Here is a 72,089-nt window from a genome sequence, read left to right on the forward strand (position 1 = left end):
TCTGTATTTCTCCTGCGTTTACAAACTTGTCGCCCCCCCTTGACACTGACGCAGGAGCTCAGAAAGAATCCCAAGAAGAGCCCAAGAAATGTTTCAGTTGTTGATTATACTGCTAAGAAATAACCTGGACGTACAGCAGAAGGTATAAAAATCCATGCTTTGATCACCAAAGGCTTACCATGTGTAGATGCACAGACAGTGTTGTTGTAATAATCAAGGAGTTACGCACTACAGCTTTAAACAAATGACTTGTGCCCCAATTGAAATATCACACCATATGTTGATTGTACGGTAACACAATACAATAAGGGTACATTAATTAACTGTTAGTAAATGCTTTATTAATGCTATGCATGGTAAGTTCATTTGTATTAAGCATTAACTAACTGTTTAGGTTTAGTTATTACTGGTTAGTTAATGATTGGTTAGGCATGCACTTTGCCAAGTTAACTTATGCTTAGTTGAGCATTAACTGAGCATAACAGTTGGTTCATGTTTAGTTAATGCTTCTTAAGCATTTCCTAATTATGTATCAATGGTTACCTAATGATGAGTTAATGTTTAGTATGTATTTACTAAACATTAACTAACAGTAAATGAATGTACCCTTATTGTAAAGTGTTGCCCTGTTTTCAACAATATCTTATTGAGTGACCTGGTGTGTGTGTGTTTTTGTCTGTAAAGGAAGGTGAGGGCAAGACAGGCAAGACCTGTGCCCTGGACTGTGGAGCGGGCATTGGGAGGATCAGTAAGCGTCTGCTGCTGCCTCTGTTCAGCACAGTGGACCTGGTGGACGTGACCCAGGAGTTCCTGGACAAAGCCAAGTCTTACCTGGGAGAGGACAGCAAGAGAGTGGGACACTACTTCTGTAAAGGCCTGCAGGACCTGGAGCCAGAGAGCAACCGCTACGATGTCATCTGGATACAGTGGGTCATCGGTGAGCACAATGCTGCTTCTTCAAATAGTCAAAGTCTTTTACTGACAGTTCTGATAGATGAAAGACATACATCAGAATCAAAATGGCGTTTATCTCTGGCCCACAGTGCAGTTAGAACGATAAAATAAAAATATAGAGTTAAATAAGATAAACATAAACAATATTTACATAAGATACATTCTAAATACTAAGTAGTGCAATATAAAACAGTATATATAAAATAGAATAGAAAGTAAAAAGTAGATCAGTTCAATTGAAATGTGCAATGTGATGAAAAATATTTACAATGTGCAATATGCAATTAACTAGATGTACATTAAGGCATTTGGTATACATCATTGTTTTATGTTACGGCTTCTTCTGTGCTCGTACACTTGTATCATTTAAGCTCATCATCCTTAAAGGGACAGTGCGTAAAGGAAATTGAAGTTTTTTTTTAGAACAGACTTGGAATATAATATTCAAGTATGTTTTAATTAGTGTATTATCACGTGATAATAAGTGTTGTTGTTTTTCTTATGACCTTAGAATGAGCCTATTCATTTCAGTCACATGTAGTCAGAGCCTCTGCATCACTACAGTTAGGTCAGCTTTGCTTGTTGTCAGATTCACTTTGTCAAAATCAGTGAATATCTTCTCATGATCCGCTACCTGTCTGTACTGTCTGTTTATACACAGCCTAGGCTCTGTAAACTGGTATATAAACAAAGGGAATTTTAACAAAGGGGGCCCATCGTAGCTAGCAACATCCCATAGACTGTGTATTAACACTGGCTTTTTTTTTCAGTGCACACACAGTACTTACAGGTAGTAGTAGTAGGGCTGTCACTTTTTATTAGAAATTCGGATATTCGTTTGAAGGTGAGGTGAAAAGGTCATCATCAAACTGTAATTTTCCATTGGATATGTTTGCTGCAGTCTCATAAGCATCAGACCATTCAAAGTAGTTTCCCTTTGATCCAGCAGAGGGCGCTTTCTAACTTCTCTATCAGTTTGACCTATTGTAAACCCTCTTGACCTATCAGTTAAACCAATAATAACATATTCAAACTAATTACAGGTCATTTTAAATTTGTTCAAACTTTATTTTTTGGAAAAGGTCACAGCCCTAACGGGTAGCAGATCATTTTGTCACATTCACAGATTGTGACAAAAAGCGATTTTGACATCAATCGTTGTCTCCAGAATCACTCAGTGTGTTTACATGCAGACTCATAATCGGGTAAAATAACGAATAAGACTTCAACAGGACTTTTAAAATGCATGTAAACACCTTTATCCGATCTACTTCGCACACACATCGGCACCTTAACGGACAAGCGAGGTTGGATAAGAACACCTAGATAACTCATTCATAGTCGGCATTCTACCTGCATGTATACAGGATCGCATATCGGAGTTTGCTTTCTGCGCTTGCTCGAGAGTTCCCTGTCGGGGATTTCACAAGGAAGTGGAAGGAGACGACGTAATAAATAGTAGTGTTGTTGCCGGAAAGGAACCGGACTATATCCACTTGTTGAAAGGGCTACAGCGCCACCTAGCATGGCGGAGTCAGCCATTTATCGAATATTTGAGAGGCCATTTATACTCAGACAAGTGACGCGGTCAGTTCGGGTGGCATGTTCGGTATATGTCTTAATCCAATCTAGTTGCCCCATGGAAACGCACTGACTGACTCCACCTTGTGTTGAAGTGTTTTAAAGCCAGTGGTCTCTCTCTCTCCTCAGGCCACCTGACAGACGAGCACCTGGTGTCCTTCCTGCAGCGCTGCCAGCGCGCCCTGCGGCCCAGCGGCCTGGTGGTCATCAAGGACAATGTGTCGTATGAGGGCGTGGTGCCTGACGAGGTGGACAGCAGTGTGTGCAGAGACCTGGACATACTGCACAGTCTGGTTCAGAGAGCAGGCCTGAGCATCGTGCACCAGGAGATGCAAGGAGACTTCCCTAAGGAGATCTTCCAAGTCCACACGCTGGCTCTCAGATAGAGCTCCGCTTGTATACTAAGTCTTTTTTTAATGTGGAAACAATAGGGTTTTACCTGCCAGCAAGAAATGTATTGTCTGTTTGGAAATGATCTGCAGTGGGATGTGTTAATGCTGAAGCGTTAAGGTACGACCGCATTACAACTGTATCTTAGCATGTGTTACCTATGTGTGTGAGGTCTAGAGCTGAATGGCAGGTCAAAGGTCACCTCTGTTTACCTCTGGTTGTGTGGGTGAGCAGCCAACAGGAACTGATGCAGAACGCTTTGCTCAACGTTCACTATCACACACGTTGGATCAGTGACGTACATCAAACTCTTGATCAGTGTCACTGTATTCTTATCTTTCACATCAAATGACTATTATGAAACTATTATCAAATGAGCTATGAGTTTTAAGTTTTGATCTTTGTTCAGTCTTGACACAATGAATGTCCTGCAGGAGAAACAGTGTACGTTAACCTCTGTGAAGGCTTGCTCCCCTGTGTGGCCATTAGAACAACAGGCTTGGTCACAAGGCTCCATTTAAACTCCAATGGTTTCCCCTTTCCCGTGCAGTTAAACAGTGAATGAGAGTGACATAGTGTGGTAGTGTCATAATGTAGTGGTTAATCCGATCTATTAACAGAGGGCCCATTCTGACACATTCAGCTCCACTGTACAACCTTACCTCAGGGAAACTACACAAGATGAAGGGAGCACATGAGGAAATCAAGACAGTACACTAGATATCTTATCATTAAAATATCCATACTGTATTACTATGACATCATCCAAGCAGATTCAGCGGGGGGGGGGGTTATGTTATGAAAATGCTCCATTCAAAATCGCCCAAGTTTTTGTAACTTACTGTTTGAGGAAACAGACACGTTTGCTGCATTTCTGAATTTGTGATTAATAAGAAGTTCTGATAAGGAAGACTACGTTTGTTGGTTTGTATTTATTTCATTGAAGAAAATCTGTTTAAGAATTGTCATTCTAGTCCCTGAATGCCTGGACACTTTGCTATTTGTCCACATAACGTCCATGTTAACAAGTCAGGATTTGGCTTTACCATGAATGCATTTCATCACATCCAAGTGTACTTATTTTGACATGTCAAAATAGAAAATGTAAAAATGTCAAATGTTTAAAAAAATGAAATCAAACAGTTAGAAACTGAATTAAAAGTAACATGTATGTCTGACAAATGCATCATTATAAAAAATTTGGAAATCTTAAGCATAAGCACGGGCGTAATAAATATGACATGTTCATTCTTGAATCACTTTGATCAACACATACAACACCGAGGGACTGTAAAATGATGGGCCATGTTTAGTAAATAATAAAAACAAAAAGCCTGACGTGATTTCAGATTCAGTTATGACACATTTAGCCACAATAGCATGTGACACAGTGAACTGCTGCACCATTGGTCCATTATACTGTTCATCATCCAGTCAAGTTATCAGCTTCCTCTGCATTCTCCCACCCTGTATTCCAATCCCCATACTTTAGTTCACTACTATTTAGTATGCCAGAAAAAGATTTAGGATGTCCCAATACATGCACGTCAATTGCAGTATGCCAACAATACCCAGATGCCACACTAACTCCAATAGCATTTTGGAGTATTCGTCTTTATTCTCGACATTTCTCGACGTGAATGAATTACATTTAACATTTGACTTAGTCTGAGTCAGCCAATGACAGGCTACAGCCAAGTACTCAGTGAATGACAGAGCCTCCTTGTCATGTCCGGTTAACCTTAAAATGGTAAAACATGTTATTATGCAATACATGATCCATTGCATTTGTGTTACATGTTTTTATATTGGGTTTTAAGGGTCAGAATTGTTTCCGACCTGCTGTTTTGACAAACGTCATCCAATGAAAATGATGTATTCTTTTTGCTGGAGTCACGGTATGTTTATTTTATCACAGCAAGCCAGTGAGTGAAGAGTAATTCAGTCTTTATTCTCTTAAGAGGCCACAATAATAATAGGCAATCTATTCCTAGCTTACTCAAGTCTGTTGAAAAGGCAGAAAAGTACACACATTTATACTGCAAGCTTCCTCATCCATAGCCTACTAAACTTGAAGGAAATCTATGCCAAGTACTGATCGTCCATAGAGAACTACATGGGGGAGAACGGGGCTTTATGTCACACGGGTTGGTTGTCACAATCGTTATATCTCGGAACCAGAAGGCGCTGTCTGTGAAATTTTGGTATGTAAATATCCAGAATTTGGATCAGAGGTCACCTACATAGTCTTCCTTGGAGTTAGACTGCTGAATTTGAGGTGAGACGACTGTTTGTGTTTTTCAAGTCAAATTGAAAATATTTAGCTCCTCAGTATTTTTTCTTCTAGGCTTTTACACAATGGGTTTGTTGGCCATGATGCAAGCAAGAAATTCAAGTTGGGGTTGGTCGTCACATTTTTTGGGGGGTTGGTTTGGTTATCACATGTTATCCAAAGGCTGCAGCCAGAAAAGGAACCCAATAACGAAATAAATTGTCAAGCTGTATTCTGACTGACACCCCAGAGAAGGAAAGAATAGAGCAGGAAAAGGCAGCTAGCATGCAAAAGAAAAAAGGGCAACAAAAAAAGACATTGCTTAATATATTAATGTATGTTATAATTAATTTTCATGCAAATGTATACCTTTGAAGGCTTGGGGACAGAAATGTCACCCATTTGGCGGAATGAGAGAATTAGCTTCACTATCTTAAGCTAACGGTTTATAGCATTGACATTTAAAGAAGGTTTGTAGTAAGCAGTTGAATACTAATCTAGGGCCCGACCAATTTAATCGGCTGATTATAGCACATCTCCGAAAAATCGGCAAAATGACAGATTTTTTTTTTTCAAGCAATCATGTTGAGTGAAATGCATTGCTGCCCCGGAGGTAGCCTACATGAATAGCATTACAGTTATAGCCTATTAACAGCAGCAGCAGCAGGTGTGTTGTAATACATTGGATTAATTCACACTTGACAGTTCTCCACCATAGCAGAGTCATTGGTCATCTCTTGACTGTTAATAGTAATTAATAGAATTTATATATACATATAGAAAATCATACTTATAGAAAAAGAAAACAAGGCAAATTAAAGGTAAGGTGTGGAGTAGTCTGGCTGAACGGGTTTCACCAGCATCTATTAGCACTGGCGTCGGCTACCAACGCTACGCCTCCCCTTCCGGTTGCTGGCGTTCCCGTATTGAGCTCCCCCTCAAACTAGGAAACAATTCGCTCACAGTCAACCTGTGTGCGTCTGTGCAGCGCTCTCCCTCACACACACACACACACACACACACACACACACACACACACACAAAGGGTGTGAGAAGTCACATTACTGTAGACAGAAATAAAGTGTGGCGATACTTCGGGATAATAATAGCGGCGGCGGCGGTGCGGGACGCAGCCTAGCTTAGCCTAGCCTAGCTGTCCCACTTAATTGTACAACTTCCCACGGGCAGAAATACCCTCATAAACTCTGGAAAATGAAGCGTGGGGGTTTGGATTGAGCAGCGGACCTTATAACCAGCCAGATTAAGATCCGCCGTTCCTTTTCTTTGGTGATTTACAGGACAACGGGCCGCCGTTGATAATGTTACCAGAGATAACACTGCGTGACTAGTAAATTCCCGTTAAGTTATCCCGCGAGCTACTCGGGGGCTAAAGTGTATGGTGTCTTGACATGCTGGTTAGTAAGCAACACACTATGTTTATTCCTTTTGTCTTTAATAGTTTTTTTGTGGTGTTTGCGGGTGGGATTTCGACATTTCTCTGACAGCCTCTGGACGTGAAGACGTTCCATCAAAATATTTCCCCAGGCACTATTTTGCATGGACACCGCTGCTGCTTCCCGGGCTCAGCCCCGCCCTAGATGATTGTGATTGGTTTAAAGAAATAAAATCAGGCCAGCCCAGTTTCCCCCGGATAGATGGCACTAAATGACGTGATTCCAGACCATACTACTTGCTGTAGTTTGGTCTGGCTTTGCGAGACTAGGTTTGGAGTGGAGTCAGGTGTCATTATGCTTTCTTAAAGAGGTGAGTTTTGAGTTGACTTTTGAATGAGTTTATTTAGTCTGAGATGCTGATGTTTGGAGGGAGGGAGTTCCAGAGGGTTGGGTGCAGTTACATAAAATGCTTAATGTCTGAGTTTAAAAATGCGTCATGTCACATGTGACATATTTGTAACACTTTATTTTTTTTAGATAATGCATATTTCAATAAATAAAAAGTTCCTGTACACCTATCGACAGTAACAAGTATTTATATATTTTTAAGGGTTCAAAAAAGTAAGTTTTTTCAATATATATTTTGGGGATTAAAAAAAATAATAATCGGCCGATTTAATCGTTATCGTAATTTTTCTCAGAAAATAATCGGCATCGGCACTCAAAAATCCATATCGGTCGGCCCTATACTAATCAGGTTAAGTGTGGCAAGAACTATTGTCACTAACTCCTTCATAAGCAAGCGGTACATCAAGCCCCTATCTCACTGGGCTGCGACTGTTTGCGACAAGTCGGAGACTGCATTCGCGAGGGAGTCTCTAAACTGGCTTGAAACGTTCGCGGAGGTCTCAATTTCCTCGCATGAGTCGCAGAGCCACGCAGTCCTGTCGCTTGAATTTTGAACATGTTCAAAAAAAGTGTGCGACAGATCTACTGTCAAACCAGTCTCAGAGTGGTCACAGGTGTCTCGAACGCGTCTCAAACCCTTCTCAATTTAGTCTCTGCGAGTCAGAAAGTGCTAGAAGTGTGACACAACTTTGCGAGGGTTTGGCGACATATAAAATTGCGACTGATTTGAGACAAAAATGAGACTGACATTCCGTTCGTGCGACGCTCGCCAAACGTTTGCGAGACATAAATGCGAGCTCCTGGCAAGTTTTGGCCAGGACATTCGCAAACGTGTCGTGAGGAACCAACTCAGTGAGACTGCAAGTGAAAATTGTCGCTAATTCGCATATTTTCTCGTAATTTTGGGTCTCCAACTTGTCGCAAACAGTCGCAGCCCAGTGAGATACTCTCTTGGAACGACGTTACTTTGAATAACATCCAAGCGAAACTTCAGATCGATCCAAATAGAAGAAGAGAAGTTTATTCGGTATCCTATTCAAAGCACGGACGTTGTCGCCCCCCTGTGGCCACATACCGTAACTACAACCACATATAAAGCCAGACGCAATACAAGTAATAGCCTACTCCCGGTCAAACCTTTCAAAATAAAATACTATAAAACTAGGCACATTTACATACAAGCAATACTTCCGATAGATAGGCTAACAAATTAATTAACCTGCAATCGGCAAGATACACCTGTAGTCTCTCTTTAGTGTCTAAAGCAACTGCTGACACTCGTGTGTGTTTGTATGAGAGAGAGAGAGAGAGAGAGAGAGAGAGAGAGAGAGAGAGAGAGAGAGAGAGAGAGAGAGAGAGAGAGAGCTTGTAAATGTGCATTTACTAGAATTTGTGCTATTTGTACATTGTGCACAAAATGCCATGAATATTCTGACTGTAGGGACGATCATCGAAAAATAAGAATAAAAAATATAATAGAATTAAAAGATGTCTAAAATTAAGATTATTATGTTTTTATTTTAAATTTGATCACAAATACTATATCTGAAGTATTAATAGTTCACGCGCGCATGCACGCAAACACACACACACACACACACCCACAATACACTTGATAAAGACAAATGTAATGTAAATAAATCACTTTTTAATTTCTCTTTAATTAATCTCTTTGAAAAGATTATGAAGGAAAAATTAAAGATTATATTCATAAATTATATTATATGTATATTCGCCGGATGTTTAAGAAATGTTTATTGTCTATTTTCAGTGAGAGGAACTTGTTTCAAGACATAATTCTCTTTATAATGACGCCTCTTTACTGCCCTCACGTGGCCACAATGAGGTACTACACCCACTGACATCTATGGAGTCAGTCCAATAGTTCTCAATCAGCTAAATTCTATTCAGAGCGTGAGTGCAATCAATTTGGAGAAAATCCAGCTTTTTCCTAGCATGGCATTTCCAGACCAGCCACTAGGCGCTGGCAAATTAAGGTTGCGTTCCGAATCGCATACTCTTTCTTTTTTCTATTCTACATACTACATCTGACGATAAAAAGAATCTAGTTAGGATGCAGTAGGCATACTATTGGGACATACTTTACTCTCTTATTTCATCATAACATTGCACCTTGATCTTGCCTCTTGCTTTCATATCCGTCGCGCATCCTTGTTTGTTTTCATATGGAGGCTTCGTCGATGTGACGTCACTTCACGTGCGCACTGGATTGTGGGTCAGAATCGCCAAAATAGGATGCAGTTTTCAACACTAACAATCTTGGCCGCATGAAGTAGGACATCCGGGTACTTCTAACCATCCTAAATCTGGCCACAAGAATTGGGACATCCTAAATCTTTTTTCTACATACTATATAGTAGAAAGTATGCGATTCGCAACGCAACCTAAATTTGCAGCGCCTGTTGGTCTGGACACTCTCCATTGAAGCTTTTTCAAAAAGTTGAGAAATCCCGAGAAAGCGCCAGAGCCCTTTGTATGGTGCTCTGGGGCGGATGTAACCGGATGACGACAGTGACGTGCATGCGACGTCGAAGCCGTGATAGTAAACATCAAAGATGGCTGTGGATATGTTGTTTGAGTTTGAGACTGCTTTGGCCTCGACCCTTTACGATTTGGAATACGGCACTCAAATCTTTCATTAGCAAGTAAGTGGAATGTTCTGTTTTGCCGACTGACCACGGCAAAAGTTTAATTTAACAGTTTAACAGCTGTTCGCTAAACGAACGGGGCTTAATACGTCACCTTGTGCATCGCTCTGATTGGTTGTAGTGCTATCCAACTGCATGCAGTGGCATTTGAAATGCACGAGTAGGAGCCGCCCCTTGAGTTGGGAATTACTATTGATCGTGGCCAGACCCTCTATCGTTCAAGATATCAGGGTCTGGATTTCCAGGCTAGCTTTTTCCAGTAATGTGTTCACATTTCAAACACATTTCAAGCATTTTCTAAACTTTCCAGACTGTACGAAACCCTGAAACAAGCTCAGACACAAGACAACAGGTTGTGTATTCAGTGGTTTACTTCTACAGACTCAAAAGTGAAAAATGAACAGTAGTTAATGTTACATTTAAATGTGTATGACATTTGATTGAAATGGTAATATAGAGTACTGAGCATACAGCACATCTACACTGACAATGAGGAGGTCGTCATTATGTCGGGACTACTGTCCAACTGGTACATTAAAAAGAACCTTCTTCAGTTATTACAGTGGAACAGGAACAATGTGTAGGCCTCCGTAGAGACAGTAGTGTCTGTTCAACAATGCAGCTAAGTAGATGGGCTTCAAGAATCAGATACATCATTTTACATTAAAACGTCTTAACTGATAAAAAACAACTGTTCTCTCATTATTCCAGCTGAGAACAGGACATTTGTGCTTATCAGTATCATTAACATGGAATCAGCTGTCCCAAATATTAAGACATCCTACATTTGATTGAAGTCCACATTTCAATTGAGCCCTTCAAACCATGCTCCTCTTTTAAAATCTTTTAAATTAACACATTATCCGAACCTAAAACAGATTCAAAAAATTTCCACAAAAAGTTTGTGTTAACACATTCCAACAAGAACACCATTTTTAACATTCAAAAATTCCGAGCTAGAAAAAGTAGGACATTTCTCTACAAGCTTGGCATGCTCGGTACATAAAAGGCTTAGTCCAGTATTTGACCTTTTTTTCCTTCTACCATCGATGCATAGCCAACACTAAAAAGCATCTTCTGTAGCAGCGACAAACATGGTAACATCACCGTCGCTGCACACATGGGCCAGACTCCAGAGCTAGCCTAGCCTAGCTTAGCTTAGCTTAGCTGGCTTACAGTCTGAACCTGAGCTGGCACTTCCGGTTCCACATAGAGCAGTCACTGAAGGAGCCTGAGATGTTGGCGGGCGTGGGCCGGGCGATGCTGGAGAAGGGCCGGGTGTTGATGAAGACTTGAGGCATGTCCTTCTTCAGAGAGGCCAGCTGGCTGTCTGGGACCAGGCCAAACACGTCCAAATGGCAGAGCATGGGGAACAGCTTACCAAGGTCACTGCAAACACACAAGTTCAATTTATGGACTTCTTCTAAACTCAAGTCGCTCAAAAAAAAGTCAGGCCTCGTTACCACTAGGGATGGGCATAATTAATCGTTGATCATTGATCGTTAAGAATATTATTGATCACGTGAAATTGTTATCGATCATATAGCCGCTGTGTTGCGCAGTGTGAGTCCCGCAGCACAGCAATGAGTTTCACTATGTGGCAGCACCAAAGACTGTATGGGCAGCAATTAAACATCCTACCAGCAGGGGGAGATACTGAACTAGTAGTAGGAGACAACAGAACAGGCTCAGGCAGCGTAGATGTCAAAGCATAAACATGAAGAAGTCAAGGCGAAGTTTGGCATCGGACCGGACAGCTTTAGAACCGAAAATAATTAAGTTCATTAAACATTGTGAAAGCTTGTATAGGCTCAAAACCTCAACAAACCGAATTATGTACCACTTGTACATTGAAGCCTACATCCTACCCTGTTAAACGTGTCACTTTAGCGCCGCTAGCATTAGCGGCTAACTTTAGCGTCTATGCTTTCCTACTTCGCCTTCATCAGGGAACTTATTTGCACATTTTGTTTATTAGATGAAGTAACGTTAGGTCCTTAACCACTCAGAGAAACGTGCTGTGCCCTTATGCAGTCTTAGGAGGAGCATATGTGTTTAAAAGTGTTGTTAGCATTGGCTCATAGCAGTGGTGTAGTCTAGTTTTTTGTAGTGGGTATACTGTGATGATTCCTTCATAGCCTCTTCTTGAATATGCAGCATAGCATTTGTACATTAAACATATGGCTTACACCGTGGTTAGTTTACAATTTTGTTGTTTCTGCATTAGGTGCAGCAAAGGCAAAACAATTTTTACACCTTAGCCTGCCTTTAGAAACCTGCCTTTACCCCCCGAAATGAAATTGGGGGGGTATGGGGGTCTCCCCCAGATTTTTTTTATATTAAAATACATTGTTTCCCACTCTCTGGTGACACTACAATAGAAAAACACAAAAATCAGTAAGTCTGTTCTAGGCCCTTGTAGGGGGATCCGGGGGTATGCCCCCCTGGGAGATTTTTTTTACCTTTTTTAAGTGAAATGCATGAATCTGGTGCACTTTGAGAGGAAAATTAAGAGGCTTAATCTGCAGAATTGTGTGAACAAAGAATTTGGAGACACTGGGTCGGGTGAATTAGAAGCTATTGAAGAAAGACACTTGGATTTTCCATAAAAATATTAATTTAAAATAAAATATTATGCAGGGTCCTCTGGGATGGGCTTGGTGCTCTTTTTCTTTTATGGGACATATTTCTCTGTAATACAGTGAATGTAACTAAGCAGTAGAACTCTGTTGTCCAGCTATATTTTTTCCACAGACGAGGCAGAAATAGGCTATAGACTATACACAGTGCATGAGGGCAGCCCCATTTCCAATTGTTTTTAAATAAACTCAATACACACTGTGCATGGACGTGAACGTGACGTGATCAGTTAACCTCGGATTATCTCCCAGATGAACTGATTCAATTATTAGGCTATTAACTATCCAGACCAACACATTGTATTCCACATTTTTTTGTATGGTACATAACATTTGCATAATATGATGTTGATATCAAACATAGCCTACAAACTAAAAAAAGGGGGGGGGGGGCTGGCGGTCGGGGGCCCTAAGCAACCGCTTGGTTCGCTTATGCCTCGGACCGGCTCTGGTTTTCTGTCATGTTACTCAGTGCATGAGTTGACGGGGTGAATCAATCGCCACCTAAGCCTATGAAAACTGCACTGATGATCCGATCTTGAAGTGCTCGCAAAAGTTAATATGAATTTCAGACCGGTAATGCAAACTGAGAATATTACTTTTTCCTCATTGGGAGAAAATAAGTCCCTGCGCGCTGGTGTGCTCCGACAGCACCGTGTGCGTCTCCCGAGGGGACTACTGGGCTGAATGTTGCGTCACGCTGCCAGTATTTTCGGGTTGGACATCGCCCTTTCTTTTACCCAACCGTTCGCAATGAAACGGGCCGTGAGGTAATGCCTGGTCCCGCCTATCTATTATAAGTCTGTTGCGACTTCCACAGGGACACAGCGCACAGGTTGAATTTATGAATGAAAGTATGACAGTTGAGTTCTGTCACTATCGAATTTGTTACGTGTCATTTCGCATTTCTTAGTGGGCATACGGAAATGCTGGAGCTTTCTTAGTGGGTATACTGCGTATACCTGCGTATCACGTAGACTACACCACTGGCTCATAGCCTCGGGCTTATTATTTTATTTGTAAAAGTTGCCTTGTCTTAATAGATTGTTGTTTGCCTAGAAGATCTTGGAATAAAGATGAAATTGGGTAAAAACCTCTTGTATACAGTCTATGGTAAAAACGCTGTATTTTGGATGTTCTGTTGGCATTTTTTAATATGTAAAAAGATAACGATTAAATCGATAATTGATCGTTAATTTTCCCAATTAATCGAGCAATGAAATTTCTTAAAATGCCCATCCCTAGTTACCACTAAGCAGTCAAGTTTATTTCAGCTCATCATTCACAGCACACTAACCCTATATCTGACTTGCTTTTCCACTGCCTTATACACCCCAACAGTGAAGGCGGGGTCAATGCTGGACAGTGATAGCCCCAGTCAGAGGGGCTGACCTGTAAGGTATGTGGGTCAGGACCTTTTAAAAAAAGGCACTGGCCGCGGCAGCTACGTTACTATGGTGACATGGTAGCAGCAGGACACAGTGTAGCCCACCGATTCATTAAATCAAGATGAAAAAACACCACACAATAAACAGAGAGCTGATTATCTCTGACTCTCGCCGAGGTGACTACACACACAGCGGTTTATCTCTCACACAGAAATGATTCTGTCCACCAATCAATGGACTGCAGTGTGTAGTTCCACCTATTTGAGAGGCCTTTACGACGGCTCGGTACCCCAACGAAAAGGATGACAAAATTAGGTACGGCACCCTTCCCAACTTTTGACAATGGAAACGGAAGATCAATGCGTGCCAAGCTACACTGAACCCAACAGTGGAAATGAGGCTTAACAGGGACGAGGGAGAGCCAGTGGGTGAACTTACGTGAGAGCAGCCAGGTGGATGTGGTAGCAGCGGCTCAGGGAAAGGTGCAGCAGATACCGGAGCTGTTTGAGGACGGGGAAGCTGTCGGCCATTAGCAGAGTGCTGTCACTGGAACACACACAGAGAAAGCACGGTCAATAAACTGATTGACTGTACCATAGACTACCAGTAATCTCCCATCATACAACAGTTTATGAGGAATGAATAAACCATTTTACCTTAAATCTAGAGTGTTAATATGGGGGCATCTCGTCACCAACACCTTCACATCTGGACAAAACACACACACACACACACACACACACACACACACACACACACACACACACACACACACACACACACACACACACACACACACACACACACACACACACACACACACACACACACACACACACACACACACACACACACACACACACACACACACACACACACACACACACACACACACACACACACACACACACACACACACACACACACACACACACACACACACACACACACACACACACACACACACACACACACACACACACACAGTACTGTTATTCCATTATGTTTCAAAGTGAACATAGGAAGTTGATAATGCTTTACTAAGTGGGTCTGCACGATGAATCTAATTGCAATCGCTATGTGAGCTTGTGCAGACTAATTTTTTTTTAAAAGTCAGTGATTCAGGAGAATGCCTTTTGTCAAAATCAGTGAATATCTCCACGATTCCGCTACCTGTCCGTAATGTGCGCGCTGACAAAAAATAAAATACCAGTTTTAACACACAACATTTGCTGGTATGTAAACAAAGGAAAACATGCCATTTTACAGCACACCTATACAGTACAGACAGGTAGCGGATCATGAGATATTTCACCCATCTTGACAAAAAGCATTCTCCGAAATCGCCGACTCCACCTTTACTGCCAAAGCTTATATCTTCTGACTGACAGACATGTATAGGCTGCAATAACATTAAGAAGAACTTTCAATACTCTGTGACTTATTGTTATTGAAGCCGTTTGAAAACAGGCTCTTTATAATAGACTGGCCACCAGCTCTGATACAACACTCATGTCGGGCCCCAAAATGTCAACGATGGGCGTAGTATCCCAGGGAGGTCCCTCTCCTTACCGTCTAGTGTCAGGCTGTCTCTGTAGCCGCCCAGGTTGAGGTGGGTCACACCGGAGCCCAGGTTCTCCACTACACTCTTCACGTGAGTATTAGTGAAGTCACACCATGAGATGTTCAACTGCTTTATTCTGCAAGGGGGAGGACACACACCCATTAGTATATGCAGGCAGAGGTGCATGGTGGGTAACAGCAGCAGATATATATAAAGGGCTGAGGAGCCGACCTGGAGCAGGAGGTAAGCATGGCAGACAGCGCTCCAGCAGAGAAGCCAGAGCAGCCACTCAGGTTGAGCTCCAGCAGCTTGGGGTTCCTGGACAGAGAGCTGAGAGAGAGAGAGAGAGAGAGAGAGACAGGAGATGAAAGCACATGTCAGTTAAATGGATCAGTCAGTGTGTTTACATGCAGACTCATAATCGGGTAAATAAACGAATAAGACTTCAACAGGAGTTGTAAAATGCATGTAAACACCTTTATCCGATCTACTTCGCACACAAATCGGCACATTAACGGACAAGCAAAGTCGGATAAGAACACCTAGATAACTCGTTCATAGTCGGCATTCTACCTGCATGTATAAAGGATCGCATATCTCATATGGGAGTTTGCGTTCTGCGCTTGCTCCAGAATCCCTGCGGAGGATTTCCAAAGGAAGTGGAAGGCAACAACGTAATAAATAGTAGTGTTGTTGCCAGAAAGGAACCGGTTGTGGCTCTATAACCACTTGTTGAAAGGGCCACAGCGCCACCTAGCATAGCGGAGTCAGCCATGCTCCGGCCATTTATCGAATATTTGAAAGGCCATGTATACTCAGACAAGTGACGCGGTCCGTTCGAGTGGCAAGTTCGGTGTATGTCTTAGTCCAATCTAGTTGTCCCTTGGAAACGCACTGAGTTACTGAGAGAAGATGACACTACGCCTACACTATTAATGAGATATACACATTGCGTCTATCTAGGCAGCATATACTGTAAGCGTCCCATATGTTGATTCATTAAGTCATTATTTAAATCTGAGAAAACTCTAAACTTCAGCTCCTTCCAGCTCCTGTGTGAGGATTTGCTGTGTTTCTATTTGTGAGGACATACCGATCAGAATGTCTATGATTCATGTTCTAATGTAAATAGATTGGAGGGGGAAAAGTCTGCTGTTAAATCCTACATCAGTAAGAATCCCCTAGCCTGGTGAGACAGACCTGATCTCATGAGCAAAACATTTGTTTCTCTCCCTTAGATCACTCTGGCCTATCCCATTGAGCCGAGCCCTGTCCGCTAGTGGAAGCCAGCCCCTGATTGGTTCTTGTAGTCATATGCACTAGTCAGACTCCTCCCCCCACAGAGATTGGAGAAAGTCCGGACTGATCGTCATTAAAATACAAAACCAATTTGAAGCTTGCGAGATCAGTCTTAGTCTCACCAGGCTAGGAATTCCATGGAGGACACAAGTAGCACAACCAGGAAATGTTTGATTGTCCCTGCGTTCCAAATCCCATACTCCTTCTTTTTACTACACTACATACTAAAGTACAGAAGAGTTTAAGGGCCACAGGAGAAAAAAAAATGCTATTGGAGTTAGTGTGGCATTTATGTAATTTAAAGCATACTACAATTGACGTGCATGTATTGGGACATCCTAAATCGTTTTCTGGCATACTAAATAGAAGGGAAGTATGGGGATTGGAACGCAGGGTTAATTGTGTCGTCAGTGGGCATGTATTATGGAGCTGAACACTGACCTGATGATGTCATCAGAGAGCGCCAGCCCCTCCAGACTGACACACTCCAGCAGCGTGCAGCGACACAGGAGGCTCTCCAGGGCCGAGGTGGGGACGATGGAGCTGGACAGATCCATCTCTACCATGAGCAGGGCACTGGACAGAGAGAAGGACCATACCATCAACCTTGACTTCTTCTTATTTATATTGACAAAATAGTGCTATTTAAACCAAACTCTAAACAGCATCAGAGAACATATACTGACTACGTGTGTAGTTTAACAGTCAATGAATGATAGTACATTCCTTTGGCATGAGGCTAATACTAATGTTTTCCCCGATACACACAGTGGCATACACATGATTTTTAAATGTGAATGCCTCGTTAAAAAAGGAGATGGTTGGTATTAGGGTTGCCGCGGTAGTAGGTGTTACCGGTGTTACTCGGTGTTGAGGCTCACACCGGTGGGAGCCTCAACACCGAGCAACACCGGATAGTCTAGGCATAGATGCCTATTAAAAAAAAATAGACATAAAAGCCAATTGGTTCAATTTTGACGTGCATGTATTGGGACACCCTATATCTTTTTCCGGCATACTAAATAGTAGAGAAGTATGGGGATTGGAACGCAGGAATAGTTCTCGTTGGTGGAAACATTGAGCGTAGGTTTGTCTCTGCACCGTGCTGACTCACCCGCTGCCTGGAAAGTGCAGTTCCTCCACAAAGGAGCGAGGACAGCGCAGCCTGCGGACCGAGGTCTTCAGCACCTGGGTCAGAGCAGGACCCATGTGGGTCAGACCCACCAGGTCCACACTGTGCCACAGAGACTCATCTAACCTGAAGACAGACACACACACACACACACACACACACACACACAAAAAATGTATTTAGAGAACAAAAAATAGAAACAATGAAAAAAAAAAAAAAAAAACTTAGTCAAGTCAACTTTATTTATATAGCACATTTCTAACAGCCGAGGCGGACCAAAGAGCTGTACAGTAAAATAAGTCAAATACATTACATCCAAAACATCAAACAAAAAGCAAGAAAAAACACAAAACAATAGTAAAAGTTCTAGTAGACACTGCTGGGATAGAACGCTCTCTACTAGAGATATAAGCAGAGGAAAAGAAGTGGGTTTTTAACAAGGATTTAAACTGATCAGTTTGTGGCAGCAGATCTTATTTCAAATGGCAATCTGTTCCACAGTGTTGGAGCTGCAACAGACTTAAGATAAGGAAAGAAAACAATTATTTTTGCATGGCATATGCAGGGTTACCCCCCAGAGGGGTTACCCCCCAGAGAAGCGGTCGGGCCTGGTGGGAACGGTGCTGCATGATTTGAGATTGAATTGCGGTGTTTACGAGCTCACAGAGCAGTGATAGAGCAATGTGTAGGCAGAGTTAAGAATTTAGGAGGACAATTTTCTGTTTTCTCAGATTAACACTTTCTCTGCTAAATAGAAAGTATGTGCTGGCAGTGCAAGAGAACCACAGGGCACTCTCAGAACATCCCCACCACGAGCTCACTAATGGAGGCACAATCACAACTCCAGAGATGTGGGATTATTCATTCTGGAACCAGATTTGCATTCTTTTAGAATCTTAGGACGAATTTGATGCGATGCGATGTCCCAGGGGCCTTAAGGGACAATCCACTGAGCAAAATATGTATTAGTTTATTAAATGGTAAATGGACTTGACTTATATAGCGTCTTTTTAGCCCATTTTCTCAGCCCCAAAGCGCTTTACATTTCTTACCACATTCACCAATTCATACACACACTCATACACCGATGACAGTAGCTACCATGCAAGGCGCTCTCTGAACCATCGGGAGCAATTAGGGGTTCAGTGTCTTGCCCAGGGACACTTGGACATGTGGCGGGGAGACGGGGAGTCGAACCTCCAACCCTGCACTCCAGAGAACGACCTCCCTACCCGCTTTGCCACTGCCACCCATTGTTAGTAACTGTTAGTAAGTCACTGTTAGTAAGTCACAGTTAGTAAGTCACAGTTAGTAAGTCACAGTTAGTAAGTCACTGTTAGTAAGTCACTGTTAGTAAGTCACTGTTAGTAAGTCACTGTTAGTAAGTCACTGTTAGTAAGTCACTGTTAGTAAGTCACTGTTAGTAAGTCACTGTTAGTAAGTCACTGTTAGTAAGTCACTGGTGCAATCAGAGAAGTGCAGACTCACGCTAGGCGGTGCCAGCGCTTGCAGACGGCGGAGGTCCGGAGCAGGTCCTGCAGGGGGAGGGAGAAGAGGATCCTGAGGAGCAGCTCGTCAGGGAGCTGGTCCCATGACAGGCCTGGGGGCGGGGGGAGAACCACAGGGACAGAGGATGAGACTTTATCATGGCTACAGTCACACTAACATTACATCTGTTCATTCCAATAAAAGAGGACGTCAACAGTGATTTAAGAGGAAGTTGTACCTTCAATAAACAGTCCAGTGTGGACCAATTCTAAAATATCACTGGAGTTCAGTTAAATCTATGGAACAGCAGTTGTGAGGAATTGAAGAGATGTAGTACAAGTCAGTGCGTTAACGAAACCTTTTAAAGATCATTTTCTGAAGCAATATGAAAATTGGTTGAGCTGAAAGGAAGTAATGGCAAAATAGAAAATAAAAAGGTGGTAAATGATAAATAAGCTGAGTGATTTTAACAACAAACCTTCTTCAGAATCACTGACTCCAGACAGGTAGCATTTCGTTAGCCCCATAGCATAATTGCCTAAATCATATTTACTCTACATCTACTCTACTTTTCGTTAGCCTAATAGCATAATTGCCAAAGTCATATTTTAAGGGTGAAGTAAATGTAGAGTAGATGTAGAATAGAGTAGGGTTGCGTTCCGAATCGCATACTCTTTCTTTTTTCTATTCTACATACTACATCCGACGATAAAAATAATCTAGTTACGATGCAGTAGGCAAACTATTGGGACATACTTTTAATCTTTTATTTCATCATAACATTGCGCCTTGATCTTGCCTCTTGCTTTTATATCCATCGCATCCCTGTTTGTTTTCATATGGAGGCTTCGTCGATGTGACGTCACTTCACGTGCGCACTGGATTGTGGGTCAGAATCGCCCTAATAGGATGCAGTTTTCAACACTAACAATCTTGGCCGGATGAAGTAGGACATCCGGGTACTTCTAACCATCCTAAATCTGGCCACAAGAATCGGGACATCCTAAATCTTTTTTCTACATACTATATAGTAGAAAATATGCGATTCGGAACGCAACCTAGATGTAGAGTAAAAGTAGAGCAGAGTAAATATGATTTAGGCAATTATGCTATGAATGAGGCTAACGATTTGTTCATATGATTGGTTCATAACTTGTCATTAGTTAATTGTTGAAGTCGGTCCGTCTGAAAACATCAGACTTTAGCTGCTCCTAGAGACATACCCGGGTCAGACTCCCTCTTCCTCCTGGACCTCCGTGCCAGGACAAAGTGGCTGCCCTGGTTGCTGTGGTTCTCTTTGCCCTGGTTGTTGTGGTTCTCCTTGTCCTTGGCGCTGAGGAGCCTCTGGTGCTTGTGTGTGGGGGACCACTGCTGGATCAGGTCTGTGGGGGTGAACTCAGTGTCCAGGCCCTCGCTCAGGCCACCGACGCGGGAGGAGGAAGACCTGCGTTTGGTGGTCCTCTTGGGCTGAGTCAACATGGAGCCCTGCAGCAGACTCACACAGGGAAGCTCCTGCAGTGGCATGCTGGGTAAAAAAAAAGGAATGAATTGAAACACTTATTCAATAATATGTATATTGATTGGTCAAGGTTAAACAAAACTATCAGACATTTTAATGGGAGACACTGCAGGCTAAACTAATGGTTGTTAAAGCACTGCAAAGGTCGGTTGAGATTTTTTAATTTCTATTTTGCTTCCATAACATGTCTGCTTTTCATAATAGTATAAATCAAAAGGACTAAAATGTACATTTAGGTGTTTATTTCACTAAACCTTGTTTGTTTGCGTTCTGCATATCTCTCCTGTACATACAACCATCTTTAACGGACATTACTCAACATGAGGTTCTTTTTTTCGTGTTTTTTTCCACCAATACTCTGGCACCAAACATCTCATCTTCTAAAGCACTTACATCCACTAAACTTTCCATAATCATTCTGAGCACTATTCTGAAGGTTATTACAGAAGGATGTGTTCATATGTTGTTAATCGTCTGATCTATGATACATTTCCTTCTTAAAAACAGCTGGGTGCCCGCCATATTCACCCAGCTACGTGCGTCGATACCGCGCAAAATCTAGCTGCAAAAGAAAAAATGCTAATGCTTTATCACATTATTTTCATGCACTGCATGCGTGTAGGGTTACAAATCTTTTATTCTCGTTCCCCGTAGATACTTTAGAGTTATTCAAAGCAGGAATGAAGCGGACATAGCTGCTGGACGGAGGCCTGGCTCAAAGAGGAAAGCGCGGTATCGGTCTGTTAGCTTCAGTTTTAAACTAAAAAATGCTCCAAACAAAGACTCACAAACACAATTGATGCACATTCACGTCACAGATGTGCGATCCACTTCCATTTGGCTTTGAAACATACGTCTGGCCATGATCGGAACACAGGAGAAAAAGCCACAGACAACCCGAAGTTGCGTTGTCTCGTTTTTAAGATGCAACTGGCTAAATCCAGTGCAACAAAAGTATTAAAAACATGCATAGCCTCACCTGTCTCCGGGCATTTCTCTTCAGACCTGAGTGAGTGTGATGAATGGATGGATGGATGGTTATGTTTGATGGAGAGCTGCTGCTGATGCACATGGACTAGCTCTGACTGTTTTCGCTGCAGACTTCCACCCAGGACTCTTTAAACTTAGCGCCAGCAGCAAGGCGCTCACTGCTCAACACGTCACCGGACGTACCCGCGCCGTGCGTCCTACGTCATACGTCTCACGGGCAGCATGTGTGTGTGTAGCCCATGTGGCATTCTGGATTGGCTCGTTTTGTCACCCCGCACCCCCCGCCCCCCAAGCTATGCCTCTTATAAAATCTCCATGAGCTATGCAGGTTGGCTGGTTGAGTAGCTTCTGCATTTCTGTCTCCAAATTTTATATACCTTATAATGTAGGTGTATATGTTATAGGCCTTTAATAAATATAGCATTGCGGGTATATTTTGTAACTTTAAAACCATTAAGACATTTTATTTTAGATAGATAATAAAATCTCTACATTTAATTACGATGGTGGAGAAACATCCATGTCATCATATTCAGAAATGCTTTATAGATACCTGTGGGGAATCTAGGTCCTTTACAGTTGCTCCAAATGTACAATAGACATATAGCATTTACAGAAAATATGCATTAGAAGATGTGCCTTATGCTACAATATATAGCATAACAAATTGAAATAAAATAAATCATAATATTTTATCATTATTTTATTTGACAGGGACATGTGTATGTGATCAGATATTAAGGCCTACATTAGAAATATAATAATAAAGAATTGCTTAAATCTGAAAGGGTGAAAGGGAACAGTCCAAGGCCCTATCTATGGAGAATGTTCAATCAAGCAACACAAAGTTGAACTTGGGACATTGCCTGGCCTAATGATATAGTCTGACCTGTTTAACAAGCAAAACACACATCACATCACATACTTTGTCTTTTTACTACACTACATACTAAAGTACAGAAGAGTTTGAGGGCCACAGGAGAGATAAACAAATCAGATAAGGCATTTTCTTTTAAAAATGATGTCGAGAAATGTCAAGAATAAAGAAGAATACCGCAAAATGCTATCAGAGTTAGTGGGGCGTCTAGGTATTTTTGGAATACTGCAATTGACATGCATGTATTGGGACATCCTAAATCTTTTTCTGGCATACTAAATAGTATGAAAGTATGGGGATTGGAAGGCAAGGAAAGTGATATAAGTGTGTGGACAAACCGGTTGTGATTCCCACTCTGCTGGCAGGCGTCACACCACAAAGAAAGGGACATGTCTGCTCAAACATGTGCTATCACCAGGGACCTTTGGCCAAAGTTCTCCTTGTAGACTCCATCAGTCATGATATACTGAAAATACTCTTCTGTTAAAGCAGTTCAACACTCCATTACTGACTTTGAATAACGGTGTACAGACAGATACCTACGTGCAGCTGAGTATTGTCTAGAAAAACTGGATATTTGCAATTTCTATGATTCTATAATGTAATCTCTAACTTTATATGTCCCCCGAGGGAAATTAAAATGTCATAGCAATCAAGTACCCAATAATACAAATATGATGTAACATATTCTATAATGAATCAACAAGGATTGGGTCTGTACTATTAGGTTACAGTACAACAGAGACTAAGAAATATTCAAAACAATTGACTCCATTTCCATATATAAGGTTTTATTATTGACCCATAAATAAGATGCGAGCAGATTTCAGCTTCACTGTTAACAAGGGACAAGTTCCATTCTAGTGCATTGTGTGTTTTGATGGGTGCACATTAAAATGAAAGTGTAGTATAGTTGAATGCCTATACAAACATTTCCACCTAATCACTGGTTACGGGGGGGGGGGGGTTGGAGTATTTTATACAGCTTCAGTTTCAGTCATCATACATTACATACATACATACATACATGTACATACATTAATTACGTATCATGGTTAGATAATGCGAGTTTAAATTAAGGACCATTTTTAAATATTATTTTAATTCTAGTGTAAATCACATTACACAGAATTGGATTGACAGTTCCATGGATTCATCTATTGCTATTCACACATCTCCAACAGAGAGATGAGTAGGCCTTCTGTGTGAAGCACATGTTCAAATCCAAGCAAGATGAAAGTTTAAAAAGACTTCAGGTTTTTATAATCGATATGTAAAAACTCAAAACTCCAAGTAGCACCTTTTGGTACCCAATAATCTGCTGTATTTTTGTATAAATGTAAATATGACGTAATAACATCACACCAGTCTGGTTCATAAGAGTGGCCTCAGTCGTCACTGACAGCACACGCTTGGTACTAGTTATAGCCAACCCGGCTCAGAGCACATGAATGTACCCCCCTGCAGTTCATGTAAACGTATTTGACTTCAAGTTAAGACTAAAGGACACAGTTTGTGCTGTGGTGTGTAAGGCTCTGGGTGAGGCTGTAGCTGCCTTGGTCCAAACTAGCGGGGCTCCTAGCGTTAGCCACTGTAGGGAAAGCTATAAGGTGAACCCCTTAAAAAGTAATTGCCAAAATAAGAGCTTAGATTTTTTCCTCCCAGGATGGTCAATGTGTATCGAGCAGAGCACCCACACTTTAAAAAAAGGTGCACTATGTAACTTTGGGTGTCAGAGATTAGAACAATTTTTGTAAGATATATTCTCATAACTGAATAAACAAACTTTCTTCACAGGAAAAATTGGATCCCTGGAACACCGTTTACAGCAGCAGGGCCCACAATTTGGTTTACAAACATATTCTAGTCTTACGTTTGGTTCCACGCGCATCAAAATAATTTTGATTTATTAAGATGGAATAATTCGATACTAAAAACAACATGTCTAGTAAATATCTTTTGTAAACCAACTGCAGGCTCTGCAAATGTCAACACATTCCTTCCTCTGAAACTGCATAGTGCACCTTTAAATTGGATTTAAATGAACAAATTGATTATTTTGACATGGTCACTTTTACTTGGAGGAGTCTGGGTCGATGTGTTTGAGTACCCCTCCCACCAGGTGGAGGCTTCCGGTGATGAGAAGGTGGATTTGGGCGGCGGTGCCTAGCGGAGCTGCCTTGGCTCTTATACTGGGTTTGACCGGTAACACTGCCTTGGCCGGGTCTGTTAACACCACGTCCCTGCCCTGGGTGATCCACTGGAGGGCGCTGAGGATGCAGGGGAACACCAGCGTGTCTGCCCTCTTCCCAGGCACCAGGGACAGGCTGTCCTCTATCAGCAGCTCTTTGTTACTGTCCCCGCCCTGCTGGCGGTTCAGCAGACGCCAGCTCCTCTCGTTGTCCAGGCAGCGAGTCAACATGTTCTCCACCGACACGTTGAAGTTCTGCTGGTCTGGAGGGGCCAGGGATAAATGAGAAATGATCAGACTGAGACACGGCTTGCATTTGAAAACAAGTATCGTGAAACAAGCACTAAACATTCAACTTTATGATGCCCGTGTTTACATGCATAGGGATCGTAACATCCCTACAGATGAGAATCGAACTAAGGGCCGGACATGTCGTTTACTGACAAGCCTTCTTTTTAATCCAAAATATAAACAACATATCTATGTGTATAACCTGCGTACAGGGGCATAGGCTAGGTTTCGTTTGAACAGTTTGGGGGACAAATAATGGGTGGGGGGTATGGGGGTTCTCCCTTCTCCCTGGGGGTTCACTTAATTTCCTGCATTCTGGTGCATTTTTATCCACCAATCTGTGCCTTTTCTGCAGCAATTTATGGTGTCTTTATTTTTGTAAAGGAAAAGACAAAATTCATGGTGAAAAAAATGATGATGGAATATAATACAGTAAGGCTCTCAGGCATTCTGGATTGAGCCACAATATTTATTCTCCAGGATTTTTCAAAACTTTCTGGACATTCAAAACACATCACATGTTTTGTGTTTTTCTTCCAGATAAATCTTCTATACATAAATGACCCCATAAACTCCCAAATTGTCATTTTTACATTTATGTTAAGGAGTATGGATTCAAAAAATATTTATAAAACATGGTTTGCCCCAACTGTAACCCTACCCTAGCTATTTTTATTCTAAGCAAGGCTTACCACGTTCTGTAACTTAATGCACAGACGTGAGATTAGTATGAATATTATTATATTACTCTTAGAAACAAAAGGCACATGAATGTTTGATCAATGATCTCACCTGCATTACAGGAAGCGATGGCTTCAGTGATGTTTGGACAGAACACAGCAAAGTCAAACTGACATGGCTGAAAAGAAACACAAGTAAAGAAAACAATTAGAATAATGTTAATCTCACATATTTCAAATTTTCACATATATACCGTGAATAGTTAGCCTGGTCCAACCAGACCATCGTACTTCATTTCATTTGTACAGAAGGTCTGGAACTGCTGTAATTGGCAAACGTTCACTCACATGGAGGCGGGTGTCTGTTGAAGTTTAAAACTATTGGATCTGCCCAGTGCCACTCTGGATTAGCCAACCAATCGCATAACGTTTGGTCGTAACGTATCTCATGAGCCGGCTTCTGGCGGTGCGTTCCAGTTGTACTGGGAACTCGGAAATTTCCGACTTCACTACATATTGTAGCAACGGTAACTTGCTAGAGCCTAACGTTTAGTTATTTGGTTGAGAAAGGTTGTAGGCGTCCATACTTTCCCGAGCAGATGAACTGGAACACAGACAGGTCGGAACTCGGAACTACCAAGTCGGAAATTTCCGAGTTCCGAGTATAAAGGAACGCAGCATTCAACTGAAACTGGCGCGCGACTTCGACGTCATCGTTCTCAGCCACTCACTCTGTTCGCTGATTGGACCGGTTCGAGCAGGAATCCATGAATACACTTCAGCCCCAGACTGACTACTGAAGTGAAATGAAAATTGAGCGGAAGTAGGTAGGCGGGCAGTGCCAGGCTAGTGAATAGTAGGGATGCAACGGATCTCAAAATAAAATTTAATTGAGGATTTTTCAATAAAATTGCACGTAGGCTAACTACTTTCCATGCTTTGTATTTCTATCTGTATTGGCTCTGTCTGAGCTTTAGTGTAGCACATGAATGCAGCATGCGCTACAGATGCGCCTCACTGCCAGTATCTAAATATTCTATTACTATGAGCTGAGCAAACTTGGAGTAACTAACCAGTGCCATAAAGTAAACCTGGAGTCAAATCTAGGAATTATGTAAACAAATACATAAAAAAACATCAAATACAGGTATAGATAGCTGATACATACAGTACAGGTATTTTAGATTGAAGACAGATGAAAAAATAGGAAACTTGCAGAAGCTATACCCTGGGTTCCAAATCGCATACTTTCTACTATTTAGTATGATAGAAAATAGATTTAAGATGTCCCAATTCTTGTGGTCGATGTAGCATACTTAAAAATACCCAGTCTACTAGATTCGGCCGAGATATTTAGTGTTGAAAACAGTATCCTATTTGGGCGATTTCGACCCACAATCCAGTGCGCACCGGAACTGATACGGTCACATCGACGGAGCATCCGTATGAAAACAACCGGGGATGCGACGGATATAAAAGCAAGAGGCAAGATCAAGGTGAAATGTTATGACGTAATACATAAGTAAAAGTATGTCCCAATTGTAGCATACTGCATCCTAACTGGAGTATTTTTATGATCAAATGTAGTATGTAGAATAGGAAAAAGAAAGAGTATGAGATTTGGAACGCAGGGATAGTTTCTAAATTTTTCCAACAAGGTCATCCATACATAAAAAGCCGAACGGTACTCACCATTAGTAGTTTAAGCATGGCTGCTGAGTCCCTCTCTCCCGTGGCATTGTACAGTAAAACTCTAGCCACAGGGCCACTGCAACACAAACAGGGCAAGGGTTTTACATCACAACTGTTGAAGTGTTTGAACAAATGTCTCAAGTGTTGGTTTAGGAAAAGCAAAGAGAAGCAGGTATTAAGTCAAAGTCAAACTTATTTCTATAGCACATTTAAAAACAACATGAGTTGACCAAAGTGCTGTACAAGATACAATACAAAATAACATATAGGGAGGTGCTCTAAGATCTCATTCCATTGAACCTGGATCACTGGAGTCAAGCTCCTAAAACAAGCATGTGTGCAGGGCTTCACATGGCTTCATGCTTCTTTAGGTTGCTTTATTTAGGCAGACGAGAGCACTGACATCTTATCGGCAGAGAATAATAGTCTGCTGAAGGTTAGCATTCCAACTAGGGAAGCACACATGCATTCTCACACATGTTATGTTCAAGTCCACGTGACGGGCAATGAATTACTTATGGACTAGTGATATCTGGTGCCGACTAGAGAGACATCGGTCGTTTAAACATTTAACCAACCTGTCATATTGTTAGCCTCATAGCATAATTGCCTAAATCATATTTAGTCTACTCTACTTTTACTCTACATCTACTCTACATCTACTTTACCCTACTTTATAACCCTTAAAGGGACACTGTAACATTTTAAGTAATTTATAAGCTAAAATCAATATCCTCATTCATAAATATGTCCTCATTGGTGTAAAATCACCTCAATAATCTGAATTATCCTCTTGAGCGGAGAATTACAAATATTAATATTACATTTTGTACATCGAGAGGGTAAGTCTTATGGAGGAATCCATGTTTTTGGAATGTCATCAGGTGCATTGTTTAGAATTTAGAATTGTTCTCGTCCACTGTAGCTTCTGTTATTATTCGAAAGGGGTGGGGTTACCCAGGGAGCGTTGCATTCTAGAACTTTCTTGAGGATGTCATATTACACAGTGCCCCTTTAAAATATGACTTTGGCAATTATGCTATTAGGCTAAAGAAAAGGAGATGTAGAATAGAGAAGATGTAGATGTAGAGTAAAAGTAGAGTAGAGTAAATATGATTTAGGCAAGTATGCTATGAGGCTAACGATATGCATTCCTAGTTACAAGAGGTTTCTTGGTGGTGTCATTGTGGTGTACTTGTTTCACCTTGCATTCCTCTCATGCTGTGCTGCGGTCTCGGTGAACCAGTGCACACAGGCCTGCATACTGCGCATGGTGTGAGCTCCGTCCAGGAAGTAGGTGACCGCGCCATGCTGCAGAGTCTGGGTCCTGCCAGGCCACACTGTGTCTGCCAGCCCTGACACCAAAACACACAACCATACTGCATGATGGGGGGTGTTACGTTTAGACTGGCGACTGTTCCATTTTGATACACCTCTGATTCACAAAGACACAGCTACCAAAGAGCAACATGGCTCTTAGTAAAGCTCTAAAACATTTCCATGTGGCCATTATTGTAGCAGTAACTAAACGTGTAATCAGATTGGAAAATAACAAACTATAAATGCACAGTGAGAGTGTCTACAGCAGGAATCTGAAAATGTGTATTCAGAATCTGTGTGTGTGGGTAATTACATTCGTAAATGTTTTTTTTTAATCTCCAAATATATATTAGGTTTACAACTGTATTAAGATCTGTAAATGCTTACATTAGATATTATTGACCAAAAAGGCTTCATAGATAGAATTCTTTTTGGGATGTTTTCATATATAAAAAGGGACATATAACACACTTCATACCTCCTGTGAATGTAATCCAATTAATCTTATTCTCAAAGGCTTATATGTTTTTGTATAACGGACGTAGTGGAGTGTGTATCCTGCACATGTACAGATTGTTTTACACATGATTAAAAACACTACTCTCTACTGTCCCATTTGTCTGCTTTATTTGGTGAAGAAATTAAATCTCTACAGAATGCCCAAATACCCAAACTCGCATACCCAAACTGTCACATACTCAAATTGAAGTCAAAATGAGTATGAATAGGACATCCGAACACAGTAAAAATCTAGTTCTATATCTAACCTGTGGAGGGCGGTAATACGCTAAACAGCAGCTAAACGGCCGGAATCTTAATCATAAGAAGAAGAAAGTCTTTACTGTTTGAGTATACTTAGGTGTGAACGTTTCAACGCACCTCGCATACTCAATAGATGTTTAAGTAGACAGTTTGTAGTATATACATGTTAAGTATGTAGGAGGAAGGACGTTAGTATGGCTTTCCGAACACAGCCACAGTATAAAGTCTCATTTATGCTCTACGTTACATACGGATACAGACGGAGCCTTCTGTCCAGAGCCGGCCCAAGCTTTCAGGGGGCCCTAAGCGAAATATGATTAGGGGGCCCCTCTCCAATGTTAGTGCTGCTGAAACTATAGATCTTTGTTAAATATCATTCACACACCCAGTGTTTTCCGCTAGTGCCTCCACTGTGCGGCTGTGCGAAAATATTTGACAGGCAAGATTCAGACCCTCCTAGGGGGGTCCGGGGGTATGCCCCCCCGGGAGATTTTTGTAACCTTTTTAAAGTGAAATGCATGAATCTGGTGCACTTTGAGAGGAAAATTAAGAGGCTAAATCTGAGAAATTGTGTGAACAAATAATTTGGAGACACTGGGTCAGATGAATTAGAAGCTATTGAAGAAGGACACATGGATTTTCCATAAAAATATTAATATAGTAAGGCGTCCCCCTTCCGGGCCGAGCCCAGCAGCAGACCCGGGTTCGATTCCCACCCGCGGTCGTTCTCTGCATGTCACTCCCCTCTCTGCCCCATTTCACCTCTGTCTCTCTGCACTATCAATAAAGCATAAAAATGCCCAAAAAATATCTTTAAAAAAATATATATATATATTAATATAAAATAAAATATTATGGAGGGTCCTCTGGGTTGGGCTTGGAGCTCTTTTTCTTTTACGGGACATATTTCTCTGTAATATAGTGAATGCATTTAAATGCAGTGTGAGGAACTAAGCAGAAGAACTCTGTTGTCCAGCTACCGTATCTTTTTTTCCACAGACAAGGCTGAAATAGGCTATAGACTATACACAGTGCATGGGCAACTGAGGGCAGCCCCATTTCCAATTGTTTTTAAATAAACTCAATACACACTGTGCATGGATGTGAACGTGACATGATCAGATAATTTCGGATTTCCTCCCAGATGAACTGATTACATTTTTAGGCTATTAATTATCTAGACCAGGGGTGTCCAAACTACGGCCCGCGGGCCAACTGCGGCCCGCGGCCCGCTTTTTATTGGCCCGCGGCCGTTTTTAAAAATATAATGTGAAATGGCCCTTTGAAAAAAAAAAAAAAAATGTTTTGCATTTCTTAGTTAACCCACTAGTGCAGGGGTGTCAAAACTAATTGATTGGCCCATGGCACATTTTACAAATGTAATGTAATATGGCCCTTTTATTTTTTAAATAATTTAAATGCACTCATTATATTACAGAGAAATATGTCCCATAAAAGAAAAAGAGCAACAAGCCCATCCCAGAGGACCCTGCATAATATTTTATTTTAAATTAATATTAATATGGAAAATCTGTGTCCTTCTCCAATAGCTTCTAATTCATCTGACACAGTGTCTCCATTTTTATTCACAAAATTCTTCGGATTTAGCCTCTTAATTTCCCTCTCAAAGTGCACCAGATTCATGCATTTCACTTTAAAAACTTAAAAAAATCTCACGGGGGGCATACCCCCGGACCCCCCCAGGAGGGCTGGCTACTATTTTCACCCAGTTGGACATTGAACGCAAAAAAGGAAGACACTGGGTGTATCAATGGCATTTAACAAGAGAGGGAATGTGTCTGTTTAATGTGCAAGAAAAGTGTTGCCGTGAAGAAGGATTACAATTGACGAAGACACTATGAAACTAAACATCAGAGCAGCTACATGTCCTGATAAATGTGTTATTTTTGCAAAGTGGCCCGGCCCTTCGTAGATTTTTCTGTATGTGGCCCTCAGTGAAAAAAGTTTGGACACCCCTGATCTAGACCAAAACATTTGATTCCTTTTTTTGTATGATAACTCACATTTGCACAATATGATGTTAATATCAAACACACAAACTAAAAAAAAAAAAAAAAAAAAAATTTTTTTTTTTTTTTTTGGAGGGGGCCCCCCAGGCAGTCGGGGGCCCTAAGCGGCCGCTTAGTTCGCTTATGCCTCGGGCCGGCTCTGCTTCTGTCCGTACTCTGCGTACATTACGTGCGTATTTCTGCACGTATCCTGCAAGCTTGCGGATGCGTACCAAACGGACAGAACGGAGCATTACTACAGAAGATCATGGGGGGCGCACAGCCAACAGTTCACTTTCACTTACTGTACATTTGTTTGCAAACACAAACGAAAGACATAATACTTTAGAAAAGGTCTTAACTTTTGAGGAGAGGTTTGTGTGAGTTGGTACGAAATGACATACACATTTATATATCTATGAAGTTACACGGCCGGGGCACAGGGACAGACAACTACAACAGAGCAGCATGAGCGGGGATCGCACGGGGAAGAATGTCAGCTAGACGGCAGGCTGTCAGCTAGACGGCAGGCTAACGGCAGCAATAGAGAAGTACCGGAGGTCCGTGCGAGACTAGTTTGTTTGACATGTCGTGATTGATGTCCTCAGACCCCCACTGTCTATAATACAGCCTCCAGTTTAGCATCTTCCATTGCTACGGTAGTATATCGCTAAAGCTGTTTCTTCCATGGACCTATTATAACATATGTATTCCAGTTAATTCACTGTTTGACTCTTCTTCTTTCTATTTGAGTAACTTTTTACTCTGAGCGGCGATGCTGCCCACTAATGGTTGATTTGTTAAATGTCCATTCCAACATAAAGGACGCATGGAAGTATGAGGGCAGTGACGGATATAACGTTGTAAACGTACGTCTCTATTTACGCACGGGATTGGAGCATAGAGTAGCCTTAAGAGGGATCTTCTTTGTTCTTCTGGACTTACCTTTCACCATGGTGGGGCTGGGCTTGAAGGAGATCCCCTGCAGTGAACCTGTGTTCTCACTGATGGAGCCTTCAGCTGTTGAGAAGACCACAGGTTGTTTTGAAAACTGAACGAGAGTCTCAAGTCATTTTCGGACATGAAATACAACAATACAGTGCTGATGTGAACACCTTGAGCATTTTGGAATTCTATTTAGTTTAACCATTATTAATTCATTTTTATCAATACCATTTTTTTTATATGGAATAACAGATGTTTGTGTATCAATTTCACATTTTTCTTTTCCGGAAATCAATTGTTAAAACAAATAAAACAAATGATTTGCCAGCATTTGTATGTGCAAAAGTTTGTGAACCCTGAGCTGCATAGATCTCTCCTTACATTGGTCCATTTCATTTCTCAATATGGCCCGACTGATTGTGTTTACCTGCTGGATTCTAGCAATGCAGCTCAGGGTTCACAAACCTATGCACATACAAGTGGCCAATCATTTGTTTTATTTGTTTTAACAATTGATTTCTGGAAAAGAAAAATATGGAATTGATAAACAGACAGCTGTTATTTAATATTAAAAAAAAATGGTATTGAAAAAAATGAATTAATAATGGTTAAACTCAATAAAATTCCACAAGGCTCAAGGGGTTCACATACTTTCAAGCAGCACTGTATGTCTATAACAGTACAGTTATTGCTTTTCCCTTCATTTAGACAGCGTCCGTTTTATTTTCTCTGTGGTGGAGAGATGATAACTGAGCAATGCCTTAAAAGCTTTTTTTTTTAAAAGGTTCTGGATTGAAATCAGACAAGCATTTTACCTGCCCTGTATTTAACCTTACACTGCCCTAGGTCATCATGTACCAACAGAGCCGGACTGCTGTTGTCAAATTGGCAAAGCGAGGCATGTGGTTTCTAGCCCTAATGAGGTGAATTATACAGAATTTAAGTTAGATCCCAAACCAAATGCAGACCAAAAGGTAGGACTGTGCTAACATAGATACGGCAATATATTGTAAATATATCAATTCATATTTATTTTGGTGATATCTGTATTGTATAGTCAGCTCCGTTATCGATATTTTAGAGAAAGGTTTTAAACGGGTTGTAAACTTCAACCTGCACTCATGTAGATGTCGCAGAACGGCGAGTTGCCTTGAATTGCCGGGTTTTGAATTTGAATTAAAGCGTGTGCTTAATTATCAATGTAATGTGATGTATTAACACCACCCAGATCTTACACAGCAACTTGTATTTCAGCTGTGCTTACATTGTCATTGAACTATGTGGAATATCGCCATATATCGCAATATGCATCGTATTGCAACGTTTTGTGACATATTATATTCTGAGCCATATGTCGTGATACGTATCATGAAGTCCTTGCCAATACACAGCCCTAACCGAAGGTATTTGTTTTGTATGCGTTTCCTGCTATATATATAAATATATATCTGACTGTGTGTGAATGAATAGAACCTGGATCCCTGTAAAGTTGAACAGTTTAATATGTTGCTGAAGACTCACTTTAACACAAGTTGAGACTTTGACACTCCTAACCTTTTTTCCATGTATCTTATATGTTATTTTGTATTGTATCTTGTACAGCACTTTGGTCAACTGATGTTGTTTTTAAATGTGCTATAGAAATAATTCTGACTTGACTTGACTATTGACATGCAGTTCAAATGTTAGGGAAGCTCCCGTCCCACCTGGTAGACATCTCTTCTGCAGCCATGATTGGCTGAGCTGGAGGGCCAGGGAGGCGTTGGAGCGCTGGTGCTGCCCTGCCAGACCCAGGTCCAAACGGCCACATTCTGACTGGTAGGCCTCAAACTCTGGACACACCCACAGAGGACACTGCAACAAACAAACAGCACATTAGACTGCATTACAGGAAATGAACAGCTTGAAAAGAAACAAAAAAAAAAAGTCTATTTTTAAGACTTGACATTTCACTGAACAATCTCTGAATGAAACACTGTATTAGTCTGAAGCATGACTTACTCCTATGTCTTTGGCCCTGTCCCTGAGCACAGCCATGGCATCTTCAGGCTGTCTGACTGTGAATGCAGGAACCCCGGGCTGAAAGACACATGTTTATGATTAACAGCCAGTTGAAATAGTAGTGTGAACAAAGAGTACATCTAACATTTATATGTCCTAGCAAACTCCCATCTGCTGACAAAGCTGTGATATGAAGTTGAAAGCACCTAAAAGTATATAATAATAATCTGACTACATTGTCTTATTATTTGCAATACAGATCACGATGACACATTTCTGATGTGTATAGCCAACACACCTAGCCTGGAAATCCAGACCCATATCTAGAACGATAGAGGGTCTGGCCACGATCAATAGTAATTTCCAACTCAAGGGGCGGCTCCTACTCGTGCATTTCAAATGCCACTGCACGCAATTGGATAGCACTATGACCAATCAGAGCAATGAACAAGGTGACGTATTAAGCCCCGTTCGTTTAGCGAACAGCGGGATTAACTGTTAAATTTAACTTTTGCCGTGGTCGGTGGGCAAAATAGAACATTCCACTTACTTGCTAATGAAAGATTTGAGTGCCGTCTTCCAAATCGTAAAGGGTCGAGGCCAAAGCAGTCTCAAACTCAAACAACATATCCACAGCCATCTTTGATGTTTACTATCACGGCTTTGACGGCGCACTGTCGACATCCGGTTACGTCCTCCCCAGAGCACCATACAAAGGGCTCTGGCCCGCCCATATCAGATAGAACCAATTGAAACGTAGCTCAGGATTTCTTGACATATTTAATGAGATTCAATGGAGAGAGTCCAACAGGCACAGCAAATTTAATTTGCCAGTGCCTAGCGGCAGGTCTGGATTTCCAGGCTACAACACACCTTGAAGATGCCTCCTTTCTGCCAGGCGATCTTGTCGATGGTGTCTCCAAGTATCTGAGTGTGGTCTATGCCCAGAGAGGAGATGCCACACACCCACGGCTTCCTGTTGACACACAACCACAGGGGGAGAAAACATTGGTCAAACTTTAGTACAAATGTTTAACAAAACTTTACAGTGACAGCATGTCAGTAAGAGCAAGTGGTGACTGCATCTTACTAAGCAACAGCACACACACAATGTTTAACTGGTTTGATCCTCTGTACCGACTTATGAGGCCGATTGATATGACTGTTCTAAAATATCGATTATTATATATTATCAGTAGCCCCTTTTACACAGCCAGTGAAAGCCGGGAATATGCCGGCCTTTCGGCCCTCCCCCCAGCTGTGTAAATGCGACAGTTGCGGAACGAGGGAAGAAAGGTGCGAGTGATCGTTCCGGGAATTTTACTACCTCGGGGGGTAGTAAGATTCCCGACACGATCAGTTCCGCCTCTCTGTTTAAATGCTCCAGCTTGTTGTTGCGGAACAGGGGGGCGTTTGACGTTCCATGGTCTACGTTCTAAACATGCGACCATGTTAGCAGTTGAAGGACGTGTGTTTAACATTAACCACGGCGGCCTGATGTCCCGTAAAAATCACCAAATAAAAGGAACGGTGTATAATCTAGCTGATCATAAGGTCCGTTGCTCAATCCAAACCCCCGCGCTTCATTTTGCAGAGTGTATGAGTCTATTTCTGCCCAGGAGAAGTTGTACAATGGAAAGCTAGGCTAGGCTAAGTAAGGGATAAAGTATAGCGAACGGGTCACTTGCTAGAAATAAAGACCGACAAACTGAAGCAGGAGCCCGACGCGCAGCGGAGGGCTCTTGTTCAGCTTGAAGGTCGACCTAGTAACGGGGGAATAGTCTGCTCGCCCCGCTAGACTGTCTGCTTCAGCTGACTGAAGGCTCCGGCTCAGCTGTTAGCCACAGAGCTACTGTTTTGCTAACACATTCCGCCGCCGCTATTATTATCCTAAGTCTGAGCGTATATCCACACTTTATTTCTGTCTACAGTAACGTGACTTCACACACTGTGTGTATGTGTATGTCTGATTGGCAGATCGCTGCCCTCACAAAGAGACTCGCTCACAACCAACCTGACACACACACACACACACACACACACACACACACACACACACACACACACACACACACACACACACACACACACACACACACACACACACACACACACACACACACACACACACACACACACACACACACACACACACACACACACACACACACACACACACACACACACACACACACACACACACACACACACACACACACACACACACACACACACACACACACACAGGTGAAGCGGTCGGATTGATTTAGTCAGTTTGGTTAACTGTCCCAGTGATGTTGGACTCAGCGCGTAGCGAGATCAACTGGCACATCGTGGGGACAGTAAAATACGGCCCTCTTACTGCAAGCTCCAGCACTTCTGCTCTCAATTCACCGGCCATTGTTGTTGTTGTAAAGCAGCTGACCGGCGCGGCGCTAAATGTTTACGTCACACCTGACGCTGTTTACAAGCACCTCTTTCATTCCGGAGCGCTGTGTAAAAGGGACTACTGATGCGCCAGCAGGCCGGCGTTGCTTGGTTCTGTGTAAATAACACAGAAGCAAGCAAAGCCGGCATATTGGAGTGATGTTGTTCCGTCAATATGCCGCAATCTCTGTGTAAAAGGGGCTAGTGATTCTTGAGAACCGGGACAAAACAGGGTGCAATGTTGAAAAAATACAAACCCTATGTTTAGGCAAATTAAATTACATGTATGTATCCAACATATACTAAGCTACTGAGCTACACACTTTGATACAACCTCCCAACTTTTATCCTTTTTATCAAAATGGGCTTTTTACCTTGCCATGCTTTATTTTGTGTCAACACCGTCAGACAACAAAATCACAAATTAATTTTCCCTCAATTTATGCTAAACCCATGTGAAGAATTGTGATCACAAGTATTCACCAAGACTGACAGAGGCCACAAAAAATATTTTCAAAATGTATATGACTATGGATATTTTATATCGATTTTCCTCTATGTTCTTCAGTTGAACTGTGTAATAGAATGTTTACTTTAAAATGAACAGCAATCAAGATGTGTTTCAAATTTCAAAACACATTCTCATGTTGTTAGGTGACCGGTTAGATTTTCACATATGACCAACCATTCCTCAACAACTATAAAATATCATTATGTATTATTATCAAAATAATATAAATCTGACGGAGTTGACATATCTGACGGAGTTGACAAGTATATCTTATGAATTTGACATATCTGCCGGTGGTGACAAAACCCAGATAACCATCTAATACGTAGAATAATCAATATCAGTGATTTTATAACAGCATATTATTGGTTGAGCGTTAATGCAAAGATTCACATTACAGTCTTTCAATCACACATTTCACGTGCGTGCTGAACCGTGAGGGTTAGTCCATATGGACCACGGATCAACCATGATCCGTTACACCACTCATCTCCATGTATCAAAAGCCTTGTATTGTGATACGTATCGTATTACATTACATATCATTTAGCAGGCGCTTTTATCCAAAGCGACTTACAACTGGAGCACACATTCATACACTGATAGCAGCAGGGTTCAGTGTCTTGCCCAGGGACACTTGGACATGTGGCGGGGAGAAGGGGGATAGAACCACCGACCCTTCACATCGTATTGTGAAGTCCCTGCCAATACACAGCCCTACGAATGGGTGAATACCATACACACGTTACAGGCAATTACACATATATAGCACTTTGATGACAGTTGTATGCCTCCAAGACGGTTAGAACCAGGAAACAGTTGAAATCCCCAGAGCAGCACCCTCCCTCTGGACAGACCTAACAGGACTTTGACCCTCAGACTAAGCAAACATTCATCATGACCGTTCTGAAAGGGTGTTATGAAGGAACGTGCAGTAACTGGATGCAAAGCTGAAAACGTGTCTTTGCACTTCCAGCCAAAAGATGTGACACACATCACTGCACCCAGCCCTGTGGTCATTGGAGCTTTGGACTGTGGCCAAAGGGGCCAACAAAGACATGGTATGTTGAAAAGGACAGGCATTCACTGAATGAGCTTATGTAACAGTTTGTAGATTGAAGTAGATGTCCTAAGTTTACCCAGGAGACCTCTTTCAAAATCAAATCAAAGTATACTTTATTATTATCCCAGAGTTGGGAAATTTGTGTGGTCAAAAGTGCAGCACATTTAGGACACATAGGCATACAAGTGGGCACGCCACACAACAACATACTGTATGTTGGCTGTAAAAGTCGCATTTTTCACATGTCATGTAGTGTATTACTAATGTAAAACTGATATATTCATGCCTGCACTTTATGAAAGTGAAGCTCCCGCAGCCGTCTCAAGACCAGATGTACACGTTAAGCTATTAATCAATGTAAAAAAAAAAAAAAACAGGACGCCCCCCGCCGCCCAAAATGTTCCTTGAACACGAGTCGAAAATCGGTTGTCGAGTCGTCATATTATTCACATACCCATCAATAACAGTCAACAGTAGCTTTATAAAAAAAAAAAGTTTTTACCTTATAATGTTGGTGCAGTCATATGCTCCACCAATCCCAACTTCTATCACAGCTAAATCCACCTGGACAAGGAACACAGTTGTTTTCAGTTCAAGGCACTTCAGTGATTTAAGTCAGAAACTTCTTGCTCTGCTAATTATGGAATCTTATCAATGTGAAATGATAAGTCTTTAACTTATGTTTAATTCCTTTAATTTCAATTAAAGGTAGGTGCATTATGGAACACACTACCCCCAACTATAAGGGAACGTCCCACTCGGGCCACCTTTAAGAGCCAAGTAAAGGTGTGGCTAAGAGCTAAGCAAAGGTGCAACCACCTCTAAATGTATGCTGTACCTTATTAATTGTGTATTTGGTTAACCTGCTAATCCTACTAATGAATGATCCCGTTTTACTTTTCTTTCTTTCTGTTTCCCTGTATTTGTATATAACAAATGTTTCTATTGTATATCTTTGTCATTTTTATTGTAACATCAACCTGCCTAATGGACAGCAGATGGAAATTAGCCCCTGGGCTACAATCTGGCATTTTTACATGTACTGCTGCTGTACATGTTCATTAATGTGCATTGTCCTGGAACAAATAAATAAATTCCCCATGAGCTGGCTGCTGATGAAGGCAGCACAGGCCTTGTAGCAACGCATTACGTTAAAAAAAACGCAATATGTTTAAAAAACGTCAAAACATACATTTCTCTGCATTATATAATACATCATTCCAAAATGAGCCAATTTATCAAATTTGACAAGTGATACTGAATTACATTTTGACATTCGATTAGATCATTCATCGTTACAGGCCCGTTCACTGACCTTCTCCTGTAGAAACACATGGAAAGCCAAAATGGTGAGGAAACGAAAGTACGCCGGCATCGTCCCTTCATGGGCGTCCTGAAGTCAAACAGAAAGGAAAATAGTTTGTGATTTTAAATCATACCCTGCGTTCCAATGCCCATACTTCCCTACTATTTAGTATGCCAGAAAAAGATTTAGGATGTCCAAATACATGCACTTAAATTGTAGTATGCTGAAAAATACATAAATGCCCAATTAACTCCAATGGCATTTTGGAGTATTCGTCTTTATTCTTGACATTTCTCGACATAATGAGAAAAAAATCTTCCTTATCCGATTTCTTCACAAGCAAACAGTGAGTGTTCTTTTTAGAGACCGAGCATTAACGTGTTCATTACATCTTATGAGACAAAGTGCACACGGCATGCTGCTAACGTGACCACAATGTGTCACGGTCACATGAGGGTCACACTCTTCAGACATGATGGCTCTCATTTTCTCATTAGACCCAATTACAACCTGTGACACTGATTGTGCACAGCTGGGAGATGAAGATCTACTCTAACCGGAGACATAGGCTGTGTTCGGAAAGCCATACTAATGTCCTCCCTCCTACATACTCCATACTGTCTACTTTTTTATTTATGTATCATTTATTTAACCAGGTTAGTCTCATTGAGATTAAAATCTCTTTTTCAAGAGAGACCTGGCCAAGATGGACAGCAGAACACAGTTACACATAAAACACAATACAAAATACAAGTTCGATATTAAGTACAGTTGTAAAACATAAAAATAAGATTCTTAACTAAAAACATTCACAATTTCTGATGGAGTCCAACTTCAAACTCTTAACAACAGCCTTAAATTTGTTTAGAGTTACTAGGTCCTGAAGCTTAAGATGCTTTTGCAGGTTATTCCATGAAGACGGCGCAAAAAACTTAAAAGCTGTTTTACCCAGCTCTGTACGAGCTTGAGGAACAGTCATGAGCACCATGTCCTGAGACCTTAACGCATGGGGGACACATTTTCTGGACATATACGATGACAAATAACAAGGGAGTTTACCTAAGATCGCCTTGTAAATAAAAACATACAAGTGACTAAGTCGTCTCATAAAAAGAGAAGGCCAGTTTACTCTTGAGTACAGTGTACAGTGATGGGTTAAGGCTCTGCTGTTTGTAATGAACCTCAAGGCTCCATGATATACAGTGTCCAACATATGTAGACAGTGAGCTGATGCATTCATGTACAACAGATCACCATAATCAAGAACCGGCAAGTAGGTAGCTTCGACTAATCGTCGTCTGGCCTCGAGAGAGAAACATGACTTATTCCTAAAGTAAAAACCTAACTTTAGGTTCAGTTTTTTCACCAGGTTTTGTATGTGAGTTTTAAACGAGATGTGGTCATCAATCATAAATCCCAAGTACTTAACCATCCATTGTGTATGCGAAATGCGTCGAAACATTCACACTGAAGTATACACAAGCGATAAAGAATTTCTTCTTCTTCTTATAAGATTCCGGCCGTTTAGACGCTGTTTAGCGTATTACCGCCCTCTACAGGTTAGATATAGAACTAGATTTGTACATACAGTCCTGTGTTGTGCAGGAAATGCAGAATTGTAAATAAAGAATAAAAATAAAAAACTTCCTTGTCGTTTGAAAAGACACAATGCATTGTGGGGCGGTTGAGTAGGAAAAGTATACAATTGATTCATACCCAAAATCTTCCCGGAAGTTAGTACTCATCCAGGCAATTCTCGCCTACACAAACTTGCATACCCAAACCGTCACATACTCAAATTGAAGTCAAAATGAGTATGAGTAGGACGTTAGTATGGCTTTCCGAACACAGCCTAGGAACAGGACGTTCTATGGAGGTCAAAAGCCACACAAACCACTGCTAGAAAAGTCAACAATGAAAGGTTAATCCATTTAACCATTTCACTGAGTTAGGTGAATAAGCAGCCACGGTCAGTTTTTAAAAAAACAGTTGCATTTCAAACTATACATTTCTTCCGTGTTACATGACCAACCTTCGTCTCATCCAGCCGGCTGTAAACCTGCCAGAAGTATTTAGTGAAGAGCTCTTTCCCAATGGGCTGTCCGTTGATTCGGATTCTCTCTCTGACTTGGACCAAATGTGGGGAACTGCAACCAATAATACAAAGAAAAATTATCCATGTTATTTGAGCTATTTTACATGTTAATTGTAGCATGTCAAGGTAATAAACCTGTATTTTTTATTTTTTATTTAAAGTGATATATTTTTGTTAATATAAGTGTTAAATCACACTATTATCATACACCAATTACTGGAACAGTATGTGCAGTTCATAACATAGGTCTCCCAGTCATTACACTTTGCAGTAATTGCCTGATAGAATTTTGAGTATCCCGCTCGTTTTTATCCAATCAGGAGACAGAGCGCTATAAAGAGGCGGGTCTCTGCGCATGTGAACGATGACTCGCTGCTCTCCATCGCGGCACTATCTGACGAAGACGGCTGTGTGTTCATGTGGTGGTGACGTAGGGACGAGGGAGGGGAACGCTAACTGCAGTCACTGACAGGAAGTTAACTAAAAAGGGCCAAATCGTATATAAAATATACTTCTCCTTTAACTTCTATTCATAATGGAGAGATCAATTGAGGGGGACCCTCATTTACAATGATGTCGAGTCAAACAAATGCAAAGCAATGGGGGCGCTCAGGTGGCGTAGTGGATAGAGCGCGTACCATATTGGCTCCGGCCTTCGTTGCAGTGGTCGCGGGTTCGAGTCCGACCCGTGGACCTTTACTGCAGGTCATCCCCCCTCTCAACTTTTCAACTCTGTACTGTCTAATAAAGCTTGAAAATACCAAAGAATAATATTTGAAAAAAAATAAAAATAAATGCAAAGCAAAAACAACAATACATACACAATGCAAATACACAACAACTGATAAAGAGATAAAACAAACTATTTAAACACATAGACAGCGTAATTATGGCTGCAATTAATTCAAATGAAATGGGTGAAAGTACAATATAGCCTACTCCAAAACAGTTACAGGTAGAGTTTGGCAGATTTAAGATTATATGTCTAAATTTGTTAAAGGATATGAAGGTATTTATTTGTATTTCTTGCTGTAAGTTGTTCAAGGAGTCAGGTGTAACGAAGCTAAAAGCTTTGTTACACCCCCCCTGCTCGCTGCTACAATATTAGTATATTGCTCAACTGTTGCCCCAAGCACGTTTTTTTTTCTGAATAATCTATAAACGTCACCATTGTATTAATATACAATGCAGTTTTACCTGTAAAATCCTGTGCGGAAGCCATAACCTCTCAAAATCTGCTCAGTGAAGGCACACGAGGAGCCCTGAAAAGACACACACACACAAACACTTCAGGCCACCTCACTCTCACAATAGTCTGATGCACACAATGTGAAACCAAAGTTCATGAGTGTGAGCTCATGCCAGGAAAACCTTTTGTCTGTACGTACTTAACAACGTGTGCTGAAGTTAGAACAACATGCTGATTTGCATGCCAGTCACACACTACGGAAAGTGCAAATGAAAACACTGCAACTCCAAGAAATGTCCGTTTTTTTTCATTCATTCATAACCTGCAATTGTTATTGTATTTAAATGTTCTATTTCTACTCATTAGCTTTTAAATGTTTTGTTTCTATTCATTCGCTTTTCTAAATGTGTATTATGTATTTTAATCTTGCCCCTGTGAAGCACTTTGAATGGCCTTGTGTCTGAATTGTGCTATAGAAATAAACTTGCCTTGCCATACATTTGAGGATAAACTTGGGTTAACAGTCAGCTACAAAATGAATAGAGACTTGTTTCAAATCACCTTTGCTCCACCGTTGTTTAGAATGTACACAGTTCACACAAGCCCATATGCCAACACAGAGTCAGCCGTGTGCACCCTTCTCTGTAAGAGGGAAGAGTCTTGTGTTTGGAGAAAAATATCGGCGTGCAGATATCTGTTTATCGTGTGGTGTTTTTTCCTCTTCATTGAATGAAATGAGCGGGCTACACTGTGTCTCGCAGCTATGATGTCACCATAGTTACGTAGCTGCCGCGGCCAGAGGACGGACTGTTTATAAAGGACCAGTGCCAAGGATCAAAGGCTCTGCATGGGCCAATCGCCTTGTGGCATAAACCCCGCCTACCGAGTACGGTTACTGTCGATAGTGGGAACAGAAGCCAGATCTAGGTGCGGCTCAGTGGAAATGAGGCTTGAGTGGCCCATTGCCTTTTGGGAAAGAGTTTTTTTTCAATGTTTGTAGAGTGTACACAGATGTCTCATGCCCCCCACCATACACACACACACACACACACACACACACACACACACACACACACACACACACACACACACACACACACACACACACACACACACACACACACACACACACACACACACACACACACACACACACACACACACACACACACACACACACACACACACACACACACACACACACACACACACACACACACACACACACACACACACACCTGTTTGAAACATGCACTGAAGTGATAACCTCAGTGTCGGCCTCCTTCAGTGAATGAACACACCTTTGAAAAACATGTTTGCATGACTTTCTGTCAGAGCTGGCATAATGGGGGCTCAGAGCTCAATATTAAAATGGAAGCAAAGCAGGTCCAGCCAGATAAGTAGAAATCTAGAAATCAAACTCTTCAGTTCTATATGAATACATCTTTAACAACAAGTGAATTTTTATTGTCAAAGTAATATTGACTGGGCTTCTGAAATGAAACATACAAACAAGCAGCATGCGTGTCCACTTAGCTTACCTTGCCCTTTGTTCCTGTCACGTGAATGATATTTAGATGGTCCAGTTCCACCACCTTTGACACACACACACACACACACACACACACACACGATAAGAAAATAATGACTATTATCAGGAAACAGTTTAACATTGTTTATGATCTTGAAGAGGTCACTCTTATGTGCTAGCCATGTTGTGTGAATGTCGATAGTTAGCCTGCTATCGGTGTATGAATGTGTGTGTGAATGGTAACGTGGGAAAGGAAAACAGGTCTCCCTTGAAAAAGAGTCTTCGGTCTCAATGGGATTTACCTGTATAAATAAAGGTTAAAAAAAATATATATATATAAATGTTTGTGTGTAGGCATGGGCCGGTATCAAGGTCTACCAAATCGCGGTTTCAAAACCACTATTATTTTCCGTCACACCGTTCTAAGGTATTAGACCTCATGTTTTGTTAAGAATGATTTACTTATGTATTGGGTTAAAAGTTATCATACAAGTGTATTAATGTTCAGAATATTCTATACGTTATAAGATTTTCTTAAACCGGCTTTTTTTTTTCTTTTTTACAGAGACATTTCCAAAATCGTTAGCCTCATAGCGTAATTGCCTAAATCATATTTACTCTACTCTAACTCTACATCTACTCTATTCTACATCTACTCTACTACTTTTCGTTAGCCTAATAGCATAATTGCCTCAGTCATGTTTTAAGGGTTAGAGAGTAGGGTAAAGTAGATGTAGAGTAGATGTAGAGTAGAGTAAATATGATTTAGGCAATTATGCTATGAGGCTAACGAAAAAACACACTTGAGAGCTGTAATATCAATAGCATAACATCTTGCTAGAAGGTTATCATACCATCAGAATACTATAGCGGCCATATGTCTATGTGTGTGTGTGTGCTGGTGTCAGTGACTCACAGACAGGCCGGCCCGCTCCAGGAAGCCCCTCATGGCCTGGAGCTGCTGCTGGGGGTGGCTCCTCTCTCTCCTCACCTGCTCCAGAGCGCTGGAGTTGGTCTGCAACGTGTTCAGAGTGCAAACTGCATCCTGAGGAGGCAAAAAGAGTGAGCGTTTTAGAGCCTCGACTCCATATTTTAACTGGAAATTACTGCAAAGCTGAATGACTGTGGAGACCTATGTTATGAACTGTGCATACTGTTTAAGTGATGTATGAATATAGAGTGATTTAATACACACAGAGCCCCAGAAAAAATTAAGAGACCGGTCTGGATTTTTCTTAAATCTTCATCTCTACATTACTTGTGAAAATGCTCTAAATGACAATATCTTTATTATGAATTTGGTAGAAATGTTGTCAGTAGTTTATATTATAAAATCAGAATTTTCTCAAACTCAAACATATGCCTCAAAAGAGTAAAACAAGAGACACTGAACATTTGGAGCAGTCTCTTAATTTTTTCAGGAGCTGTATATTTACAAAAAAATATCACTAACTTCCCTGTTAATTATTTTTAATTTGTTTTAAAAAAAAGTTGTCAGTCTGATATCTGATACGTAGATTGCAACCATATCGGCCCTGATACTGACATAGGATTGGTCCCATCCCTATCTTGAGATAAATACAGTGGTCCATTTTATCCGATGTCTCATGCCTTTTTCAGGTGTTATTCCAGGCATGGCAGGGCCCCCACCATGCCCAAATCATTGTCATCCTCATTGACACAATATCTATCAATAAATAGTTGATAAACCTTTTGTTTGACTGGGCTGATTTATTACTGAACCCGCCCATCACTTGCAGCCCTGTCAACACTCTGCGCGCCCACCTGACCACCGCAAGTCAATTCTCAACCCGTAAGAAACACATTGTAGGTAATCTATTCAGCAGAGAAGCTTGGTCACCAGCTCACCATGCCTTAAAGACATTGGTCAACCCATGGCATTAACCCACACCAGGCACTTTTGCCATTTGTTTTATGCATTGAACGTGTGCTTTTATTATTTTTTATGTATTCATTTATTCTTTTGCGGGTGTCTTGCCTGTGAGGAATGTGTTTTGTTCTATATTATCTTTATTTTTGTTGCATGTAAAGCACTCTGAGCTGCATTTTATGTATGAAGGGTGCTATACAAATAAAGATTATTATTATTTTACATGTGTTCAGACAGTGGGAGTGGCTCTCACAGCTTTCTGATAGTAGCTTATTGTCCACTGCATAACTCCTCCAGCTCTTATCACGCAGTAGCAAAAACTAATAGCAGATATATGACGGACAACTATTCCTGAAGCTTGAACTGTTTAGTGCTTAGTATGATAAAGTCTATGAATCATTATTGAATAACAACAAGAGAAGGCAAGATGTTCAGCTGTTCTGTTGTAAACTGATCCCCCACACCCCCTGGACATTTATACTATAGTGGGTCTTTTTTTACACTAGTTTCTTCCATAGATAGTAAGGTTTCTTCTGACATGAAAATAACAGATTGAACAATGACGAAAGCATCAAAAAAGGTTTGCCGTGAGGAGATATTCACTGATTTTTTTGTCATAACTTGATTATGACAACAAGAGTTCTCCAGAAGTTGCTGACTCCACCTCTAATAAGTAGCAGCCCTAATCATGTTACTGCTTACCCCACCTTTAAATGGATAAATGAAGCCAGTATTCTACAGACAGGTACTTTATATCTTCTTCCTCTGGGGCCATTGTTGTGTTAAAGTGTTTAAAAAAAACACATCATTGAGTCAAACTGTTGCCCTGGGTGGCATGTGTTGATGTGTATTCCTCGCCATGAATGAACACACTGACTATAGTTTAATCTCACATGCAGCATTCTTTATGAAAATCACTTTCAGAGCATTTTTTTTTTTTTATTAAGAATGCAACTTCTTCAAGATACGAGGAGCCATAACCAGAACATGGTTGGTTTAAAATATGAAAAACACCAGCAATAAGAGTCATCCAGGGACAAATAAGTGCTCCGTTATGTGACTCCACAGGCTGCTGATAACAGAACAATAATAGAACGTTACAGCGCGTGTTATCAGACTATCTTGCCCTTTGACGTTGAGCCAGTCAGTCAGTGTGGCAGTAACAGACGGTACACAGTGTGCAGCGAGCTCTCTACACTGCAACTTCTCATTCAATGCAAAGTACCCTCTGAAACCAACAACTAATTTGACTAATATTCGCTCTGTTCCGTTGACAACACCAGCTTTTGGTTGGTTTCGTCTCACGCGGTCCTGTCAGCCATGTTGCTGTCTATCTCAAAACTGTGAGGTCCCTCGGAGTTGTTACAAACTTGTCAAACTAGCCCCTCGTGGCTAACTAGCTAGCAGCCGGGTGGGCAGCTGGATAGAAGATACTGTCCCAGAGCCTACCTGGTACTCCATGCCTGGTATCTGAGGAGCCGTCTTGGTGCTGTAGAACCTGCCTGAAAAGCCCGCGAACATGCACGGCCAATCCTTCTTTCGGAGCCGCGCGGACAACGCGGAGCCCCGCTGCCACATACGCCACACACACACCATCATGCATGGGGCGTCGAGCTGTCACAGGAAGACGCAACCAAATATGGGAAGTTCTTTTCAGTGACGCAATGACGTCACAGTACGCCCCTTCTTTTTACAAACAAGCTTTATTTTATTTTTTAAATTGATTTTGATTATGCGTGCGTAGTCCTTTATTATAAACAATATATGGCATAGTGTAGTTATTTTGATGTATTACTTTACCTGTTTATACAATTGATGTAACAGTGTTGTATTTTGGTAACGTATCCATTTGGGTCCATGTCACTATGTCCATTGTACCATTTCATTACATTAATACAATGGAACGGTACAAATAAACACAAAGACTTGACATTTATCAAGACCAAGACGAGAACATTTTTATATGCAAATTATTGTAGGTGTTATTTATTCTCCGGGTCGCCAGGTGTCGCTACTGTTGTCCCATTTTGCTGCCTTCAGGTACTACCCTAATCATCAGTTTTAGAATAATCAGAAACACAATCCATGAAAATGTGTACAGTATTGACCTTCTGTAGGCTATAGGTCCATGGTATTGACCACCAAACAAAGTTGTGAACAGAGCAGTGAAACGTTACAACCAATGAATACAATAACGGCAAAGACAGGCTTTTCTGTGGCATCTACATTGTCTGAGGGTGACAACTCGGACAGACCGGCGCGAAACTAAAAATTATATTGTATTTATTGTACTTTATTGTGCATTGCATTCCTTATTAATAACTTGAATACGATGCCCGTATTCTCGTGTTTTTTGTGTGGTTTGCCTATTCACGACGAATTGATGAAACAATTCATCCTTGCATTGCGAAGTCCAGGAGCCTGAGTTGTACGTAAATGCAGCATACGTAGGGGTCACGCACTCGGAACTAGACAGAGATCGGCAGAGATGCAGCGAGACAAAACAAGCAACGCTACGGCGGCGGCTGCGACGGCGGCTGAAAAGTAAGAATATAGCTATTTATATTTAATTTTTTAAAGATATTTGTAGTTTTATGAATTCACATCCTCTAAGACATTATCTGTATAGCTCGTGTTTGAACCTAGATGTCCTAATATTGAGAGAAATGTCTTTTCAGGCCCGACCGGGAGGCCGCCATAATGTCCAAATACTACGATGGAGTTGAATTTCCTTTCTGTGACGAATTCTCCAAATATGAAAAAATGGCAAAAATTGGACAAGGTACCTTTGGGTGAGTAGTACACAACCATTTGTATCGCATGGGTTTATCTGTGGATGTTTGTTGGTGTGACTTACATTAGCTGTGCTGATAGCTAGCTAATATTTGTGAGTAGGCTATTACAATAAAGCAAGTAAACATTGCCATTAAGTTTGGTCAGCTCTTGTAAACGTCTATAGATGGACGTAGTATTCTGTAGTGAACATACAAATGTATTCATAATTCCCATAACATACAAGTCTAAGTGGGGATGAACAGTAACATGCTATGTTTAGCTATAAATGAACCAATGTAATATGCTTAGAACCTGGTTTGCCTTCTTTGTGAGATATTTAATCGAGGTGTTAGCAAAGTGACTACTGCATTCCTGGCTGTGTGTGATGTTGTGATCCTCTGTGTCTGTGCACAGGGAGGTGTTCAAAGCAAAGCACAGACAAACCGGGAAGAAAGTCGCTCTGAAGAAGGTGTTGATGGAAAATGAGAAAGAAGGGGTAAGGGCCCATTCACAATCAACTGTACTAGTTATTGGGTAACACTTTACAATAAGGGTACATTAGTTAAGGGTTAGCTAATGCTTAACTAAGCCTAGTTAATGCTTTACCAATCATGAACTAACTGTTAATAACTCAGCACTATGATCTAGTTAATTCCTTATAAGCATTAACTAAGCATTAACTGATGCACAATTATTGTACCCTCATTGTAAAGTGTTACCAGTTATCTTGATCATTATGCTGAATGTGCATATCACTGGGGTAAAATTCACACTTGTGATTTATGCGCCTACAATGGCGGAGCAGGTAAAAATCCTTCCCAATGTCTGTTTTGATGGTTTTTATCATGTTTTATCACACTTATGGATCTGAGATGATGCTAGATAACTCGCTGATTGGAGACCGCAGTGCATTATTGTGGGGACGAGGGAGGGGACTGCTAACTGCAGTCACTGACAGGAAGTTAGCTAAACTAACTAACCCTAACCTAGCTAACCCCATTCCGCTTGCTGAACCTTTAAGTTGGCTCTTATTTATGAACAAATAATTTCTGAGACTTAAACTTAAAGTCTTTCCTCCAAAGAAGTGGGGCTGATTAGAGCGCCCCCCACCCCCCCCCCCCCTCCAGAGACCCGGGGTTAGAATCCGTCCCTTGGTCGACTCGTCCTCTGTCATTCCCCTCTCTGTGGATAAAAACACCACAACAGTCATTTACCATTTAAATAGTTGCATTTCATATGACAACACCTGAATCTTTTGATACAAAAGTAAAGGACAGAACTTTGAAAAAATAAGATTTAAAGTTGCTATAATCCAGAATGATAATTTAAAGGGTTTAATGCTTATCTTCTGCTTCTTAAAGGTTGACACTTAGCCAAATTGAAATAACCTTGCCAGTTTGATTGGATTAAGACATATACCGAACCTGCCACTTGAACGGACCGAGTCACTTGGCTGAGTATACATGGCCTTTCAAATGTTCGATAAATGTTCGGAGCATAGCTGACTCCGCTACGCTAGGTGGCGCTGTAAGCCCTTTCAACAAGTGGTTATAGAGCCACGTCCGGTTCCTTTCCGGCAACAACACTACTATTTATTACGTTGTCTCCTTCCACTTCCTTTGGAAATCCTCCGCAGGGATTCTGGAGCAAGCGCAGAACGCAAACTCCGATATGAGATATGCGATCCTTTATACATGCAGGTAGAATGCCGACTATGAACAAGTTATCTAGGTGTTCTTATCCGTCTTCGCTTGTCCGTTAATGTGCCGATTTGTGTGCGAAGTAGGTCGGGTAAAGGTGTTTACATGCATTTTACAAGTCCTGTTGAAGTCTTATTTGTTTATTATGAGTCTATATGTAAACGCACTGAGTGTTTCTACACATTGATTAAAGAAGTTTCCTCTGGCTGGATCTTTTCCCCAGTTCCCCATCACAGCTCTTCGGGAGATCAAGATCCTGCAGCTGCTCAAACATGAGAACGTGGTCAATCTGATAGAAATCTGCAGAACCAAAGGTGAGTGTCACCTGTCACTAGAACATTCTAGTTCTGTCATTGTGTAGCTTTTTGTGTTAAAGGAATAGTTTTTTTTATTTTTAGTTTGTTTTACTCACTCAAGAAAAGGCAACAGAAACCGTTCCTGTATCTGTGTGTGCATTTGTTATATAGAAATGGGCTTAGCTTAGCTTAGCTCAAACACTGGTAGTCAAGGGGGAGCAGGTCAAAAGACACACTTAACAACATCACTAAAGGCTCCCGTGTGCTTGTTGGGACTTGTTTATTCACCACGTTAAGTTGTGCTCTATATTTATTCCACGTTATGACATAAAATGTATTATGTGCCAAAACATTAAAAAAGTTGAACCATTCCTTTAAAGAGGACCTATGATACTTTTCGACTTTTATGACCTATAAACGTTGTTATAATGATTTATAGTCATGTTTAACCATACTAGAGTATCAAATAATTACGTACATGCATTTCGACGTATTCCCTGCTGACCGTCTGGGGTGGCTGTGCAGAGCACTAAACACTATGGCAGCCGGTCAAGAAATAACTTGTTCAAATTTCCGGGTATCATGAGTCACGTACCCGGATGAATGTATGGTAATGCTGCTCAGGCAAGCTCCGGCTGCATGCCCCCACCTTCCTGAAAATCTCCCGCTGCTGGAAGGAAGGTAACCAATCACAACGGAGTGGGGTTTGCAGCAGGGGGGGAGGGGCGGAGAAGCTCAAAGCAGTGTGTAGAGAGAGACTGCTGTGCTCGCTAGGGTAAGAGGAAGAGTGTCCCGAAAATCTACATAGTTTTTTGTGATGTGATTCGTGTCAGGTTGCTCTATAGCAGTTTTTAACAAGAAATTAAGACCAGAAAAGTAGTATGATAGGATCTCTTTAAGGCCATTCTATGATGTAAATAAATTCTCCTCTCTCAATCTCATTGTATTGTTTAAATACAACAATTGTATTGTTTAAATACGCCACTGCCGGGGCGGCAGTGGCGAAGTGGGTAGGAAGATTGCCTCTGGAGTGCAGGGTCGGAGGTTCGATTCCCCGCCTACCCGCCACATGTCGAAGTGTCCCTGGGCAAGACACTGAACCCCAAATTGCTCCCGATGGTTCAGAGAGCGCCTTGCATGGCAGCTACTGCCATCGGTGTATGAGTGTGTGTATGAGTGTGTGTATGAATGGGTGAATGTGGTAAGATATGTAAAGCGCTTTGGGGCTGAGAAAATCGGCTAGAAAAGCGCTATATAAGTCAAGTCCATTTACCATTTACCATTTAAAGCCACGCAGTTCAACCGATACAAAGGCAGCATCTACCTGGTGTTTGACTTCTGTGAACACGACCTGGCCGGGCTGCTGAGCAACGCCAACGTCAAGTTCACCCTGGCTGAGATCAAGAAGGTCATGCAGATGCTGCTCAACGGACTCTACTACATCCACAGAAACAAGGTGAGGCCTCTATACAGATCCTCTTGTTTTACCACCTTATGTTGCGCGCTATAGTTTTTACACCTTCCCTGTGTTCCAATCCCCATACTTCCCTACTATTTAGTATGACAGAAAATAGATTTAGGATGTCCCAATACATGCACATCAGTTGAAGTATGCTGACAATACATAAATGCCCCCCACTAACTCCATTTTGGAGTATTTGTCTTTATTCTTGACATTTCTCGACATAATGAATAAAAAAAAATCCCCCTCGTCTGATTTTTATTTTTTTTCTCCTGTGGCCCTAAAACTCTTCTGTACTTTAGTATGTAGTGTAGTAAAAAGAAAGAGTATGTGATTTGGAACGCAGGGCTTATGTCATCGTGTGCATTTGATTCTAAAATGACAGAACGTGTAAAAAATATAGAGCGCAACATAACGTGGTAAATGAACAAGTCCCAACAAGCACACAGGAGCCTTGAGTGATGTTGTAAAGTGTATCTTTTCACCTGCTCCCCTTGACTACCAGTGTTTGAGCTAAGCTAACCTGGATGAGAGACCTTTGGCCACGGTTTCTGTCAACATAGAAATGTCTCCAGGCCACCAGCATGCTTCTTGAGGGCTCTAATGCACCATAAAAAGAGCTCTTGTATTTGATGTCTTCTTTGTTTTTCCTTAACATTTACCAATAAGGTAAATTAATAAATGATAAGGAATATTCACCATATCACAGTTTAAAACCAATGAATACCACTGTGTTGGTCATTTATTTATTTCATTGCTAATGCAGTATTGCCCTCTCTTGCCTCAGATCCTCCACAGAGACATGAAAGCAGCCAACGTGCTGATCACCAGAGACGGCGTGCTGAAGCTGGCTGACTTTGGCCTGGCCCGAGCCTTCAGTCTGGCTAAGAACAGCCAGGGGAACCGCTACACCAACCGCGTGGTCACACTGTGGTACAGGCCTCCAGAGCTGCTGCTGGGTAAGACACACACACACACACACACACACACACACACACACACACACACACACCGGCAACGTTTACACCTTTGTTTTTATCAGACTAGCTCTTACTGCAGTATGTCTCGCAAAGGAAAATAACCACCAGGTAGTATTCCTAGTTCATTTTGACAGATACCTGAAGAATGCTTGCTTTATTTATTCAGTTTTTTTTTAATTGTTACTGATTGTTTTTGCAGGTGAGCGAGACTACGGCCCCCCCATTGACCTATGGGGCGGGGGCTGCATCATGGCGGAGATGTGGACCAGAAGTCCCATAATGCAAGGCAACACTGAGCAGCACCAACTCACTCTCATCAGCCAGCTGTGTGGCTCCATCACTGCTGAGGTAGGATGACCACATTCACTACTGTCTCTTTTCACTATTCTACATACTACGGCTCACCATATGAAGTGTGTAGCTAGCATGCAGTAGGCATACAATTGGGACATACTCTTTCTTTATCATAGCATGGCTCCATTAACTTGCCTCTTGCTTGTACATCCGTCTCATCACGGGTTGTTTTCACTGGGAGGCTCAGTCCATGTGATGTAACTTCTGGTGTGCAGTGGATTGTGGATCAAGACAGCCCAAAAAAAGCATGCTGATTTTCCAAACTAAAAATCAGGACCAAATGTAGTATGGCACCCGGGAATTTTTCAACATGCTGTATTTGATTTGAAAAAATGCTTCTAAATAGCAGGGAAGTATGGGTACTGGAACTAGTGTTGGCACAGAATTTCAAACTCGATACTGAGACTCTGATACTCAGGGGGTGTACAGCAGGGAGTGAAAATGACCAAAAAAGAATGAGGCATGATTATTAATTTAAAAATAAATACGATACTTACGTTGTCAGAACATATTGCAAAATTTAGCAACGACATACAGTATTTTCAATGCTGATGAAATAGAGTTGGTAGGTGTAGCCCGCTACCCTGGAAATCCAGACCTGCCGCTAGGCGCTGGCAAATTAAATTTGCCGCACCTGTATGTCTGGACACTCTCCATTGAAGCTCATTAAATATGTCAAGAAATCCTGAGCTATGTTTCAATTGGTTCTATCTGATATGGGCGGGCCAGAGCCCTTTGTATGGTGCTCTGGGGCGGACGCAACCGAATGACGACAGTGCTGTGCACGCACCGTCGAAGCCGTGATAGTAAACATCAAAGATGGCTGCGGATATGTTGTTTGAGTTTGAGACTGCTTTGGCCTCGACCCGTTATGATCTGGAAGACGGCACTCAAATCTTTCATTAGCAAGTAAGAGGAATGTTCTGTTTTGCCGACCGACCACGTCAAAAGTTTAATTTAACAGTTAATCCCGCTGGTTGCTAAACGAACGGGGCTTAATATGTCACCTTGTTCATTGCTCTGATTGGTCGTAGTGCTATCCAACTGCGTGCAGTGGCATTTGAAATGCACGAGTAGGAAATTACTATTGATCGTGGCCAGACCCTCTATCGTTCTAGATATGGGTCTGGATTTCCAGGCTAGTAGCCCGCTGCTTTTTCTGTTTAGTTGTTGTGTGCATTGAGGTCATGTGTCAACTTGAGTAGGCAAAGACAGCACTGTTGGTGGCAATACCTATTTAAAAGGAGTATCTAATCCCACACTTATTTTTAGTATCGATTAGTCGTAGTATCGATTTGAATTTTTTTTTACAACCCTTTTTTTTTTTCCTCATTCCAATCAGGTGTGGCCCGGCGTGGATAAGAAGTACGAGCTGTACCAGAAGATGGAGCTGCCTAAGGGCCAGAAGAGGAAGGTGAAGGACCGGCTCAAGGCCTACGTCAAAGACCCGTACGCCCTGGACCTGATTGACAAGCTGCTGGTGCTGGACCCGGCCCAGCGCATAGACAGTGACGACGCGCTCAACCACGACTTCTTCTGGTCCGACCCCATGCCCTCCGACCTGAAGAACATGCTCTCCACGCACAACACCTCCATGTTCGAATACCTGGCCCCGCCCCGACGGAGAGGTCACATGCCCCAGCAGCCGCCCAATCAGAACAGAAACCCAGCCACCACCAGTCAGACCGAGTTCGACCGAGTCTTCTAAGCACTGACACTGGTTCAACACAGTGTTATGGACAAGCAAGTTGTTTTTTTTGCCAGGTTGGACTTTCTTTTATTTTTTTTTATTTTTTCAATTCTTAAAAAAAAGAAATGCTGATTTTTTTTTTTTGATTTCCCAGCCAAGCTAATATTAAAGGTGCACTATGCAGCTTCAGGGGATGTGTTTACATTCGCAGAGCCTTCCAGTTAGTTTCCAAAAACATGTTTACTCTTCAAATAATTCCTAGTATTGAAATAATTCTATCATCATGAATCAAAAACAAATATTTCAAGGCCCCTAGAACCAAATGTAAGAATCGAATATGTTTGTAAAGCAAACTGTGGGCCCTGCTGCTGTAAACAACAACAACAACAGGGAAACAGGAGCTTTTCAGGAAGCTTTCTAACTTTTACACATTGTTCCAATAAAGTTAATAAAGTTTTGTTTATTCAGTTATGAGAATATACCTTTAGAAAATTCTCAATTCTCTTTCACCCAAGATGACATAGTGCACCTTTTATGGAAAGCCACACATTCCTAGTTTGGTTGAGGTTTGGCGGAGAATACCTGGAAAGCAGAGAGTTTTTTTTTTTTATATATATATATATATATATATAAGGTTATGTGTGAGTTTACGTCAGAGTATGCCGGTTGTTTGGGGGGTGACCAGGGACAGGACTGTAATGTTCCAAGTAATACACAGAGCCCATTGCCAGTCGAGTTATTATGTTCCAACTTTTCTTTTTTCTTTCAGATAATAATGTAGAGGCTCTGTGTGTGTGTGTCCTCTGTGATCCCGTTGGTTGAACAAGGCTGCTTGTTTGTTTAAAGTTGTGATAGCTATACGTTTGTGAGTGAGTCAGGCATTTTATTCTTTTTATTTTTTCACACGTGTTTTATCATTGTTTTTTCTCTGTACAGGCCGTGCAGTATTGAGCGTTTTATTTAAGATAACACAAACTTTGAATCAAACCCATTTTATAAGGACAACACCCACATTTCTGAAACGTGTGAGATACCTCAAATAAAATGGCTATTTTCCTTAAACTCACCGTTTCTTTTTTTGGGGGGATCAGGGTATTGCCTGGGAGTTGCACTGAAAGAGAACCAGTTGTTTGAGCTTTAACAGCAGCTTAGCTACACCATTAAAACCTGCTTATACAGTGATAACAGTCATAAAATGTAACTTGACAGCATCCATTCTGCAAAAAAAAATGTATTCACAATTGTTCTGTTGCAGATAGAATTAAAAGCAGCAGCCTCTTACAATGACACTACACAGGAGGCAGGATGCTATAAATATTAATATTTAACATTTTCTAACTTCATAAGCTTTTTTCTGCAGACTTTTCAACACCACTCATTCACAGCCATGACGTTAAAACGCAAAGAAGGCATTCACAGAGTGTGTGACACTGATAAAATTCCTCCACTAGGTGGCGGCATCACATTACTCTATCATTAATAGTAGACACCATATACACATACCCTGCATTCCGAATCGCATACTCTTTCTTTTTTCTATTCTACATACTACATCCAACGATAAAAATAATTTAGTTAGGATGCAGTATGCTATAATTGGGACATACTTTTACTTTTTTTTTTTTATCATAACATAGCGCCTTGACCATGCCTCTTGCCTCAATAGCTTTATAACAGAAATACCATCCGCCTGGTTATATTCCTCTATATACATTAGCTGTTACCTGTGTAATATGCTACAAGGTCACTGTGACATTATAATATCTATGTGAGGTCGCAGTGACCTTTAACCTCCAAAATCTAATCAGTTCATCTTTGAGATGCGAGTGGACATTAATGCAAACTTTGAAGAAAATCCCGTTGAAGCATTCATGGGATAGTATTAAGGGATATTTTAGTATTTTTGTCCTGTGGTTGTATGAGCTACTTGTGAGGTATAGTTAATATGTTATATTAAGCAGATGGCTGTCAACGCAGACACTATAAGGAGTTTGGGGGAGAAGTCGCGGTAGCAGAAGTTAACCTGGTACAGTTGCAGAGGGGACTAGATTTAACACTTTTTTTTCTCCACATATATAAATGCTAAAGTATCCGTTCAATGCACGCTAGATTGATTATATTTTTCACTTTATTTCTGGCGTAGTTTGGCCATTGTATTACTACGCTGACTCGTGTGGTGCAGTCTAGCGTATCACTCCACCAATCAGCTGTTCGACTCAGAGCTACCGCTGCTTATACAAGAGACACAAGAATACAAATAGGTGATATAAAAGTGATGACGACATGCCACTGTGGACATAAGATAAGCTACCTTAATGAACCAGAGTTTACAAAAGAATAACTTTTGCAAAGCCAAGTGTTGTTGACAATGACTTTGACCTTTGACCTCTAAAATGTAATCAGTTTATCCTCTAACCAATGTGTGAGTTTGTGCCAAATTCGCGATAATACCCTCAAAGCGTTTTTGAGATATTTTTTTCATGAGGCATGAGGTGACTGTGACCTTTTACCTAAAATATGTTCAGTTCATCCTTATGAATTGGAGTGGACATTTTTCAAAATGAGATATGACGCTCACAAAAATGGCCCAGACGTTTTTTTTTTCTTCTGTGTAGCTACTACACATACAGAAGAAAAATATTAAACTGAAAAAGAAAAATTTGAAAAAGGCATTTATGAATATGTATCATTTCCGTGTGTATGTATTTGTCAAGAATCACCTGGGGCTCCTCTCTCCTCTCAGTCTGTCTGTGTGTGTGTGTGTGTGTGTGTGTGTGTGTGTGTGTGTGGTGTCAAACCGGAGCTTTACTACGATGATGGATTGCTCTTTTAGTTCCAGAGCTCCTCCGCTGTCACCTCTAATGTGTGTGTGTGTGTGTGTGTGTGTGTGTGTGTGTGTGTGTGTGTGTGTGTCTTTGTGTGTGTATTGGGGGGGGGGGGCTGCAGACAACTATGACAACAACAACTAACATAAATTAGAATGAGCTCCAATGGACAGATGGGCTGGATCAGACTGCAGCCAGCCACCTGCATGCAAATGGACTCCACCACAGCACTGTTGATTATGTGTATGGATTTGGAGGCCAGGAAGTAAAAATGATGCTCTGAACGCTGCCAGGGTGTGGGCAACACAGCAGGGAAAACACTGGGCTCTGATATCCAAACGGCTTATCATGGTGTGTCCATTGTGATTGATATGATGACACTACGGCACTTGAATTCAGGGTCTGTTTGGGGCAAATGCCATGTTAGATTGGGTCAGAATTCAGATTCACAGGGGGTCTGGGTGCTGGAATAACATTGTTTCTATATAGTTGTCCTGTGTCATGAGTTTTCAGGGTAATGAAATGCGGCCCTCATATTGCCAGTGTGGTGTCCGTGAGTATCTAATAACTACTTTTCATTATGCAGTGTCCAAATATACAACGTAGTGATTATACTTACTATACCTAGTATACACTAAACTTCCCCAAGTATCTTGTGATGTATTTGTGTTGAGTTCAGCCTTCCCAAATGTGATAATGAGTTATATAGAGTATGTACACGTAAAAAAAATAAAGTTGTAAAAGTAAAGTTATAAATAATCCCACCTCCCCATTAGTTGATTTCACACTAGTATTGCAGGCGTTTGCCAGCACCGAAGCAGCAACACTTCTCCTCACTTATCATGTTGCATTGCTCTCAACTGTAGTTTCACTTTCAGGGATGCTGAGAGTCTGAGCCCAATGAGGGGAGGCACAAGATAGAATTCTGTCCTACTCTCTCCATTGCTTTTCTTCCTTCTCTTTCCTCCCCCCTCCCCCCCACCCCAACCCGTCCACCACCACTCCAGTCCTAGCCAGCTTCGGGCTGTATGTGGGGCTGATGGCATCCGGTGTGCAGGGGCAGCACACATGAAAGGGCCCTCCTGTCACTCACACGGAGCCCGCCATATGTGTGTCTGCGTGAGCTCTGTGCCAGCGGCGGGCGAGCTCTGCCAGAAGACATTATGGGAAGCAGCAGGGTGTCATTAAGGCGCCACCATGATTGATTAACCGTACATCGTGAGCACCAGATCTACTTCGCCCAAGACTTCTACCTCTCCCTTCTCCTGCCACACACACATAGACTCACAGAGAGAGACACACACACACACACACACACACACACACACACACACACACACGTTTGTACAGCTATACTTATGAGGACATTCATTGAAATAATGCATTCCCTAGCCCCTTGCCCTAACCCTAACCATTGAAACTAAATGCCGCACCCCAATCCTTACACTAACCCTAACATGAACCTAATTCATACCGGAACCTTAATATAAAACCAAGTAACCCTCAAACAGGCCTTTTAGGAAGTGAGGTACAGGCAAAATGTCCTCACTTTCCAAAAATGTCCTCACTCCGATGGTTGAAAGCTCACATAGGTCCTCACAAAGATTCCTGTACAATCTACACCCCCCCCCCCACCCCCCCCCCCCCCCCTTACACACACACACACACACACCGTCCCACCTACCTACACACACAAAGCCACAAAGTGAGCAGTGGGCTGGAGTGGGGCTGGAAATGGAGAAGGAGGGAGCCCCCTGCAGATGCGAGGGTGTAATTGCATTAGGTTGCCCAGTAGGGAGAGGATGAGCTTGGTTTGCTCTGAAATGAACACAGTGAGGGGGCCCCACATCAAGCCATTAGCGGTACTGTGGCCCCTCTGCTCCACACTCCTCAGGCGCATTTCATATGCAGCTTTTCACAGGGAGCTGTGGGGAGTTAATGTTAGCTCCCAGCTGCTTGTTCTGTGAGGCTGGATGTCTGTCTGTGCTGGAGAAGAGAACAACTTTTACACTAAATCTTTACCATGTTTGGGGTGTGGGGGCACAGTAAACTGATCAAAAACTAGCGCCTAGCGGTTATATGCCTCCGTGAAGCATACAATAGCCAAACGGTGAAAGTAAAGTGGTGGTATGCAATGCTTTTAAAGAGCCAATATGTAAGGTCGCAGTAACCTTTAACCTCCAAAATCTATTCAGTTCATCTTTGAGTCAGAGTCAATATTTGTCAAAACTTTGAAGAAAATATTTCAAGCCGAGTCACAGTGACCTTTGACCTCCAAAATAAAATCACTTTATATTCTAAAAATGTGAGAACGTCCCGAATTTGACAGAAGTCCCTCAAAGCGTTCTCAAGATAGATATTGATATTGCATAGATAGATATTGCATAGATAGATAATTCATTCATGGGGCATAAGGTCGCAGTGACCTTGACCTTTGACATATGAACTCTGAAATCTAATCAGTTAATCCTTGAGTTAGAATGAACAATTGTGCAAATTCCAAAGAAAATCCCTCAAAGCGTTCTTGAGATATTGCGCTCACAAAAAATTACGGAAAGACGGACACATTTTCTTTTTCTTGTTGCATATTTAATGGGTATTTTGGTTAAAGTTTGTTCTAAAATCTAAATTCCCCGGCTTTGGTAAACTAGCGTACTACCAATCAGGAGTGGATATTCAGTGAATGTTCAACTTACAAATGTTGACTGAATTATTTCAGAGATCAACACATCTAAAAAAATAAAAATAAATAAAAAATTCAAAAGCCAATCCAAAACCCTGACCCAAAACAGATGAAATGACAGTTTCCATAAAACTTGTGTAAATCTCCTAGCAGCGTGTGTGTGTGTGTGTGTGTGTGTGTGTGTGTGTGTGTGTGTGTGTGTGTGTGTGTGTGTGTGTGTGTGTGTGTGTGTGTGTGTGTGTGTGTGTAAAATCAGCCAGCTTTAATGGAGCCTGCCTTCCGTCTCTTCCCCTCTGTGTGTGTCCCGGAGTCATGTGGAGCCTCAGAGAAGATGAGTGATGAAATCAGCAGAGAAGAGGGAGTTAGCACTGGGACCGCTACGGCTAATGTGTGTGTGTCTGGTATTAACATGCACCAGGCACTTAAACTCCCACTGATATGGAGGAAAAAACATTTGGAAAACGGGTTCATCAATCAAAGGGCACACACACAGGAGCTGTCAAAATCCTGGGGTGCTCTCTGTGTGTGTGTGTGTTTGTTTCTGTATGTGTGTGTGTGAGTGAGTGTGTGTGTGTGTGTGTGTGTGTGTGTGTGTGTGTGTGTGTGTGTGTGTGTGTGTGTGTTTGTTTGTGTGTGTGTGTGTGTGTTGCATCGCTCAAAGGGATTGGTATTATAAAGGAGAAAAACTGTTTCCCTCCACTACAACTTTAATGATCCATTTGATTCTCCATTTGACATCATAATAGGGTCGTGACCACATGTGGACAAACCCAGACCCACCGGTTTACACACTAAATGACCACAGCAAACCTGTTCTCTCTCTGGTCCATGCCCACATACACACTCTTTCATAATGTTCATGTTTATGGATTTAAGATTAAAACACACCCTTCGTTATGTTGCTGTATTGGAGTACAAACTTACAAATACTACAGGCCCATACAAAATACATTTGTGGAAATCTTTGATTTTATAAGATCTTTAGTTCCAAAAAAGTGAATGGGTGACCGTCACCCTAAGCCTCCTGCCCACAACCTACTGCAGTGTGTTCACATCTGTACTTGGTAGAAGTTCTCAGAGCCTTTGCCTCATCAAAACAATACACTTACAATTTGTATATTTTGTGTAATTACTGCGCTTCCCCGATATACTGTATATATGTTCACTGATACGTCCAAAACAAGACACCTTCTTAGTGTTTCAGTTGAAATTGCAATCCGCAGTGTTTGAAATGCACCAGGCTGAAATCCATTCTGTTTTTTTAATGTGTGTGGTTGACAGTTGTGACAGCAGTGTGTTAGCATTTGAAGTGCTAACACAAGTGCTGTACATCCACAGTGTTGTTCAGGTTGTGGTGAAAGCGTGGGATAAGTGTGTTGAAACCAGAATCTGACCATTCTGGAGCTTTGCAAAGGTCTGGGTGAGGCAACAACGGCCCGGGGGGAGAAAGAAGGGACCCAGAGACCACTTACTAAAACATACTTTGGTTAGTTTTATTAATATTTCTAGGGGGAGGAAGATCGGAAGAGAAAGTTACATCCATAGTTAGGTAGGTAAGAAAAAATATAACATAGCGTGCATGTAATAAGTATGTGTACTCAAGATGTACACACACACACACCCAAAATAAGACACATTTGATATAAGTGGACAACTGTATTTATACAGACAGACTTTGTTCACATGTCATAGACTGTGATTCAACAAGTTCTGAGAACTTCCGATTGAATTCTACAACACTAAAATAAACCTACAGTATATATGGTGTGGTGAGTTTAAGGGTAATAGTTCAGTGTCAACGGATTGGATTTGTTCCTTAGTATTTTACCAGCAGAGAGCAGCATGGAGTAACCTACAGAGAGAGAGAGAGAGAGAGAGAGAGAGAGAGAGAGAGAGAGAGAGAGAGAGAGAGAGAGAGAGAGAGAGAGAGAGAGAGAGAGAGAGAGAGTGTGTCAGTGTGTGACTGGGATCAGCTTGTTGACAAAATCACTTTTAGTAAAAATCAGTGAATATGTCTTTATGATCCACAACCAGTCTGTACTGTCTGTGCACTGAACAAACAATGGGGTGTTCATACACAGCCCAGGCTCTGTAAACTCACATGTAAACAAAAGGGTATGTAAACAAAGGGGGCTAACAGCTATAGTAACTATAGTAACATGCCAGTTTACAGAGCCTAGGTTGTGGTATCAACACTTTTTTTTTCAGCACACACAGATAAGCAGATCGTGAGGAGACGGCTCACTGATTTTGACAACAAGCCATCTCCAGAATCCACCTTTAAAGACACCTCATTGTGAATTCTGACATTTTATTTTTTCCTCTCCTCAGCATGATCACCCACATCCAACCAAAACACTTTACGCCTCAACCTGAGATCTTTCAAAGCCTTCACACAGACAGATATTCTGGATTCTTTTTTCAAATGGACACATGAGATTATGGAGTTCACAAAGGTCACAGAGGTCACTGTGTGTTTGGAGTCACATGCAGCGCTGCTTTCTATATTGCAGCTTTTCCTCCTTGCTTTGTTGAAAAAAGTGTCTAGGTCTTTAGATTTCTCCTTGTCATCTCGTCCCCTTTATATGATTTACTGCCCAGGGCCCGGGTCCCCAGAGGGCTGGCCTATGACTGCATATCAAACAGAGGCAATTTGACTGGCCCTTTGAAATGCTTAGCTGTAATGTCAGTCCTGGGCTCTTTCAGATAGAAGAAGAGAAAGGGAAATGTCAGTGCAGATTCCTATCAGAACCAGTCAATAAAGGGGTGCCCTCTCTCTCGGTGGCCAGGCTGCCAACAGGACAACTTGCCCTTTTATTGCCCATGTTTTGGGGGTTTTAGCCAGGCTTTTGGAGATGCAATTTATCATTCCCTTTTCCTTAAAGAGGACCTATTATACTACTTTTCTGGTCTTAATTTCTTCTTTTACACTGCTATAGAGCAACCTGACACGAATCACATCACAAAAAACTATGTAGATTTTCGGGAAGCTCTTTCTCTTATTTTGGCGATCCAGCACTTCCTGTCAACACTTGAGTGTGTGTGCTTCGGCAATCTCCGCTCCCTCCGCCTGTGCATCGGCCATCTCCGCTACCCTCCCCCCCTCTTGCAAACCCCACTCCGTTGTGATTGGTTACCTTCCTTCCGGAACACTTTCAGTGGCGGGAAGCGCGAGCATGGACCTATAAGGGCGCGAGGCAGACGCGAACAGGGAAGTGACAGCATTACCATACATGGAAACATCCGCGTGGTCACGTCACAAATTTTTATGCGACGTCACGAATTATGAAAGGGTAGACCGCTTTGAAGACGTGACTTCTCGACTGGCTAGAATAGTGTTTAGTGCTCTGCACAGACACCCCAGACGGTCAGCAGGGAATACGTCGAAATGCATGTAAGTCATTATTTGATAATTTAGTATGGTTAAGCATGACTATGAATCATCATAACAACGTTTATAGGTCATAAAAGTCAAAAAGCATCATAGGTCCTCTTTAAGTTAATTATTAAGAAATTAAGAAATAATGAGTACTAAATTGCGTGAGCATTCTTTTTTTTTTAAATGGCATTTTTGGTTTGTGGGCGTTCTGCATGTGATCAGCTAAGATTAAATGCACAAACAGGTTCAAACATGATAGAGGAAGTAGATCTAAATAAGGGTTTAGTGTGTTACTGGTTTACTGTGTTTGGACGGAGAGCAGAGTGACAGCAAGCGCTAAGAGAAATGTAATGCCATGGAGTTAGAGGTGTAGGAAGAGGAAAACACACACACTGTTGAAGTCATGGAGGACTGTATGATAGTTGGATAGGAGGTTGTACCCACTGTGGTGCATCGGCAAGAATGTAAAGGGTCCAAGGATGATCTCTTCACTGGTTTACTAAACAGTTCTCGATCATGTAAAAATCGCCATTCCTATCTTCTGCGATTTTAAATTGATTCATAATTTGCCAAAAAACATTTTAAAGAAATCTTTTAATTTTTTTAAAACATTTGAAGAAATATGTTGACTTGTCTTAAAATCACTTTGCATTACAAGGTTCACATTAAAATGGACTTAAATGGTGGGGCGCTCGTGATGTGGTGGTTAGAGAGCGTCAGGCTTTGCAGCGGACCCGGGTACGAGTCCAACCTGGCTCAGTTTCCCTGCATGTCTTCCCCTTTTCTGACGAAAATGGTCTGTTCTGAAGCATTCTTTTATTCTGAAAAATACTTCAGCCTCTGACCTATGACTGCCAAGGCCTCCAGATAGCAATATCATTCTGACTTCAACTGTAATGCTACTGTCCCATAGTGTGACAAACCAGATATGGCCACTTCACACTTTATACACTTGGCATTGTCACAGAAAAACTGAACTGTGCTGAACTGATCTTAAAAGCTGAAGCAATTAGATTAAAATTGACTGTGTATTGGACTGCAGATTCTTAAAAAAAATAAAAATAAAAATGTATATGTATATATATATATATATATAGGGGAAGGTGGGGTGATTTGTGCATTTTGGAAGTTGCAAAACCCCTTGTTTCTAGAAAACCGTGGAAGAAATTGGAAATGTGACCACATATTTAAGAAGAGCCGTCCATTTGACTCATCCTGTAAAGAAGGGAGACACAAGGAATAAGATATAAGCACGTTTAAGCTCAAAAAACTGTGTTTTGCCTTTCAAAGTAAAATTTCCATGATCAAGGTTTTTTGATTATTGTGTCTGAACAATTATAGACACGTTTGAAAACATTTGACACATGTTTTAGTGCTTTGGTATGCTACACTTTGAGTCTATATAGTTAGCACAATGTCAACCCTAAATTGCTGCATCATGCCTATTATCCAAAATTCTGGGGATGGGGTGATTTGTGCGCAAGGGCCTGGGTGAGTTATAAGTAAGTAAGTAAGTAAAATGTATTTATAAAAGCACATTTATGACAGTTTGCACTGTCCAAAGTGCTGTACATAGTGCATTCAGTAGGTAAACAATGAAGGTACAATAACAATAACCAAAATAAAAGACGTAAAGCCCATACATCCACATAAACACAGATAGTAGTGCAGAGGTAAGATAGTTAATGGGGAGGAAACACCAGGGTGTACATATGGGTTTTGAGCCTTGATTTAAAGGCAGAAATGTAGGGGGAATCACATTTGTCAGGTGGCAGTTGGTTCCACAAGCACGGAGCAACTAGTGCAAAGTACATTTCTGAGAGTTGTGCCAGTGGCATGGCTGTATACGCTGGTCACCAAAAGAAAGTGATTGTCTACAGTAGCTCAGAAGAGAGTGACATCTCAATTCCACTTAACGACACCACTGATGAGAGTTCAGATGGCCAGAAAGATGATGATGGTGACTTTGTCGGGTGATTTGTGCGACAAGACAACTTTTTTTCCGAAAGCTATATTTCTTAAACAGTTTATTCCAGATCCAAAGTTTTTATTGCCAGGGATGCACAACATCCTGAAATATATGTACATATTTGAGTTGGAGACATAACTGTCAAGGCCTCACTTTAAAATCACTTTGAGTAAAAAGTTGCACAAATCACCCCACCTTCCCCTATATATATAAAATGTTTTTTGTTTGTTTTATTTTTATTTTCTGTAACAGTAATCTGTGTATCTGAATCCGAATTTGATGAAAATGGGGGCGGGACCTGATAAGCCTTTGGCTTCTTCCGTCTCCCTTCGGACAACACAAAGTATGATGTATGAATATTTGCAAGAGAAAATTGTGTATTGTGTGGAATTGTCCGAAAGAATAATAAATAAATAAATAAATGTTGGCATTTATCCATCCATGACCAGCATTGTCTATCCATAGAGAAGGGCAATAACATGATTCCTATTTGGCATCAGCACCACATTGTATACTCCGGGAAAGCCACTCTCTATACATTTCACAATCAAAGACACTCTGGTCTAAACAGGTCTGTTGGGAAACGTAATGCCTGTCAGGGCTGTTGGAGGTTCCCAAGACGTTTCCTGAACTACCTGTAATAATCTAGGTCACTCCACCCTCCTCTACCCTCTGTGCTCTTTTTAGTCATATGTCAATTAAAAATATATTTTGTCAATAGCCTAACTGTGTTTCTGTTGCACATCTGCATGCAGCTGTTGCAGTATAGTGAAACATTTGTGCAAATATTAACAACATATGAAAATAAGGATTATTAGTGAGGTGCAAATCCAAAATATACACAATGGCCTTCTATAGTGTCATGAGAAACTATTCATGGGAGAAAAGAATAATCGGCACCATGTAGCGGCCCTTTTCAAAAGAATATATAAATATTTCGTTTTCTGATTTGGCATTTCACCATTGTCACATGTATTCTACAGTCTGTCTCAAGGACTGAAAGTGTAAAAATAAATGTGTGCTTTATCATTGTGGATCACCATTACGATATATCACCACTTCTTCTGTCCTTCTATTTCAAAGTCTAGGTTTAGCGATCATTTAAAGCAAGTCCTCGTTAAACAAACTCACCAATCCCCCACACACTCACTGTCCACGGCACCATTGTCTCCCCTTCCCCCCCAGGCCCGCGACCTTGTATCCCCACACCGGCCCTGGCTCATCACACCTTGGGAAACTCCAGAGAGAAATAAAGTCCAACCCCTATCCAGGAGTACGATTCCAGAGCCTAGACTGTGCGTGGAGGTAAGCCCTACCAGATCTAATTCATTGCGCTCCACCTCCCTCACCAGTTCCGGCTCCTTCCCCCACTGCGACGGAATATTCCACATCCCCAAAGCCAGCCTCTGCCGCCTGGGTCTTGTCCGTCGAGGCCCCGCCCTTCACTGCCCCCCGTGAGGCAGGGCACCCGACCCCAGCGGTTCCTCTGACGAGTGTTGGGCCCATCAGTTGTAGAGGGGGTTGGTGCCACGTAGCTTATTCGGGCTGTGCCCAGCCAGGCCTGTGGCAAAGCCGGTCACCAGAGGCTCGCAAGCGGGCCCACTTTCTGGGCCTAGCTCCAGACGGGTGCCCCGGGCTTCCTCCGGGCAGGGTCTCTCTTCCTCTATCTTGATTTTCCATTAGAATCTTTTTGAACTGCTCTTTGTCGGGCCCCTCACCTGAGACCACTTGGCCTTGGGAGACCCTACCAGGAGCACTGGGCTCCAGACAACACAGCCCTCAGGTTCATAGGGAACTCTCCACAACGATAAGGTGATGGTTCCTGGAGATTGATTTACTAAAACTATTTGAAATGTAGACTCTTCAGACCACAGCACACTGTTCCACTTTGCTTCAGTCCATCTCAGATGAGCCCAGGCCCAGAGAAGACGAACTGTGTTTACTGACAAGTGTTCCATGTAGTAATGTTTTGTAATGCAGTGCCACCTGAGGTCATGGGCATCACATTTTAATTTTGGACCTTGTCCCTGACGTGCAGAGATTTCTCCAGATTCTCTAAATATTCTAATCATATTATGGATTGTAGATGCTGAAATCCTTAAATTCTTTGCAGGAAAGTTGTTTGTAACCTGTTGGACTGTTTTCCTCTGCAGTGGTGAGCCCGTTATTGCTTGTGAAGACTAAACCTTTACGGGATGCCCCTTTATATCCATTCATGATAATATCACCTGTTACCAATTAACATGTTTATGTGAGTAATGTTCCAAACAGGTGTTTGTTTTTTTAACATTCTACAGCTTTCCCAATCTTGTAATGCCCCTGTCCCAACCTTTTTTGAAACCTGTTGCAATTTTCAAATTGTATATTTGTGTATATTGACAAAAAAAAAGAAAGTTAATCAGTTTAAATAAACACACATGATGTATTTTTACTGTTATTTATTGAATACATGTTGAAAAAGGATTAGGAACATTATCACATTCTGTTTTTATTCACATTTTACATAATGTCCCAAGTCTTTTTCGTTCGTTGGGAGTTTGTAATTTCACACCCTGCTGATCAGTAAAGCTTCTCTGACAGGACGGCGTGATAGAAAGTAGAACGCTCACACACTCATCTGCTCACCCCAGCTGCTTTTCTCTCACAAACGCTTCGGTGGCTTTTGATGCTCGCAAAAGCAATTTTCTACAGATGACTATCACATTACATCAAATTAAACTGCATTACCTCACACACACACACACACACACACACCCAATGAAGACGTTTATTTACTCAACAGATGGGCCCGGCCGCCCTATATCCTCCTGCATGGGGGAAATGTGAAGCGTGCCTTATTTTAGGACTCGGCAGGTTTTTGCTAATTTTTTTTTTTAATAGCTTTATGAAAGTCAGGGTATTTATTATTACTTCATGGTTTTTTGTCCATTAAAAGACGTGGATGGAAAAGTCACCTAAACTACAGCCAGTTACATCAACATGGAAAAGTGACGTCATTAGAATGAATTAATACAATACCTCTTGAGTAAAAGTACAAAAGTATCTGATTTTAAAACTATTAAAGGCCTACTTCACCGGTTGGAATATGAAGGTGTATTGAACTCGGTGATCCTATTTAGTATAAATGTGCAATTTTTTTTTAAATCGGATCATCTTAGCCTGAGAAAAGGCAGAAAGAGTGTTTTATGGTCTCACTGTCTAACCCTACCTTTTCCTTACTGTGACATCACAGTAAGGGTTAGAATTAACAGGACAGCTGGGCCAAGGGAAGACTAAGGGAAGACTAAGGGAAGAAAAACCTCATTCATTATATTATAATAGTTATTTTATAATGATAGAACGCTGGTTCCGTATGGGTGAAGTATTCCTTTAAGAGTGTTTTGCTGGTAAGGAATGTATGTTGCTCAAAAATGAACTAGGTTAGGGCATAAGTTCTCAAAAACATGCCCTTCGCCCCAACCTAAGAGGCATGTCTGGAAAAAAAAGAAGGAACAGCTGATTTGCAGATTATTCAAAAGTACAAATACGGTACTTTAAAATGACTCCTGCATGGATTATCAAAATAGTCAATAGCCAATACATTTTTGTCAATCAAGTTATCGATTTATTAACTAATATTTCTTCTGCTTCTAGGCTTATGTACTGTTGGGTAGTATACAATATTTTATAAACTCTTCATTTATTTTTTGTGTACAAAAATCCTAATGTAGTGGAGTTAAAAGTACAACATTTCCCACTGAATTATGCTGAAAATACTCAAGATAAGTAAAAGTGCCTCAAACTTGTACTTAAAACTATAGTGCGTAACTTCTGTGGCCTAATTCTGAGTAATTAAAACAACACTGTCGGCGCGTCTACATGAGGTAAGCTTTCAGTGATGGCGCATGTACACTCAACAAAAATATAAACGCAACACTTTTGTTTTTGCTCCCATTTTTCATAAGATGGACTTAAAGATCTAAAATTCATTCCAGATACACAATTGTACCATTTCTCTCAAACATTGTTCACAAATCTGTCTAAATGTGTGATAGTGAGCACTTCTGCTTTGCTGAGATAATCCATCCCACCTCACAGGTGTGCCACATCAAGATGCTGATCTGACATCATGATTAGTGCACAGGTGTGCCTTAGACTGTCCACAATAAAAGGCCACCCTGAAATGTGCAGTTTTGTCTCACAGCAAAATGCCACAGATGCCACAAGCATTGAGGGAGCGTGCAATTGGCATGCTGACAGCAGGAATGTCAACCAGATCTGTTGCTCGTGCATTGAATGTTCATTTCTCCACCATAAGCCGTCTCCAGCAACTTCGCACAGCCATTGAAGAGGAGTGGACCAACATTCCACAGGCCACAATTGACAATCTGATAAACTCTATGCGAAGAAGATGTGTTGCACTGCATGAGGCAAATGGTGGTCACACCAGATACTGACTGGTTCTGAGTCCCCAGACCCCCAATAAAGCAAAAAGATGCACATTTCAGAGTGGCCTTTTATTGTGGACAGTCTAAGGCACACCTGTGCACTAATCATGATGTCAGATCAGCATCTTGATGTGGCACACCTGTGAGGTGGGATGGATTATCTCAGCAAAGCAGAAGTGCTCACTATCACACATTTAGACAGATTTGTGAACAATGTTTGAGAGAAATGGTACAATTGTGTATCTGGAATGAATTTTAGATCTTTAAGTCCATCTCATGAAAAATGGGAGCAAAAACAAAAGTGTTGCGTTTATATTTTTGTTGAGTGTAGGTAGGCGGGCGGAGCCATAGGTTCTATCCTGGGTCCCAGTTTGTTTGTAAGCTTTTTTTTTTTTTACACCTGTCAGTAATGACACCAATTGATATTGATTACTAAGCATCTCAAAATCTCAATCCACTGTTCACTTGGAGAAAACAACTGAATGTATATTATCCATGTATAGGGAGAAGGGAATGAGTGAGTCCAATATGGTATGGCGTTTATATTTTTGTTGAGTGTATTTTATACCTTCTTCTGTACGTCCAGGAAACACTTCTTGGGCTCTTCTTGGGATTTTTCTGAGCTCCTTCGCCAGTGTCGGAGCCGTACTGAGAAATACAGAGAGAGTTTTGAGGAGCTGATAGGCTTGATCAACTTTGTGTCAACAAGTGGGCAACGTATTGAATGTAACTAACATTCATTTCAATGAAAAAAATGTACGCACTATAGCTTTAACGCCTCTGAAAACCTTGTGTAATATAGTAACAATCAATAAATAATGTCAAAGTTGGGTGTCTCAATAGGCTTTTACAAGAAAATAAATGTTATTGTTATTGTTTTTAGAAAATGTTCAGGCAGAGAACTTCCATGATTGGTTCAAAATACTTGTTGTGTAACATTTTCCTATAGTTTAAACACTGTCTTAGAAACCTGTAAAGTAGAGTAGGCCATGTTAGTTGTTTATTTGATTGTTTCTGTTGTTTTTGTGTTCCTTTTTTCAGTTTAATGTGTGTGTGTGTGTGTGTACTGTATGTTCTCTAA

General features: G+C 41.4%; 4 protein-coding genes across 4 annotated transcripts in view; 2 read left to right on the plus strand and 2 right to left on the minus strand.

Annotated features, from left to right (window-relative positions):
* Positions 1-4,216, plus strand: part of ntmt1 (N-terminal Xaa-Pro-Lys N-methyltransferase 1) — a 7,305-nt gene extending 3,089 nt beyond the window's left edge. Inside the window, exons 3-4 of the mRNA XM_080046176.1 lie at positions 685-937; positions 2,665-4,216. Of these exons, the coding sequence (XP_079902302.1) occupies positions 685-937; positions 2,665-2,921 (510 nt within the window). The 3' untranslated portion in view covers positions 2,922-4,216. The remainder of the gene's footprint in view (positions 1-684; positions 938-2,664) is intronic.
* Positions 4,217-10,527: 6,311 nt separating this feature from the next.
* skp2 (S-phase kinase-associated protein 2, E3 ubiquitin protein ligase) lies at positions 10,528-21,795 on the minus strand. The gene is made up of 10 exons (XM_080046380.1): positions 21,677-21,795; positions 20,402-20,703; positions 19,179-19,290; positions 17,673-17,816; positions 17,000-17,134; positions 15,491-15,589; positions 15,268-15,395; positions 14,352-14,403; positions 14,134-14,241; positions 10,528-11,057 (listed from the first exon to the last, which is right to left on the minus strand). Exons 1-10 carry the CDS (start codon positions 21,688-21,690, stop codon positions 10,841-10,843), a joined length of 1,311 nt encoding a protein of 436 aa, XP_079902506.1. The 5' UTR covers positions 21,691-21,795; the 3' UTR covers positions 10,528-10,840.
* A 1,539-nt stretch (positions 21,796-23,334) lies between these two features.
* On the minus strand, positions 23,335-48,067 carry LOC307265520 (folylpolyglutamate synthase, mitochondrial-like; the record flags this gene model as incomplete). Its single annotated transcript, XM_080047272.1, has 15 exons — positions 23,335-25,018; positions 25,839-25,905; positions 27,419-27,494; positions 28,623-28,773; positions 32,455-32,529; positions 34,161-34,308; positions 34,456-34,533; positions 35,329-35,431; positions 38,959-39,020; positions 39,772-39,849; positions 41,795-41,909; positions 43,055-43,119; positions 44,588-44,641; positions 45,494-45,622; positions 47,918-48,067. The coding sequence occupies 15 exons, from the start codon at positions 48,065-48,067 to the stop codon at positions 24,639-24,641; spliced, it is 1,731 nt and encodes a 576-aa protein (XP_079903398.1). The 3' UTR covers positions 23,335-24,638.
* Positions 48,068-48,956: 889 nt separating this feature from the next.
* Positions 48,957-56,768, plus strand: cdk9 (cyclin-dependent kinase 9 (CDC2-related kinase); the record flags this gene model as incomplete). Its single annotated transcript, XM_080047334.1, has 8 exons — positions 48,957-49,012; positions 49,147-49,260; positions 49,658-49,739; positions 51,167-51,257; positions 52,529-52,695; positions 53,489-53,660; positions 53,881-54,029; positions 55,378-56,768. The coding sequence occupies 8 exons, from the start codon at positions 48,957-48,959 to the stop codon at positions 55,741-55,743; spliced, it is 1,197 nt and encodes a 398-aa protein (XP_079903460.1). The 3' UTR covers positions 55,744-56,768.
* Positions 56,769-72,089: the final 15,321 nt, after the last annotated feature.

Source organism: Ammodytes marinus, assembly GCF_949987685.1.
Source record: "Ammodytes marinus genome assembly, chromosome: 18".
Taxonomy (NCBI): Eukaryota; Metazoa; Chordata; class Actinopteri; order Uranoscopiformes; family Ammodytidae; genus Ammodytes; species Ammodytes marinus.

Bases quoted from the DNA above. Each gene is read 5' to 3' on its own strand.
- skp2 (XM_080046380.1), bottom strand. The intron at 19,291-20,401 runs GTATGTCTCTAG...CCCCGCCCCCAG, and splicing joins GAAGAGGGAGTCTGACCCGG to GCCTGTCATGGGACCAGCTC. The intron at 11,058-14,133 runs GTAAGTTCACCC...GTGTGTTTGCAG, and splicing joins ATCCACCTGGCTGCTCTCAC to TGACCTTGGTAAGCTGTTCC.